Below are 63,973 nucleotides of genomic sequence, written 5' to 3' on the forward strand. Positions count from 1 at the left end.
ATTCCTTTTCATAGAAGGAATGTAATAAATATTTTCAAGTAAAATGTATTTATCTCCTATAAACAACTTCATATCTCCCACTGTTTTAGCTGAAATAACTTCCCCAGTCCCTATTTTAAAGGTTGCTTTGCCTTTTGTTAATTGTATCCAGAAACTTGTTTTCTGTTGAAAAATACATATATGATTAGCGCCAACTGAATCTATTATCCAAGTCATTTTTTTATCATTTTTCACTAAGCATGTTTCGATGACAAGTAAATCGTATTTACTATGTCGTTCGATTTTCACATTCTCATCTATATAGTTCAAAACTTTCAATGAGATGGGAGATAGAGACATTCTTATGTTAAAACTTGTTTTGAATCATTATTTGCTAGTAAAAGCATGTTGAAATGTCACTACCATTAACTAATACGGAAGCGAGTATTCTAGAAGAATTCAACATGCTGAAAATTTAAACAAATTCTTATTAGTGAATTGCAACTAAATTCAAATCAAATTTTAGCAAAAAATAATAATGTACCCATAATCATTATTTATTTGCAACGATACTATAGTGAGTCAGAATAAATGCTACTGAGGGACAGTCAAATACGTCTTCACTAAAGCAAGACATTCTTGACGAAATACTATCTTCATAATAACTCTTATTCCTATAGTCATTTAGTTACCGTTTTTGGTCAGAAATTACTAACACTTAGTAATTTTGTAAATGTAACCCTTCATTTTCAGAGTTCAGAGGTCGGTCCCAACGATGCTACCGAATTGGAGAGTCAAGGTTGGAAATGGATCTAAGAAATTCTATCCATTTCTGAAGTTTGAGTTGTTCCGAATCCTATGTTACAATCCTCCGAGGGGATAGCCATCATTAAACGACTAGCAAGGGCCGCCTAAAGCTAACTAGCAGGTGCAACATAGGAATCTCACAGTCCAAACCAACGAAAAAGACTGCAGAACACGTTGACACATATCCTTCACCCACTTACTATGAACTACTTCCCCATTCACCTTGATCTTGACCCATACAAACACTTTCCAAATGGAGGTCACTCCCAGGGTGACACGAAATGTCATATGAATCTCACGGTGTGAACTTTCTAGGGATGTGAGAGTTAAAAACAATATATCACATATTTGATTTTACACTGAACAATTTCCCCTTATTCACCTTGGTATTGACTCCTGCAAACACTTTCTCAATGGAGATCACTCCCTGAGTGACACGAAGTGTTGAATGAACCTCACGGTGTGAACTCTTTAGGGACGTGAAAATTAAAATCAGAACATTGTATATTTGATTTTATTGTGAACAACTTCCCTTATTCACCTAGATCTTGATTCATGCAAACATTGTATATTTGAAACAAAGCGAAACATGAATCTTGATGTGAACTCTTAGAGATGCGAGAGCTAAAAAGCAACATATCATATATGTTATTAATCTCCCACTGAACCGCTCTAACATATCATATATGTTATTAAATTCCTACTGAAGCGTTCTAACGATATATCATATATATTATTAAACTCTCGCTGAAGCGTTCTAATAATTATATGGGTATATTTATACGTAGGTTTATTCCGACTAATTAAACAACCTAAGTCTATGTGATTTATCTAAGTATAACGTTTAAATGGATTTTAACATACGATGTCTAGGTGATGAACCATTTTATTACCTCACACTGCTCGCATACACTTATAAAATCAGTTAACAATGCTCAATTATTCGGCTATAATTCCCAAGTAGGAAGTGTTCCGTAGATCGTCAACTTAAAACCTTCAGCCTTAGACAGGATTATATACTAGTTGAGTTTGTAACTGTGTTTTATAAGACAACGACCTATTTTAATTATTAAAATAAATGTTTAACCTACATGAGCATGCAACTTATCTTTGTTATGGATTTTAATGTCTAAATCAATTTTATAACAAAATATAAAATTAGATATGCTTTGCACCCATAACATTCAACAAAGGTATTCATAATTAATATAACATTTATATTAAACATTAGAAACCCTAAACATGCATACTATATATTATAACTATTTATAACATATATCTAATGCATGTAACATGCTTTCTATGGTAGGATTTTAAATCTACATGGCATATAAAATGCACAAACATGTTTTAATTTAAATATAACATACATCACATGCATAAATATTTAAACAACGCTTATATGGTTCAACTTTGGCATCCTAAGCAAGTAATAATAACTTAAATTATTACAAAATAGGTTAAAAAAACAGCTTCAATTCTAATATGGACCGCATGAACCGACCCAAACCGAACCTCAAGACCTTCAAAAGGCGTTAAAGCAGACCAAATCGAGCTGAACCAGACCAGAAGAAGCTAGATCGGTCAAACCACCTCCCGTGTAAACTGGCTCACGGACGTGTGTTGTTCTTAGCTGGGATGAACAGCGTCGTGACGCTGCATCCCAACATTGCAATGCTATTCATCATTATGCTTGAAGCATTGTAATGCTTGATGAACAGCGTCGCGACATTGACGGGCAGAAGCTTCAGTCCAGAAATTTGCAGCTCAACCACGCTTACTTCTCACTTTGATTACAACCTAAAATCAACTCTATTAATTTCAAATAAATTACAGGCTCTAGAGCACACATAAAAGCTCATCAAATAAGAGTTAGTTACAAATTTCACAACTGGATCAAAGAGTAATCTATTGCCAAAGTTGATTAACACACTATATCAGTCCCAAAACATGCATTCATAGAAATTCACCCACCATACTCAAATTAACATTAATTGAGTACTTAAATCATGCTCTGATACCAATTGATGGAATGTATAAACAAGCAATGGAAGCAATCAAAATTAGTAAGCACTCTAATTACATTTAATTTAAGTTCTAAAAGCATGTAAACACAGGTTTTTCAAAAAGAGGGTTTCCAGAAATCATATCTTTGAAGAATTCTCCAAAATCCAACTAGCTCCAAAAACTTAATAAACCACCAAGAGATCTTCTTACTAATCTCAGCCTTGAATCTGAGTGGTGGAACTAAAAAATGAAGTGAATTTGTGAAGGGAGTGGAATGGGTTTTGGTAGGAAGATTAACTCATGTGCAGAAACAAATATCCAACAACCAACCCTACCAAATCTGAGAAATCAAAGAGTTTTATCCCTCATCTTCATGCAATCACTAAAGAGAAGAGTCCATGCCACATCCAAGTTCAAGTTTAAGTGGCCTAAGTGTTCTAATTAGAAACAATCCACTTTCTACCTCAAGTCAGGTTGGATGTTTCCACTAAGAAACTTAATTTCCAATTTGAATTTTAATCTCAATTAATTCAAAATTAATTAAACTTAAAATTTCAAAATTTAATTTTTTTGATTTTAATTAATTAAATAATAAATTAATATCAAATATTAAATTAATCACACACCTAATTTTAAACATGAGTCCTATTCACGTTATTAATATTTAAATCAATATATAAATATTATAAACTCTCCCATTTCGTTTAATTTCAATAAATTAAACGTTAATTAATTATATCGAATATAATTGTACAAACCCTAATTTGAATTTGAACTATTCAAATTCAAACCCTAAATTCAATTTGAACATTTCAAATTGAATTTCAATTTTTCCAAATTCACTCAATTTACTAATCCAAGGTGTTCACATTTCAATTTGAACTTCAAATTGAAATTATTCAAAATTCACTCAATTTACTAATCCAAGGTGTTCATGTTTTACGAGCTAGTAGAGAGATTTATGGACCTACAGATCATGAGCTCCAATGATTTGAGATTAATTAGCTAAAACTCTTTAGACCAAATTAATCGATATTCATTAACTACCGAGTCATACCACTATAACTCGATAGTTCCACTTTTCTCAACGTAAATATATTTGTGTCCACTTGATTTAACCATAATCAATAAGTCAACCTTTCACAAGTTGTTTGTAATAACGGTTGGGTCAAATGTTGTTTTACCCCCAAAATTACATCTTTCTCCTTAAGTTTTCTTAAGTTCCACTGATCCTCTAATAAACAATTGGTTTGTGATCCAATCACTAAACCGGATCCCTCTCGAGCCAATGAGAGGGTGGTGTCCCTTGCTCAAGACCTGGATTCAACACTTAGAACAACCTTCCTATTCCTAAATTAGGTAGGCGTGAATTCCATCTTGCACCCTCTATCCCCAGTTATCTACCCGATCTTACCCTTGAAATGGGAGACTTATTAAGCCGACACTGTTGAGACAACCCCCACCTATGAAAATCTAAGGATAATCTCAAATAAACAGGAGTTCATAGTTAGCTCAGGATTAAGATCGAGTTACGTAGGCCATTTACGCGAAATAGTCAAGTCTTGAATAATAAACAAACTTATTTTTTGGTCCGATCTTATGCAAACTCATTCCATAGGACGCCCCCACTCCTCATGTTAATATATGAACGAATCAAGATCACTTCGTTTGTAGCACCTTACAACAAATTAGCAACCACAAACTGGACCACATACAATAGTATTACCAGAATAAGGTACTCAACCTTATTCATATACTATAGACCGTTTTGGCTATTTACTCAAACTTGATGCATCTTTATGTCTCCACATAAAAACCAATAACAATTTATTGAATAAAAGATGAATAACATCTTTACTGATAATAGAAAATGTTTAACTTTACAAATTGCGAGTTTTAGGACATACAACCCAACAGATAGTTCTATTCATCCTCTCAGCTAAATGGAGTGTAGGTTACTGTTTTATGCCTTGTAATTCCATTCTCAGCACAACAACTATTGAAGTCATTGCCTAAGAATTCTAAACCATTGTCTGTCCTTAAGTATTTTACTTTCTTACTAGGTTGATTCTCAACAATAGATTTTCAATTTTTTACTTTGTCAAATGTTTGGTCTTTGGATTTTAGCAAAAATACCCAAAATTTTCTTGAGTCTATTATTAGAGAAAGAAAATACCTTGAACCGCTCCATGAAGGAATCTTTGTAGGTACTCACAAGTCAGCATATTTGTAGCTTAGAATTTCAGTGGTTGATCAGCCCACTAAAATTCCTCTCATTTATATGTGAGAGTCTTCTATGCCACAAATCAATCTCACATCCTCAAGCTTCCGTGCTACAGATGTTTGAGCTGGTAATGAAACATTTATCACAAAGTACAGCCCATTAGACTTCACCCCATTAAAGATAGGTCTTCCATCATTCGAAATCTCTAGGCTTCCATTCTTTCCAACAAACACACAACCTTGGTCATCAAGCATTCCCATAAAAATCAGATTTCGTCTAAACTGTGGAACATGCCTTATTCTTTGAGGAACATGTCTCTGTTGTGGAGTTTTAAGCACCACTGAGCCTATTCCAACCAACTTACAGTTGTGATTGTCTCCCATGAATACTGATCCACCATCCCATGATTTATAGGAGATAAACCATGCCTTTGATGATGTCATGTGATAGGTATAACATGAGTCTAACACTCAGTCTTCTTTAGATTCATGGTCATTTACTCTTTCCTCAGTGGTCATAAGAATTTTTATGAATTCAAGTCCATCCTCCCCAATAGAAACATCTCCTCTACCGTGTTCTTTTGGCCTTTTGAAATCCTTTCTGTATGGTTTCTTCTGTCTGGCAGGACAATCTCTTTTGAAATGTCCTTCTTTATGACAAAATAAACATTTCAAAATAGATTTATCCCTCTGTGCACGATTCCCTTTTTTAAAGTTAGATTTCCCATTTCTTGAGAAAGATTTTCTTTTATAAATAGTGATTCAGCATCACCACTATCCTTAAATTCAACTTTAAGCTCTAGCTTCTTACTTCTCAAGGTTGTGATTACATTATCAACAGAAATTGAATCTCTTCCATATTTCGGTACTGCCTTCACATCTTTATAACTTCCATATTTCAATACTGCCTTCACATCTTTATAACTCTCATGTAGAGAGTTTATCAAAGTCGTTGCCTCATTGTCTTCTTCCAACTTGTCCCCTGTTTGAGGGGACTCATTTGTGAGTTTCTTGAACTCATCAAGATTCGCATCTAAGGACTTTGAAGAACTAATTTTGAAGGAAAACAATTTCTCCCTCACGTATAACTTGTTAGGCACATCTTTCTTTATATAGAGCTTCTTCAGCTTCTCCCGCACCTCATAGGTTGTGTTCTCGTTGAGGACCTACCTTAGCACATTATTTGAAATATTCAAAATCAGTGCTCCATAAGCCACTTGCTCATATTCTGCCTTTCTTATTTAGTGAGAGTTTCATACAAGGATTTAGCAAGAACCCATAAAGCCTTCTGTAAAGTTAGAAAAGCTTGAATTTTCTTCATACACAGTTGAAAATCCTCATTTCCTGTGAATTTCTCCACCTCATACCGAATTATTATCATTTCTGACTTTCTTGATATTCTTAAAGTATTTTAGAGCTTTCTTGAAGAACTAGCTCTAATACTAGTTGTTAAAACAAATGGGTCTTCTTTAATATTATCATAGATTAAAATCGAATTTTGGTTTTGAATAGAATCGGAATACTTCATTAGCCACTAGAAAGTCTAAAACCACAATCAATATATTCTAAATACGACATCCACTTACTCTATTTGCATCTTCGCACAATTATATTTTCAAATTAAAAATTAATTATGTAAGAGTGAAGTCAAATATAAGCATAACTTATTAGCAAGTAAATTACGAAATTAAAGTCACCAATGTCGTCTTTTAATTAATTATTAATAAAGAAATCAAACCCCAAAGGCAAGGGATTCGAAACAGCAATAATGGCATCATATTCATTCCACCGCCATTGAAACGAAGATGAAGCTACTCGTTGCTGTAATTTTTTACAGTCTTCCTCTGACCCATCGCCCAACGAGAGAGAAGATAGAGCTGAACAGTCTCATTCGCAGCATGACATCCCATGAGCAAATAGTTTCGAGGCCGAACCATATACCCAAATCTCATGCATAACAATGAATAGACGCACAAAACTGCAATACGACCAAACAATCATTACAAATCAAGCCTTGTTTGAATTCAAATTATATTCAGAATGAAAACGTTTTGAACCTGCCGTCATTCTCCCAGAAATCATATCGGCGGGTTTTCTCACATCTGCAAGCCCCTGAGATTGATTACAGTTTACACCACAAGCAGAGAAGAACATGAAAATGAAGAATTGAGAAATCATCGAGACTACTTGAGATAATATTGTAATGGAAAATTAGCAGAACATACAGCAGCGACGAAACCAAAGTTAGCAACAGGCCCCCAAAAATGAGTTGTTTTAGGGCCAACGGGGCTGTTGAGGAAAGCGCGGAAAGAAGGCATCGGATTAAGCCGCGGTCTGGAATTTCTTGCTTTAGCGGCAGCTACGAATGACAATCAGATGCAAACTGAAGAGAATTAAAGAATCAGAAGGAATAGGAAAACCTATGAGATTCAGTCAAAAATGTATTAAAAAAAGGAAAAAAAGTAAAGCACGAAATCGATTTCTTAATATTTTCAGTCCTCATCTACTTTTCCCTAGGCGATAAATTTTGATCTGACGAAGGATTTCGTACTTGCTTGTGTAGGAAATTTCGTTGAAATTTAACTCGATTACGACGGAATTTCGTCCATTGAAGATTAGGTATCTCCGCCCCCTAATTGCGACGGCGAGGACGGCGAAGCGACGATGGAGGAGCAGAGTAAAAATCGAAGAATATCTTGAAGCAAGGTATGCTAATCTCTAGAATCTGGAGCCATTGCAAGGGTTAAAAACCTCAAGACGGAGGCCGGAATCGCTGGGCGGCGACGGTGAGATGGCGGGCCGTGCAGGAGTAGTTTGTTTGGCGGAGTTTGTGGATAACGACGACGCTAGTGCTTACGGGTTCGTTGGAACTTCTGCACACTAAAATTAAGATAGTGGAGAATATATATATTTATTAAACTCCACTTGAATTTTTCAAATAATCAATAAAAAACGTAAAAAAAAAAAAAAAAAAAAAAAAAAAACAAATAAATTTAAAGATTTTTATTTTAGAAGTATCAATTATAAACACTCTTAAACTTCTATCAGTATTTATCAATATCACTGATAGAGTCTATTATTGTCTATAGCGTCTATCATTGATAATTATAAAATTATACTATATTTTGTAAATATTTTTAACAATTTTACCATTTAAAATAATTTCTTTAGGTTTAAATTTAGAAACTAAAAATCTTTTCTTAAAAAAAACCTAAAAATCGATGGAATGGATCTCGACCTTAGTCTAAAAAAAAGGTTCAAATCTAGATTATAAAACCATAAATGTGATGCTTACTTGGGCTAAACCTACTTCATTGATACTTAATAAATTTACAATAATAAATAAATAAATATCCATATTATTAAAAAAATTGACGTTGACCTTAAAAAAAATTAGGAGAAAAATATAAAAATCCCTTTTCTCGATGGTCTTTCTTTTGAAAAATGTGATAACCAATTTTGATCGTGGTAGACTCGCTTAAAACTTGAAAGTATAATTTAAAATGATCAAATATTAGGGATGAAACTAAAATAACATCCAAATATTAGATGTTTTGTGAAATTTTTTTTAAAAAATCAAGTGGAATTATATTTAAAAAACTATATATAATAAAATAAAATAAACTTCTAGTTCTAATTTATTTGGCGGATCTCAAAATAAATAAAATATTTGGCGGAGTTTTAGATTTTAGTTGAGTTTGTTTTTTCTTATATGCTAAAATTTAAAAAAACCAAAACAAAAAACAAAAAACCAAAAACCAAAAAAGAAGTACTGGTGTCCGCCAAACCTAATCTTCTCCTTGTTCCTCTCCTACTAATTTAGCCAATGCATGTGCTAGCTAGAGCTTGGTTTTCCGATTTATATGCAAAATTTCTGTTGAAGCCCATGCATATTGCATAAACATATTCACATTCGACAAAAGCATGATTCATATTCCAAAATATAATAATAATAATAACAATAATAATAATAATAATCCTAAAAAAATAATAATAGTAAAAGTATGATTCATCCTTCAACCAATCAATCACCAATGAGTTGTTTCTTTCGTGAGAATCCAAGATTTCCATTAAAAAGTGGATAGTTTCCTGAGAATCCAAGATTTTCATGAAGAAGTGGATATTTAGATTACCGTATTTGTTTTGTGGTAATGTATGATGCCTGAGTACACGACAAGTTGTCTCTGCCAATAATTTTTTCTGTCAATGCAACAAAAACTATCGACAAAACTATTCACGTATTGAAAATGCATGGACATAACATCATGTCTGTCAACGAAAATATATGCGTGGGCAAAAAGTTTGTTGGTCTTAGTGAAAAATCATTAGGTTGATTTCTGCCAACGCTTATTTTAGTTTTTGCCCACACACTTACATGGACAAAAACTTTAATAGTCGACAAATGTGCGTGGGAAGAAACCCTTTCCTCACACTTTCAGAAAATAATCCCCCCTTCCCATTTCCCTCCCTCTCACATGATGCACAACATATAGAGAACATCCGTCGCCGTCGCACATTGCCTGGCATCGCCACCACTGTCGCATGCTGCTCGTCGTCGCCACCACAGTCACACGTTGCTCCATCGCACATCGCCTCATCGCACGATGCCCCATCGCAATCAACCCCATCTACGCCGCCCGGTCGCACGACTGCTCATCGGTTGCTGGCGGTGGAGTAATTTTCCCGTCTCTTTCTCTCTACGCCATCACACATCTACTCGCTTGCCACCGGTGGAGTGATTTCATCAGATCTAGGTATTGTTGCTTAACTTTTATTGTCTCCAACTAATTGATCAATTTAGCTGCATCTCTATTTCTTTATAATCTATGCTTTTAGTCGAATTTTATGTCTTAAAAACAACACAAAGTTATTGTTTTCTTTTCATTCACTGTCTTCTACTGTTCGTTCATTCTCATGATAGATTTCTGCTAATAGAGACGGTGGAAGTTCTTATTTTGCCCTTTTATGTAGTAAGAAGTTGTCCAGTTTTGAGTTTCTATTTTTTATTAAATAAATAAGAAGTACAATTAATCCTTTTTATTTTTTATTAGTTCCTTTTAGACTTATGACTCGATTTCTTATTGTGGAGATTCTTATTGCGGGATATGGTTGTTTTTGAGAATTTTGGTTTATATTTATACATGATGGATGTTTATACTACCCTAAGTTTGCATCTTTTTTAAAAAAAAATTGAATTTGGGTTTTTTTTCCTATATTATTATTATTATTAAATTAAACACAATCGTAGCAATTGATTTTAAATGCTTTAACAGAAGAATTTTGAGTCAATTAGTCATTTCACAATTGCTTTTCTAATATGATTGAGGATATACTAATTTTACTATTTATTTGAGTGTGTTTTACAAAATATCTTACATTGAAAAGATGAAGAAATCTCATTGTCTTTATGAGATATAAGATGACTTCTACATATTTAATTTGAGTGTTACTATAAGTTTGTTGCTTATGAGATTCACTAGCCTTACAAGACAAGAGGGTTAGGCGCCCCTATATGTACTTTCATCCAAAGAATTCAACGTTGGATAATTTAGGAGTTGGAATTAATAATATCTCCCTTGTTCTACTAATTATTTTGTGTCTGTGTATTTTTTATCATCTGTGTTTCATTTGTAGTTAACTTTAAAATTGAGAGTCACACTTAGACATTTTTTTAGTTGTTTTGTGAGTTAAAATATTACTTAGACACTTTTTAGGTAATTTTTAGTTGGTTTTGACATTGAAAGTCATATTTAGGCATTTTTAAATTGTTTTAAGAGTAAGTTTTGTGAGTTAAAATATTACTTAGACACTTTTTAGGTAATTTTTAGTTGGTTTTGACATTGAAAGTCATATTTAGGCATTTTTAAATTGTTTTAAGAGTAAAGTGTCACTTAGACACTTTTTAGGTACCTTTTAGGGTTTTTTTTTTTTTTTTAAAGAATATTATACAACAACAAGGGGATCCCACAACCCGGGATCAAGGCATCAAAGCAACAAAACATAAGTAAAGACAGTGCAACAATACGCAAACAAAGCCAATAAGATAAAACCAGAATATAACCAAACATAAACGCAAAAAAAACCCCAAACCATCAGGGAGAAAGCCAGATAAAAGAAACCAAAACCCCACAACTAGGGACAACAGCAAAACAGAGATCAAAAAACAAGTACAAAAAGAAGAAAAGCATTTGAAAGCACACTAGATAAGACCAAGAAGATCAACTCGCCAGGAAGCAGCTCGAGCATGAACTGTAGAGATCATGAGGTGAAACAAAGCAGACACCGACCTCGGTCGACCTCCATGCAGCCGCCGATTACGCTCCTGTTAGATGTAGTAGATGGAAGCACACCAGAATACACGGAACAACTTACTACGTACCCCCTTACCCGATCCCACCCAGCACAATCAACTCAACTCGACATCCCAACCTGCCACCCAATGCGACGAACCCAACTGACGCAACACACCAGACCATACCTCTCTCTTAAACCCACACTCAAAGAATAAATGAACCTGCGACTCCACACCTCCCCCACATAGCAGACACCCTCCCTCTGATGCCATACACCAGCTCCTCAACCAATCCCGCGTACCTAACCTATCTCTCACAGCTAACCACACACATAAGGAGTGATGCGGAATATCACCCCCCCGCAAAAATACTAGCCCAAGACACCCTACGACGATCCGAACGCAAACTCTCCTACGCACTATTGATAGAAAATCGACCACTAGCACCCGGCTCCCAAACCCAATAATCCTCCCCCCTCACCCTAGGCCCCACTACCTCAATAAGACCCCAGACCTTAAGTAACTCCCAAGACACTGTAGGCCACCTCCAACCTCCCTCACCATCCAAGAACTCCAAAAACCGTGCCTCCAAACTACTCCCTACATCATAAACTATCGTAGACCCATATTAATCTAAAATTGCATCCCCCGGCAGCCAAGGGTCCCACCAAACAAAACAAGACCGTCCATCACCGACCATCAAATGAACCAGATGCTTGAATTTATCTCTACAACGTAAGATAGCCCTCAAGCACCAAAACCTCCCAACCTCACTCCGAACAACCCACAAAGACCGCCCACGCAAAACATACACCTCCACCCACGCCACCCTAATGATCTGATTTAATTAAGAGAAGCCAGAGCAGCTTTATAATAGCAACCTGATTCCATGAAGCCACATGTTTCACACCCAACCCTCCCTCTCCCAACGGCAAGCACACCTCATCCCACGCCACCCATGCACCAACCCGAAAGACGGTTTGAAGGATAAAACGTACTTAGCTGCATTTTTATCCTATTAGTTGTGTGTTTTTGTATTCCCACAAAAAGAAGCTTACCTTCATCCTGGAGTTTTTAAGGTTGCTAGTTTGATGGCCGACGGAAAGATGTATAGCCTTACCATTCCAGTTCTAGCCAACATTTACCATAGCTTAAGTTGATATATGAAGCTTCAACTCCGTTTGGATGCATGGACTTTTATTTTTTTCATGCATTATGTTCATGGTTAGCCAGCCCACTATTTCAACGCCTTACCCTGTTCCAGTGGATGTCCGGGGTTCGAAGATGGCCAACTTTTTTAGCTAAGGTGGCTCAATTTATTTTGGAGAATATAAAGCATGAGAATTGATCCATAAAGGTGCAAATATCCAATGGTACATGAATGCTTAGAACAGGAGCAGATTTGAGCATCTGGTTGATGATAGAGATCTATCCTTTCACCAATCCTACCAAATCTTCAGTATGCGATCATGCTACCTATCATCTCGGTATCATAATATTTTGATTATAGAATCATATAATCCTTATCGATTTGGTTGGCAGTTCGGATTTTACCAAGACATCCCTAATGATATAGGGGAAATTCCACCTGCCCTCACGTTCTACAACGTGATATATTATTTTAGGGTCTGCACTAGACGTTGATCATTGTCTCAAGTGTTTATACCAACCCGCACGTTGGATCCATGCAACTATGTTACTCTGCGATACAAGAAATGGTGGTTTACAAAATATGGGAGTTATTTTCAGGATAACATACATCACGTAGTGAGTTGCACTATCCCTGCCCCCTTGCTTCCTAAGCTACCCAAGAATAAAGGGAGTAACCAGGGTAGCAAGCAAATCCGTTTAATCGAAGAGGCAGCTCCCACCCTTCATAATGATGTTTCTACCCATGAAGAAGAAAGTCATAGTAGAAACAACGATCATCATTGGAAAAGACCTTCGACAAAGACAAAGATGCTCGGTGATGATTTTTTTGAAGGAGTTCCAAGTGTCTTAAGAATTCCTAGTGGTACAGTAATATTGATATGTATATTTTCCCTTTATGTTCTCTTCGTTCAACTCTTTAACAAATAATTTATTTATTTTTCTCTCTCTCTCTCTTTCTTTTTTGGTAGTCATCCTTGAGCAATTATCTTTAGAATCTTCAGGGCAATTTAAGATAATAAACATTACTGTGCGTTAAAGGTTGTTGTGTATCTATCTATTCTCATTGCAAGTCTTCTATTGCTCAATCTGTTTAGTTAGGAGTAGGAGTAGTGTGTAAATCCATTAAACTTTCTTCTCTTTATTTTTATTCATCGCCTCAAACGCATTACTTCACTAACATTATTGAGTGATAAGTCCCTGTGTTCGATCTCGAATTACCCGAGAAACTTGCGTTTGCGTTATACTTGGTGCGAGCGTAAGAAAACTTGTGATAGAAATGCGTGGTCATTGCATACTACATTAACGCATTTTCATTCCGACGCATGACCTCAGACGCATGGGCGTAAACGCATAGCTTAAACCATGTCTAACGCATGACTGTTTGTATAACCCCATCCGTTCCCTGGCATGATTGTTCGCCCTCATGATTCTAAATAAAAGGCTTATAATAACTGGCATTTCTGCCAGTTATCACCCCCCCTCCCCCCCAAACTTAGAATCATGCTTGTCCTCAAGCATGCGTTATACTCAAGAAATTCTTAACTCGCCTTCCTGCATCTCTTTGCGATGACCATCTTCTCAGAATATAATTTACTCGTGCCTCTAACTATGGACGCAATGCTCTCCTCCACTTAGGCTGCTTCTCCAAAAAAATCTTTTCTAAGTTAAATTCGGCAAGCCTTTGCTCAAAAACTTTGTATTTATTCACCACAACTTTGCGTTCAGCTCTTGAGAATGTGTTCGTTCAAAACAATTCCAGATTATGCGATTACTTATTCGAATGCGGTGTTGAACCTGGTTACGCTCTTCGTTTTGGCTTACCCCCACGTATGTCATGCGGGCATCCAACTTTGGTTGCGTTCCATAATCAACTCAACTCATGTCTTGCTTAATTTGGCTTGCGCTAGACAGAGGAGTTGCACTTATGCATTGATCCTGGCGACTTACCATCGTTTTGGCTTACCCCCACGGGTGTCATACAGACATCCAACTACGAGTAAGTGCCTTTCACAACTCAACTCTTATCAACATGGGTTTCCCCATTGCGTTGGCAGTGGAGTTGTTATTTTCAAAAGTTTTTTTTTTTTTTTTTTTTGAAGAAAATGACCGCAATGTAATGAATGTGATTCTCCGAGACCACTGCCACTCCCGAACTTAGAGGGTGGAAGTGTTCTCACTGCAAGCTAAAAACAAACTCAACAGGAATGTGATAACAAATGTTTAAGTAAGGGTTTGCACACAATAAAACTATAGACTTTCATAATTTGAAGAAGCTATTAAAAGTATGGAGACCCTTGCAATACTAGTTAGAGGATGCGGTGAATTATTTGTACTATTATAGATGCATCACAGAGAACCGCAGTCAGACAAGGAGAATTTCAAAAGGATAAAGCCTAAAAGATAACAAGAACAGAACCTTAAGTAGAATAACGCATGCGACAATATGTTGGAATTCATGCGATTGAAGCCATGCATTAAAGGATGTGGAGGATTCTTCCGTTGTAATTGCGCACCGAGGAGAGTTATTGTCGCACCTACAAGGAGCAAACGTACCACAACCAAGGAAGCAGCCGCATATCCAAAATAACAATAAATAAAGATAATAACTAAACTAAGAAAGCAACGTAAAGATAGAGTAGAAGACGTCCCTGGATAAATTGGAGTGTTGTCACCGCAAGGAAATCTCCCATGCAGGAGATGGCTCTCAATTGCTTGGGTCAAGGGGCTCACCTTGACCGTTGGAGCTTCCAGCAATTGTTGGATGCATGATGGTTGACATACGTCTAACTGCTTTCAGCTCATATGACGGATAGCCTTTCTATCTCGGGGTCAATATTTGACTTTTAATGCATCATCTATACTTCAAATATTGTTTGCAGCTTGGTCGCACAATCTACAATACGCCTAAGATTGAAAGGGTGCCTGCGAAAACACAAAACTTTCCAAAACAATAACTGCCAAGTTCCCGGCAACGGTGCCAAAAAATTGTTTGATTAGAAAAAATTAATTAGAGAACAGATGAGGTTATACATGCAATCATGTGTTAGACATGGTTTAAGCTATGCGTTTACGCCCATGCGTCTGAGGTCATGCGTCAGAATGAAAATGCGTTAATCTAGTATGCAATGACCACGCGTTTCTATCACAAGTTTTCTTACGCTCGCGCCAAGTATAACGCAAACGCAAGTTTCTCGGGTAATCCAAGGTCGAACACAGGGATTTGCCACTCAATAATGCTAGTGAAGTAATGCGTTTGAGGCGATGAATAAAAATAAAGCGAAGAAATTTTAATGGATTTACACACTACTCCTACTCCTAACTAAACAGATTGAGCAATAGAAGACTTGCAATGAGAATAGATAGATACACAACAACCTTTAACACACAGTAATGTTTATTATCTTAAATTGCCCGAGTAATCCCAGCTCATTGCACTAACGCATCGCACACCTCTCAATGGTCAACCGCATGACTATATCTCTATAGTGCATGGTTGCGTCGAGCATAAGATTGTGTCTATCTCTAGAAACAATGCAAACTTTGCTTTAGTGCATTCCATCTCTTACCTTCTCAGGCAGTTAGACGCGGCTATTTAACTTATAGACAAGCAATGCAACATCCCATATACAAACGTTGCTACAACCTTCACCAAGCAAAGAGGATTAACTCATTATACTCGCACAACGCACACCTCTCGATGGGTTTCTACATGCGTCCTATCTCTAGGCTACACGATTAAGTATGCGATCGTCTTTGATAAATAAACACTGAAGATAAACAATGATAGAGATAAAGATAATGAAAAAGACGGCAATGAAGGAATCAAGATTTTCATTGATCATAAAATGTCTTAATATCTTAAGCTAAAATGTAATACAATATAGAGATTAGAAGAGAAATGAAGGACTCTGCGTCAAGACTGCCGGTAGAGCCATGGATGAATGGTGGAGATGTCTCTCTCGAGCTTTATCTCCAGTGAAAGCTCTGGTCGTCACTCGATCTGGTTTGTGGAGGTGAAGAATTCTCACTGAAAATCTTGTTCAAGCTCTCATCTGTGATTGCAAGCCTCTGCCTTGAGGCAAAAGTTCGGATTTCTTGAAATGAAGGTCCAAAAGACTATTTATAGAGTTTAAACGCCAACAACTATCATGATTGCGTTATGGCTCACTGCTGCTTTTGTCGCGGTATGGGCAATGTCACATCGTCTTATCTTGTTAACACTTCTAAGGTATGCGTCCGAGCTTGATTCAGCTGAAGCATCAACGCGTTCTACCCATCTTGCGTTCACCTTCTATTATGGTTATCACTCTGTGGCCGCAATTCCTAATTGATCACTGCATCTGCTTGATCAACGCATCCGCTTGATCACCGCAACTTTCATGTGATGGGCGCATTCGGTCATCGCAATTTCCAATTGATCACCGCAACTTTCATGCAATGGATGCATTCGATCACCGCAAGTTCCATGCGATGGACGCATGCGATCCAATTTTCAGCGCATGCGTTTGTCTTTGCAATCGTCTGGCTTCAGCACATGCGTTTGTCTGCGATTGCTTATTTCAAACGCATGCTTTTGATTCCTGCGATAGCTACAAAAATAGACACTTTGGCATGAAGTAACGCATAATATTGGGGTCAGTGAGGATTTATGTGCTAATCGATGCAAAACTCAATTTTTCGCAAATGCTAAGTATTATCACCGCATTTTCTACTTATTAGCCCTCATGATTCTAAATAAAAGGCTTATAATAACTGACGTTTCTGCCAGTTATCAATATCCTTGGAAAAGCAGGAACTAGAAACCAAACTTCAAACTCTAGACATTGAGTCCAAGAAGTTGTCGAGTTTATCCTATGAGAAAAAGAAGGTCATAGCCAGAAAAGAAATTGAAGTTGCCAAAATCCAGGAAGAAATCAATACTCTTGAGAGCATCCCCACTATAACTAATGCGGGTATTGAGGCTTTAGCTATAGTTCACAGAAACAAGGAAACTGCGCATGAAGAATTAAAAGACTTCAAGTGGAAGCTCTGACTTTAGGCAGCTCCCTCTTTATCTCTCTTTTTTTATTCAATCTTTATTGTTTTGCATATATAACTTTGAATATTTTAATTTAATGGAAATAATTTTTTTTTTGGCATGTGACTGCACTTAAATTTTATTTTAAGCTGCCTACGTACTCTTTATGGTGATGGGTTCAAGTCATAATATAGTTCAATAGATCTTTTCTTTTTTTTTTCGGGTCGTTCACCTTTGAAGCTCATGCTTGCCAAGAGCACCATGTTATTTACACTCTTACGATAAGGAGTTTTTTCTCTCTCTCCTTTTTTTTTTTTTACATTTATCAAGCATAAACTTTCTTAAAAAACTTGTCGTTGATTGGGTTAATTCTTAATCCGTCTCAACCAACGTACGCTCCGTTTGTGTAGACCTCTTTGACAATGTAGGGTCTATCCCATTTAGCTGTGAACTTATTTTCCGTATGTCTCATCGTGATGATGGGTCTTCTTACAGCAAGCACCAAATCAACAACTTGAAAAGATCGAGATTTCACGTGCTTATCAAAGGCTTTAGACATTCACGCTTGGTAACACTTCAACGCCTGTTGAGCTTCCTGTCGTCTTTCATCGAGTGTTTCTAACTCTTGAAGACATAACTTGGCATTGTCTTCTGTAGTCAATTCCTCTTGCACTGCCATACCTAGTGATGGAATTTTTCTTTCCAATGCGATGACAGCTTCTACTCCATAAATAAGAGAGTGTGGTGTAACTCTTGTAGGGGTACGATGAGTGGTTCGATAAGGCCACAATGCCTCACCAATCGTCTCTTGCCAATCTCTCTTTGACTTAGAGACGATTTTCTTCAGTAGGTTGCACAACATTTTGTTGAATGCCTTTGCCAACCTATTTGCAATAGTGTTGTACATGGATGACTTGTACTGCTTGAACTTAAATTTCTCACACAAGCTGTCCAATAAGCCATTAGAGAACTGCCTCCCATTATCTATCAAAATTTTATGGGGACACCATACTGGTAGATGATGTGAGTACGGATAAAGTTCACCACGTTTTCCTTTTTATCTTCTCTCAAAGCGATGGCCTCAGCCCACCTTGAAAAGTAATTGGTGGTTGCGAGGATGTAAGAATGTCTTGCTGACGACTTAAGTGTTATAGGGTCAACAAGATCAAGTCCCCACGCTTCAAAAGGCCATGAAGCTACAGTCGGATGCAAAGGTTTAGGCGATTGATGAATGAAGTTTGCATGGTATTGAAAAGCCTCACACTTCTTTACATACTCCATCGAATGTTGGATCATCCTTGGCCATTAGTAAACCATCCTTTTCAATTGGAACTAGATTGATGTGCGTCACAGATGCCTGAATGCGCTTATTCCAAAGCCTTCATTGATTCCTCATTTCCAAGGCATTAAAGAAAGAGTCTTTCAAGGGAGCAGCAATATAAAACCTCTTTGTAATAAATGAAGTAAGCAACTCTCAGTTTTATGGTGGAGGTTGTCTAGAAGCCTTTCATGCTCAAAGTAATCGATAATGGGTTGTCGCCAATCTTCCTCATCAGTTAAGCAGACTAATTTCAAATTCATTTCTCCACACACAATTTCGACCAAAGGTTTAACCCGCATTCGAAAAAGCGATATACTTAGAGATGCATCGTATAGAATTGTCAGGGCAATAGCCAAGTTCACTAAGGTGTCTACCTTCTTATTTTCTGACTTCAGGACATGCTCCAACATCATGCTTTTGAATTTCTCCGTCAACTGTCTAGAATAAATGAAGTAAGACTTCAAGTTATCATGCTTCGCATCATACTAAAGTAAGAATTGATTGATTATCAACTTTGAGTCACCAAAAAATTCTATGTATGATACTTCAATCTTCAAAGCCATTTAGAGGCCGATTATCAAGGTTTGCTATTCGGCAACATTATTTGAGCATAATTCAGCAAACACAAAGCTATAAGGTAGCATGTGTCTCTCTAGTGAAATGAGGACGATGCCTGCCCCTACACCACTCCTTCGTGTTGTACCATCAAAGAACATGATCCAAGGCTCTATGATTTTTGTGAAGAGAACTTCATCATCGGGCCAGTCTTCACTTAATTTCCAATCTGATGGAATTAGACGATCTGCTAAGAAATCGGCCAATGCTTGTCCTTTAATCGCCTTTTGGACACATAGACAATGTCATATTACTGAAGCATGATTGCCCGTTTGGCCAAATGCCTAGAGATGATTGGCCTAGATAAAACATACTTGATAGGGTCGGCTTTTGCAATTAGACAAACCGTGAAGGCCTGCATATAGTGTCTCAGCTTGACGATAGCAAATAAGAGTGCAAGGCATGTTTTCTCAATAGAAGAGTAATTAATTTCAACTCTAGTTAAAGTCCTACTTAGATAATAGAGAGGACACTTTTTTCCCTTTTTTTCTTCTTATGCTAACAATGCCCCCAACGATCTTTCTTGCGTAGCAATGTATAATACCAACGACTTACCTGCTACAGGAGCACCTAAGACAGAAGGACTAAGAAAGTACCTCTTTATGTTATCAAAAGCATTATGGTAGGCCTCATTCTATTCAGATTTTCTCCTTTTCTCATTAGTATTTGAAAATATTGATATCAACCAACCAAATTGGAAATAAATCTCCTGATGTAAGTCATACGTCCCTGAAGACCTTTAGCCTCGACATTTTCTGAACGACATCGATCTTGGACTGATATATTCTATCCCTTGATGTCTTACAACGAAACCAAGAAACTTCCCTGAGGTTACACCGAATGTGCACTTGAGAGGGTTCATCCTTAACTAGTATTTTTCGTAGGCGATTGAACACAATTTTCATATCCTTCAAATGATCTTGTCGTTTCTTGGACTTGACCACGAGATCATCAACATAATATTCTACATGTCTGTGCAACATATCATCAAATACCTTTTGCATGGCACATTGGTAAGTAACGCCAGCATTATTCAACCCTAAAGGCGTCACCTTATAACAATGTATTCCTTTTAGAGTTCGAAAGGTCGTCATTTCCTCATCCGTGAAAGCCATTCATATTTTGTTATACTCGAACGATCCATCCATAAAGAACAGGACCTCGTGCCCTGTTGTCGTATCAACCATGATCTCTGTGATGGGCAATGGAAAATCACCTTTCAGGCATGCATTGTTTAGATCAAGAAAGTCTATACAAACACATAGTTGTCCATTCTTCTTTCTAACAGGGACAATGTTGTCTATTCACGTTTGGTATTTGACTTCGCAGATAAACCCTACTTCGATCAACTTATTGACTTTAACTTCACTTTAGGGAATAAGCTCTGGTCGAAAGCATTTTTAGGCTTGCGTAATCGACCGACACCCTTGTTTAATTGCAAGATGATGGACTGGTACCTTTGGATTGAGTCCCGACATCTCTTTGTAAGACCAAGTGAAAATATTCCTGTATTCAATGAGTAAACTCACATGTTTACCCTTCTTCTCACCAGAGAGAGATGCGCTAATGAAAGTCGGGCATGACTCCTCTACTGTGCAAAGATTCACATCTTTGAGTTCATCCACTGCGGATTAACCACCATCCTTTAGACCTAGTGGAGAATCTTCCACGTCCTTTTTGGCCATTTCATTTTTGGACTATTCGATGATGGTAATGTGGTGACATGAAGTTTCACCTTTCTTCTGATCTAAGCTTCCATTCTGACGGTTAGTGAAGATAATTTTACGCCTTTTCACCTTCAGAGAACCCTCACTTGTGTTGAGAGTAATGAAGATCTTTCTTTTCATCCATGAAGGAACGATACTACGAACTTCCCTTCACTCCTTGCTTCACAAGATGATTTCTCACCTGATGGACTTTTGGTATCTTTATGCCTGAGGCACCGCCAGATTGACACGCGAGATATCGACTCATTCTTCTTCATGGCTACATTGGGGACGACACTGCGAGTTTCTCTTTCACCCTTTATCTCACTGAAGACACGCCTACTAAAGTGGTTCTCAATACCCTAGTGCTTAAGGCGATAAAAAATAGACGAGCAAGATTTTCCTTTGCTTTTCTTTGAAACTGCACTTAATCTTTCGAAAGATGGGTCGTCTCCCTACTGGAGATTGACAGATGATTTCTTCTTCTTTTTCAGAAGGCATAGTCAACCTTCGAAAGGCTGAGTGTCGGATAGAGCCACGAGTCGTGCGTGAACTTTCTCTCTCTACTTTCGTCATGTTTAATCTCTCAAAGACCAAAGTATGTGCAACAGATGGTCTAACGTGGTTGAAAGTTGAGGTTCTTTTATCCTTGATCTCCCTTTCTCTTTCATCATCAACTTTCTCTACAGTTATATGGTTGTTGTCGACCACCTTTTCCTTCACCCTTCTAGTTATGCGAACTAGCTCTGATGACTCATATCTAAGCCTCTTCCTTGATGCAGGTATAACATTCCCTTCATGCAAGAGCTTCTTCTGGGTCGAAGAAAGCTCGGGTTGCTCATAAATTCTTAAGCTCTTAATCTTGGTGTGAGTTGTAAAGTCATAACCTGCTTTCACCGGTAATTTGTAAGCTTTAAGATCAAACCCATCTTTCATTCGTATTTCAAGCAGATTTACCTTTGTTAAGTCTCCCTTTGATTTATGGATTTCCTACTTCGTTATCGGATTGAGTGGTGTAACGAAATTCTCCTTTAAAATTTCAATATCACCGACCTTCAAGCCTTTTAAGCATTCCATAAAAGGTGACTCACCCTTCTCGCGTCTCAACAAAGGGACATAGCACAAGATTGGAGGACTTTGAGCCTTTTTCTCTTTTAAATAAGTGTCGTTGTAATGCTGATGGATGCCTCACTCCCTTTTGAGCTAGAGGCGCGTGCCTTGTCACCTGTTTCTTTTCCTACATCTGGTTGTGATTTCGACTTGGATTTAACTTCATCCTTTATTAATGAAGTCTCTATGGGCATTGCCTCATTAACATCCTCACTTTAAAAAAAAATAATAATAAATAAATAAATAAATAACTTCGCATCTATGAAGTGAGACTCAGCTTCTGAAAATGGATTAAAGTTTGCTTCAACTTTCTTAATCCCATCTTGATAAAACTTGAAACATTAATGTAGTGTTGACATTATTACCCGATTTCCATGAATCCAAGAACGTCCCAGTAGCAGTTTATAGGTAGTCTTCGAGTCTATTACATGAAACAACGTGTCGACTTTCAGGTCGTCAATGAGGAGTTCTAAGCATATCATGCTTATCGCTCTTTGGCTGCCTTAGTTGAAACCTTGAATTACCAACTTGTTGTTCAACAATTCTTCCATGAGGATGCCCAATTGTTATATAGTCGTCTTAGGCATTATATTGACGGTTGATCCATTGTCGATGAGAATTCGACCAACTCTCTATTCTTGAACGTGTCCCGAAATGTACAGTGGCCTATTATAAAGCTTTGATCCCAACAGTAGATCTTCATTCGAGAAACCTACTGACATACAGTAGGAGGCATTTATGCGCCTCCTAAGGGTCGATACGCTAGATGTGTTTGATTCTAACAATGCGTTGGTGAGAGTTGTCTTAGTTGCTTGAGGGAGTGACAACAGGTCATCTATGTTGAACGATGGTAAGTCTTTTGATTCTTTCATCGTTTTCGATGAACTTAGAAGAGTATCTTCTTCTCCTATCGTGCTGACGGTGTGACATGAAATAACTTCTGGCGTTTTCCTCGAACATCGGTCATAAAAGTTTTCCGGAAGGAAATCTACTAACGTCATCTGTTGCTTAGGTTGATGGAAGTTCTCATCTTCCTCCTCAACAAGCTTGGGCTTTCAGGCCTTATTTTTCCCCTTCCTTTTCTGAGTCATATTCCCTCTTCTGTAACTTCAATCGGAGCACAACTCTTTTTAGATAAAACTCGTAGTTGATAAACAATAAAACTTATCTGAAAATTCAATAAGTTGTTATTGAATATATGAATTTCTTATTTCGTTTTAGAAATAAATCCAATAAACTAAAAGATCTATGGATATTACGTGAGTACTTGAACTTTATGTGGAGACATATTAGTGGATCAGGTTCGAGTAAATAGTCAAAATGGTCTATAGTATATGAATAAGGTTGGGTGCCTTATTCTGGTAACACTATCGGATGTGGCCCACTCTGTAGTTGTTACAATGAGTTGTAAAGTGCTATAGACGATGTGATTCTAATTCGTACATGTTATGACAGAGAAGTAAGGGCATCATGTGCAATAAGTTTGTACAAGATCAGACCATGAAATAAGTCATCTTTACTTTATAACGTTGGTTATTGTTTAAGACTGACTATTTCAAAGCGATGACCTAGGTAACTTGACCTTAATCCTAAGCTAACTATGAACTCCTGTTTATTCAGGATTATCCTTAGATTTACATAGGTGAGGGTTGGCTCAACAGCATCGACTCAATAAACCTTCATTTCAGGGGAAAGAATGGGTAGATAGTTGGGGACATAGGGTGCAAGATGGAATTCACTCCTACCCACTTTCAAGAATAGTAGAGAGGTTGTTCCCTTAAGTGTTGACTTCGAATCTTGAACAAGGGGCCCCACCCTCTCATTGGCACGAGAGGGACTCAGTTTGATGATTGGATCACAAATTAATTATTCATTAGAGGATCAATGGGACTTAAGGAACAAGAGGTAATCTCGGGGATAAAATAGTCATTTGACCTAGACGTCATTACAAACAACCTGTGAAGAATTAACTTACTAATCATGGTTATATTGAATGGACATAGGGGAGTGCAACTTTGGGCTTTAGTGAAGTGACCCAGTAGCTAACGAACGAGGGTTAATTCGGTTTAAAGAGTTTAGCCAATTAATCTCGGATTATTAGAGCCCATGATCTATAGGTCCACGAGGTTTCTTTGCTAGTTCATAAATGGATTATCCTTAGAGTAGCGTGATAAGTTAATTTGAAATGTTCGAATTAGAATTAAGTGAATTAGTAATTATATGTGATATAATTACGCGTTTAATTTTAGAATTAAATGGAATAGAAGAATCAATTAATATTTAAATATGATTTAAATATTAAATTCATGAATAGGGATTCATGATGGTAGAATTAGTGTTAAATTAATTTAATATTTGATATTAAATTAATTAGAATTAATTATTTATTAATTATTAGTTTTATTAGAAAAATAATTATTGAATTAATTGTGTAAAATTAATAAAGATTTCAATCTTGAAAAACAAATTTTGATTTTGGAAATCAATTTGTAAATTCAAAAATTGGGAAAGATTGAAAATGGAAAATCCCAAAAGTGGGATATCTCCACTTTCTATCCTAGTAGCTCATATATTCTCCACTCCTTTCTTGATTCAATCTTCCAAGAATGAGGTGCATTTCATACAGCTATCTTCTTTGCATGAAAGTCTTGCAATAAATAGAGAAGATTGAAATGGAATTCGTGCATGCATTTGTTGAGTTTTTGCTGAAAAATTTGAGGTTGAAGAAGGTCTTCTTCCATGGTGCAGCAGTGAGCTTCTTCTCCAAATTTCCTTTATTCAAGCTTATTTTGAGTCCCACAACTCAATCTAAGGCACCAAGAGAATAGTAGAAAAGGCCTTGAGGTAATTCACAAGGAAATGGAGGAGATTTGCAGCTGGAATCGAGATTCAGGTAGTTCTACAAAGGTATGTTATGAAACCCTCTTATTAGTTTATGAACATTCTTAATTTAAAGCCAAAATTAATGAATTAGAATGCTTATTGATCCGTTTTACTTCCGCTGCACGTTCTCTGACTCTAACACTACCACTGTGGCATGATTTGTTTGAGCAACCTCATCCAGATCCAACTCAATCTTCCTCTCACATATCAACCTTAGAATCAGCTTCTTCAGCACGAAACTTTTTTTGACTGGGTGGTTAACGACCCTGTGATACTTGCAGTAGTTAGGATCGTCCACTTTCTCTACTTGTTCCAGTCATTTGCATTCCAATGGCTGGAAAAGTTGCTTTTCTAGTAGTTGTTCAAGCATATCTGCAACATCAAAGTCAGGAAACGAATAAACTTTTTCCTGCCTTTCTTTCAAAGTTAGGCAATGTAACATCCCGAATTTCAGGAAAATTCAAGTTAGTTATTTAAAATTATTGAGTTTTAATTTCTCTTTCATTTTTGGAAATTAGGATTAAATTGAAATAAATGAAAAACTTTTATTGATTAAATTGAATTTATTTGATTAGATATTCGAATTAATTGTCTTGAAAATGTTGAATTTTGCCTCCCTTTGATTTTGGATTTTGGAGCCTACTTAAAACAGTTAAGGAGATAATTAATTTTATGTAGTTTTAAATTGATTTAAATATTTGAAAGGATTTTGTATCAAATTAATGGATTTTGTGTCATTTAATTTTGGTTTTTGAAACCTAAATTAAGGTAATTTGAGAAGTTAATTAATCTATTAATTTAATAAAATCTTTGGAGATTTTGGAGATATTGTGATAAAATATTTGTTTATCTTTTAAAAAATTGAAAAAAATGAAAGAATTGGGATTTTTTAAATTTAAGGAGAGTGAAAAGAGGTAGAAAATCGGAGAGAAAGCAATTTGGTTTTTCAACAACAACTTCCACAAAATTGTCTATTTTCAGAGTTTGAACCGTTGGATTGTGCTGAAATTTGGACAGTCTATTCAGGACATATAGGGTTTCCTTTTGAACGGTTGATTCGTTGTTTAAAGCTCTAGTTTGTCTGTAATCGCTATTGAATAGAATCTGTAAAACTGGAAATTCTCATTCTCTTTCACTCTCGCAAACCCTCTTCATGCAAGACCCTCATTACTAGCCGCTAGCCTAAACAATTTATGTCCTTCAAGAGCAACACCTGCTGTCTGTCTATGGTTGCCACTGCCGTTGGTGCCATTGTCACTGGATTGATATCTTGAATACATTATTTGGTGTTTTATGGGTTTTCTTGGAAGATCTTGAATACCCATCAAATTTTGGTTTAAGTTTTGGCTCACTCATATTATTTTGATGTTGAAATTGGGTTTTACAGACACTCAAGGTGCTTTTTGATAAGATTAAAATGGTTAGGGGTCCTTTTTTTTTTTTTTTTGTAAGGTTTGGGGTCTTTATTGAGAATTTTTGGATACCCACTAAGTGTTGACTTAACTTTTGTTTTAATTGTGGTTCTTGGAGGTTGGATTAAAAGGTCTAAAGTTGCTGTCTATTAAAGTTAAAGGTTGATTTTGGTGATATAAATGTTGGATTGTGTTCATTTTGAAGCTTTAAAGTGGTTTTGTAACCACGTGCTGGGTAAGTTGTTTGGAGACATTTGGGTTAAGTTATGATTGGAATTATGTCCTAAATGATAGAATTAATTTTGATTTGTGGTATAGGGTTTGATTCAAAATCGAAGGATTTTGAGGTGTTGTTCACCAAATTTGAGATCAATTTCGAGACAATTTGGGTAAGTAATTGGACCTTGGAACTATAAATATTTGGCCTTGATGGATGATGTAAATTAGGTGATTGGGAATTTTGGCCTTATTTTGGAAATCCTAATTTTTGGTTTATCACTTAGGATTTGGTTTGTGATCTTTCGGGAAAATAAAAGTTAAGGTTTTTTGAGCTCGTATTGACTAAAACTTGAGGTAAATGTCATTCTACTGGGTCGCCTTTGAACTAGTCATCCCTACCAATTGGACTGCTTATTTAAGATTACTTGAACTGTTTACTTAAGAATACATTAATTGTTTCTTGAGACTGCTAAGACGGATTTGACTGATTATTCTAGACTACTGGGACTGATAATTTATGACTGATTGAACTGCATGATTTAATGACATTTACTAATTGGATTTGACTATTTTGACCATGATGAATGTACTGTTGCCTGAGGATCTACTGTAAACTTTACCCTAAGATAAATGACTGTAAAATATAACACATGAGTTATATGAAAACTAATGCAGGCTAAGTTTTAGGATTCTTGTTAGCTTTTCTTATCTGGGCAGGTGTACACATATGACTGTATATGTGCACATTACGACTGATCTGTGGACCTTCGAGTTAACTGATTCATGTTCCTTCGAGTTCATGTCTATGACTGATTTGTGGACCTTTAGGTTACACACTATGACTGATTCATGTTCCTTTGGGTTCATGTCTGTGACTGATTTGTGGACCTTCGGGTTACACACCATGACTGATTCATGTTCCTTTGGATTCATGTCTATGACTGATTTGTGGACCTTTGGGTTACACATAATGACTCATGCATGTTCCTTCGAGAGCACGTTTATGGCTGATATGTGACCCCTTTGGGATCACTATGACTGATATGGTGGGTGTACATTGATGCCTAAATAAACTAGCTAACAAGTAATCTAGAGGGCTCAGTAGCGGGTCACTTATTGGGTATTGTTATACTCATCCTTTCTTCTTTTATATTTTTCTTTCAGGCAATGATAGGAATGGACTAGCGAAGAACAGATGAGACCCATGATAGAGTCATATGGGGACATTAGAAAACGCTTCCGCTTAGTCTATATTTTTGTCATTTGAATGTTTTGGAACTAGAATTTAATGTGAGACAGCAAATTTTAATAATGTTTTCTTTATGAATATTATTTTTAGGGGTCCCCGAATAAAATTTTATTTATTTATTATTTATGTTTTTCTAGTTTATTTTGGAAAAACTATCCTTATTGTTTTAATGAATTTTTATGGTAAAAATATATGAGTTTTAAATGTGTATTTAGTTGTAACGATCCTTATCATAGTACTCGAAAGGTCGGGTCATTATAGGCTATGTCTTTTGCCTCCCTCGTGCTTCTTCTTAACTTTCTTCTCTTTTGCTTTTGAAGAAAAGTTCAACGGGGTCATATTAACAACCATTGATTTCTTCGTGACACTTTTCGCAATCTTTTCAGCGCCCTTTGTTTCTTTCCTATCATTCTTTACTTTAGGGATCAGGAAATCCTTTGTTCCCCTATTGGTGATGCTCAAATCCATATCGTAGGTGCGAATTTCCACTTCAAACGTATGGGGCTTTATTCCCTGCAAAATATAGAAAAGTCCCCAGCTTGGGTGCACATTTCTACAGTAGACAATTTGGTGAGACAGTCTTTACAATCCAAACTCAGAGCTCTCCATCGGTTGATATAGTCGATGAATGGCTCTCCTTTCCGTTGATTGGCATTTGTCAACTCCATCATGATGATAGTGCGTCTGGTGCTGTAGAAGTGGTTCAGGAATTCTCTTTCAAGTTGCTTCTATCTGTCGATCACCTCGTGCTCTAGGTCAGTGTACCGGTCAAAAGTGTTTTCTTTTAGGGTTCTAACAAACTGTTTGACTAGTAAGTCTCCTTTGGTTCCCGCATTCTCGCATGTTTCAACAAAGTGAGCAATGGGTTGCTTTGTGTTACTCTTTCCATCGAATTGTTGGAACTTTAGGGTTGGTACCCAACAAGCATTCTCAAGCTATTAATTATCTTGGTGTATGCCTTGGAATACAAAAAAAAGAGGTATGAGACGGGCCTCCATACTGAGTCCTTATAGAAGTCATGATCATATCTTGCAGCTTTTGGACCGACAAAGAGGCAATAGAAGTTCATTTTTTTGGTTAGTTTTCCTGCAACACATTCTTCCCTTTGTCATTTGCTTTGACAGCAAAACTTTAACTCAATTCAACAGTTTCACAAACCTACAACTGCTTTTTTAAGGCAGCGATCTCATGATCTCGTTCCTATACAACTTTCATCAGAAAATTTATCTTTCTTTCCATGGCCGCCATAGCTGCCTCAGCTGTTACATCTGTCATCATGACAAAAATCACATCTAGGTGTGATTCCCTCTTTGACTTGCTGAAGGGTAAAGTTGTCGAACAAGGGATTTTCCTTGATAACAATCCCGCCTTTAGGAGACTCTGTCATCTATTTCAAGATGTTATGCGCGATGATGGAATCTTACTCTTACTCTTGCATAACTTACTTTGAATGATTGTGGGTGATAAGTCCTGTGTAGGAGTCGCTTGCAGTAGTTACTTTGGATGCAACTTTTTTTTGTGCCATTGATTTATTTAAATGTTGAGAGAGAGGTGAGAGGTAGAAAGGTCTCATTGGGCGTGCCAATTTTTTCTCACAATGTTTCCAGAGAAACTTGTTTCATGGAGTTGAACTTGAGTTGGTGTTGATGTTGATATTGATTTGATGCGATGTGGTTCGATTTCTAGTATTTGATCTTTTGATTCTCTCTCAGTTGAATGTGCATGTTTGACTTGAAGAAGTGGAGCACGTGATGTTCTTGGAGTCAAAGTCTTGGAAGAGTCTTTGTATTTTCAAGAGACTTCAAGGAGTGTGCATGCAACTTTAAGAGTTTACGAGTCTTCTGATTGTTAGGAAAATTCTCTCTGAGCTCTTTGGTATATAGAATTGTTGACCTCCACAAATGAAGAGAGCTCCTCTATTTATAGCTTCGTGAGTTTGGGTTTGGTTGGTCCATGGGTCTGGCCCTTAGATCCAATTAGTTGGACTTGGACCTACTTTCACATTTGGGCCAAATTAAGCCTATTTTTAAGCTCAACTGAACTTTAGCCGAAATTATGATATCAAATCGAGCCAAATTAATTTCACTCAATCTAACACTTACGATGAAAACATGTGGTATCACCAGAATTCGCCAATTTGTGTCTTTAACTTTAATTTGGGGACACATGTCAACTTTTAATTTGTCCCAAATTCAATTATTTGGAATTTCACAATTAATTTAGTGAATGATGTGACAATTTGTGATTGATCCAAAATTTCTCCTTCAACACTATTAACTAATTTTCAAAATTTTAAACAACTCTAATTAATTTAGTTTTTAAAACAACAACAACAACAACAACAACAACAAAACCCATAATTTGTTTAAATCATCTTACGCTTAAAAAAACACTTTTATTTGTTCAAAATTTAGAAATTCTAAACTCAAAAAACTTTATTATCTAAAAAAACAAAACCCCCTTATAATTAATAATTTGGCCAACGAGTACTTTAACTTTAATTTGATAGTTAAAGTGTGGAGTGGGAGAATTGAACTTTAGACCATGAGATTGATAGTAAAAGTGCCTCTTAAGATAATTTTTGCAAAGGTATTGTAATTAAAATGTGAGATTAATGTGAGATGAAAGAATCGAACCTCAAATTAGTATGAAAAGAAAGGGGACTAACTTCATTATTGGTAGGAAAGATATAAAAATGGTAGTAGTGGTATTTTAATCCATCGTGGCCATGTTTTTGTTAATTTTTGGTTAGATGTTTATCCAATGGTATACGACCGGCATCTATGGACCGATAATGTAGCTGTCGTTTTATATAAAAACATTATCCCATGCGTTTCGCGTGGTCCATGCCCTCGTTTGTAATATATATGAGAGTCCCATTAATGTAGAAGTGGAAGCTCATCACAAGCAGAAATGGCAAAGGCAAATGGTGAAACCAATTCTGTTGTCTCTGATTTTATCGACTTCTTGAACGCTTCCCCCACTGCTTTCCATGCCGTTGGTAACTCCCCCTTCTATTTTCATTTTTTTTTTTTTTACTTTAAATCACATGTTTAACGTTTTTAAGATTACATGTTTTTAATTATTTAAATTAATTTTGATGATATGAAAATTGTATTTAAAAATATAAAATTAAATATTATGATTAAAAACATGGCTTTAGTGTGATTTTAACCATCTCATAATTATTCTCAAACAGGTATTAAAATATTTTTTTAAATCATTTTATTTCCATATAAGGATATGGCAAAAAAATGTGTAATTTATGTGTTACGAGATAATTAAAAAAAAAAAATACGAAATGAGAAAGGACTAAAATCATCCCATGTTAAAAATATATGAGAAAGGACTAGTATGAATAAAATAAAGTGGTCAAAGTTAGATGTATTAAAAGTATAATGATAAAATTTAAATTTAAACCATACAAAAAAGTATTGTTTTAACCTACCTTGTATTATTATTTTTTATTTTTTACTTTTTTGTCTTTTATGATTTTAAATGTTGATTTAAGTATTTTTTTGTTAAATATCTTAAAATGTAATTGAATTGACATGAGGTTGTCAACTATATGACTCAAATATTACTTTGGACAGTAACTACGAATGTGACCTTTTTCTTCTATATATATATATATAACCTTCTACATTTAAATATCAAACAATATCATTAAAAAAAAAATATATACCAATTACTACATATTATAGGTATACACAGAAATTATATGCTAAAATAACTTTAGTTTAATGGTAATTTATATGATTTTTTACTTAAAGATAGACCATGGACCATAATTGCACCAAAATTTGTGCTTTTGTTTATTCTTACACACTAAAAATCAAATAATAATTTTTTTTCGCCACATGGTAATTTACATGCACTAAATATTTTTTTTTATAAATCGTTTTATTTTCTTATGTGGGTATGGTGACAAAATATGTAATGTATATGTTGAACGTAATAATTACAAAAAGCACGAAAAAGGTCTAAAATGATCCAATAGAGAGTAGTATGAATAAATTTGAAAAGAAAGTGATAAGTATAATGACAAAATTTAAATTTAAACAAGAATAAAATTAGTATTTTAAGCCACATTGTATTATTATTATTATTTTGCCTTTTATGGTTTTAAATGATTTAACTATCATGATTTGGTTAAATATCTTAAAATATAATTGAATTGACTTGAGATTGTGAATTATCTTACTTAAATATTATTTTGGATGGAAGTCACAAATGTGACCTTTTTTTTTGTTATATATATATTTTTTAAAAACTTTCTACATCTAAATATCAATAAAACCTTCAAAAATAAAATCAATAATCACATAAGTACACTTAAATGTCAAAACGAACTTTATTTAGTAGTAATTGACATGCATTTCTTGTTTCAAGATGAACAATGATTAAATGTAGACTATATCTAATCTTAAATTAAGTTGGTTTCAAAATGATAAATAGAGATTGGGATGCACTAATTATTTTTCTTACAAAATATAGACAATAATCTTATGTTTTTCCCTACAAATAAGTGATATTTTTTATTTTTTTTAAAAAAAACTTATTAAAAAGTGGTTAAAAATAAAAGGAAAATAAAAAAAAATTTAACCTCCGTTCTAGATTTTGGAATCCCACAAGTCGTAAAAGTTTTGTACGTGCTCGAATTTATACAGAGGAAGCAAAGAAGCGTCTGGTAAGAGTGGGATATGAACAACTCTCTGAAACAGAGGATTGGAAATTAGAAGCCGGCAAGAAGTACTTCTTCACCAGAAATCATTCAGCTATTCTTGCTTTTGCGATCGGTAAAAAGTATGTTTATCAATCTCATACTCCCAATAGTTTCGGTTCCAATCCCCATTAGGTTTTTAGAAATGCATAAACTATAATCAAATTATATTGGTAATTCCTGTTTGATTCTATCTCTAGCTTTTTATGATTGCCGATGAAGTGATTTCTATTCTTCTTTTTAGATACGTTGCTGGAAATGCATTCCATATTGTTGGTGCACACACTGATAGCCCTTGTTTAAAATTGAAGCCTATAAGCAAGGTAAGTATTCATTTTCATTATATATATATATATATATATATATATATATATATATATATATATATAGTTTTCTTGATGGTCTTGTCACTCAAAGAAACTCAAATCTTGTGCAGATTACAAAGGGTGGATTTCTGGAAGTTGGGGTTCAAATATATGGGGGTGGGCTGTGGCACACATGGTTTGATCGAGACTTAACATTTGCAGGAAGGGTGATTTTAAGGGAGGAAAAAGATGGTTCTGTTTCATATGCCCATCGTCTTGTTCGAATTAAAGAGCCCATATTGAGAGTCCCCACACTAGCAATTCACTTGGACAGGTTTTTTAACCAAACTTAGATTAATACCCACATTTTCTTGATCCTTTATTTCAATGTGAGGCTGGGCTATGTTTGGGAAAGTTTTTGTTAGCTTGCTTTATCATTCATTGTAAATGTTTCTATGTTTTTCTTTTTCTTGTTAAAAGGGATTCAGTCGCATTTGCGGTGAACACAGAGACCCAACTTCTCCCTATTTTGGCAACAACTATTAAGGTGACTTGCTAGATGTATTCTTATAGACTAATGACACGTTCTTCTTTGTATATTTGTTTGGTTCCACTTGTTACCTCCGTGTTTATTTAAGGGTGAGTTTAGGATGACTTTTGAAATGATAAAAATTTTGGAAAAGCTTTTCAACATTTTTCTTTTAAGTGATTTTGAAAATTCTAGAAGTGCTGAAAACAGTTGTTGGAGGAATACTCAACTAATGGTTCTTCCAACAGTGCTTTTCAATTATGTTTCCCCCCACCCACAAAAAATAAATAAATAAATAAATAAAATAAAAAAATAAAAAAATAAAAAATCCAAACTCACCTACTAGAGGTAACTAGTATTATGAATTGGAGTTTGCACTAGGGCAAGTTTGATTACAAAACTAGTCCATTTTTACACCTAAAGGAATCAAGAAAGATTCATTTGTACTAAAAGTGGAGTTCATTTTTAGACAATATAATATTAATTGCCAAAACTAGCACAATACCATAAAACTTCTTGGAATAACATGTGAATTGAATTATTTGAAATGACATCATTTTCCATTCCTTAAGTTTAAGACTAAAATGCTTTTTAATCTATTTTTTGAATTCTACGTGTATTGTTCCGTGGTCTCTTAAATGTTCTTAAATGCAATGTAGGGTGAAAAATCAGAGTATTTAATACTACCATTCTGCTATTGTTCACTCCCCCCTCCCAGATAAAATTTCTGCTTCTTCATGTAATGAAGTGAATAACCTTGAAAACTCTTTGATCTGATCAGTATGTATTCATCTTATGAACTATGCATAGTATATTTATAATTGGTAGAAGTGCAAACATTGGCTAGGAAAGGAAGACATTCATAATATATAAGTGAGAACATTATCTCGATTGGTAAGACATTTTGAGTAAAACCAAAAGCAAACTGATTAGGGCTTGCTTAAAGGGATAATATCATACAATTGTAGAAATTTAGGAGGGTCTGTTGTCCTTATCAATAAATTGAGGTGAGCATTATGGTCGGGTGAGCCCAAAACCGATGCCAACGGACTGAGACTCACCCCTAATCAATACTGATTAGTATGGCTACAAATTTTTATAACTGGAGACGGATAATGTACATATAAAATGTATAGGATTTATGGCTTATTTTTTTCATAAAAAACTTTGTGCAAGATAGTCCTTGTGCCTTTTCATCCTGTATAAGCTTATGTTTATCTTTCCTCCCTAATAAACGAGTGTTCACAGGGGGAATTGAATAAAGTTGTTACCAAAAACGATGCACAAAATGGCGAAGAGAAAACAGATCAGAAGTCAACGCCTACTAGCTCAAAGCATCACTTGCTTGTATTACAGGTAAGATAAATAGGACTAGACCGGTTTAATTAAATTTATTAGCCTGGACTCATTAGAACTTTGGTGAATTAATTTCAAAATAGAACTAAAAGTTTGCTTCATTGGCCATCGTGAATTTTTCCTGTCTTGTAGCTACTTGCTGAGCAACTTGGCTGCGAACCAGATGACATATTTGATTTTGACTTGCAAGTTTGTGATGCCCAACCAAGTGTGATTGGCGGCGCTAAGAGAGAATTCATATTCTCTGGAAGGCTGGACAATTTATGCATGACATTTTGCTCTTTGAAGGTTTGTATTTTGCCAAAAGCATTCGTAACTTGCCTAGAAAAGAGAAAAGAGTTTGGAATAACTTCCTAAGTGTTTAAAAAAGTGTTTTTAAGCAAAAAGAAAAAAAAAAAAGTTTTGGAACACTTAAAGAAGGCATTTCAAATAGGCTCTGAATTATCTCTTGGCATTTAGATTAATTCCCATATACCACATGGCACATATCAGTTGCTGTTACCTTCACAGAAGATTCTTAATTTCATATCATTCATTCTAACTCGACAGACGTTTATTTGAGTGGTTTTAAACAGGCACTGATTGACAGTACATCTTCTGAAAGTAGCCTTGAGGACGAGCCTGGTATCAGAATGGTGGCCTTGTTCGACAATGAGGAGGTTGGATCTAATTCAGCCCAGGGGGCTGGATCTCCAGCAATGCTTGATGCTTTATCACGAATTACGACTTCCTTTAGCTCATACCCTTCGGTATTCAACTTTTCCTTGCACTTCTTTTATTATTATTATTATTCCAGTTGTTGTTTAACATGTGAATGTAACAAGAATTGTTAATGTAGTGATATAACTAAATTTACTCTAATTTTACATGATGTCTTCCTCAAGTGAGTAGGAGTCTTAAAGTTTGGATATAATTAAATTTACCATAGCTCATCAGTTAAGATCCACTTTCATAATCATTTGGTTTCTTATTTTTGAAAATTAAGCCTATAAACACTACTTACATCTATTGATTTATTTTTATCTTTTATTATTGATTTATTTTTTATTATTATTATTTTTGTTGTCTAAAGTTTTGGAGTGTTTTCAAAATCAAAGCAAAATTTTGAAAACTAAAAAAAGTAGTTCTTAAAAACTTATTATTTATTTGGAATTTGGCTAAGAATTCAAATGATTCCTCAACAAAGATGCAAACCATTATAAAGAAATTGTAAGAAAACAAGCATAATTTTCAAATACCAAAAACAAAGGCTCCATTTGATGTGAATGTTGATTTTTGTTTTAAAATTTGAGCTTCATTTATTATAACTTCTTTACCATAGTTTTCATCTTTCCTAACTAAACATTTGAATTCTTAGCTAAATTCTGGAAACAAAAACAAGTTTCTAAAAGCTAATTTTTTAGTTTTCAAAACTTGACTTGATTTTTTAAAACAATCCTAAAAAGTAGATACCAAAATAGAGAAATCAATTGATGAAAGTAGTGTTAATAAGCCTAATTTTCAAAAACCAAAATTCACATGGTTGTGACTTTCATTTGTGGCCCTAGGCCTCCAAAATCTATCTAACTTTAATCCTATATCGTATAAGTACTCTAATGCAAACTTGACAATGACCTGTTGGCTTTAGATGATCACTTATATGACTTGTCTCTTTTTTCTTTTTCCCACAATTAAAGGTTGGTTTGGAATGCATCTAAAAATCCACTAATTGTTTTAATACTTCGAAAGTCATTCTAAACAAACCTTAATATGATTTGATTTGTGAAATTTTTTCATCATTATGGTTTCTTTACAGCTGGTTGAAAAAGCTATCCAGAAAAGTCACCTGGTCTCTGCTGATATGGCGCATGCATTACACCCTAATTATATGGTATGCCATCACATTTGGTTGTGTTTTCTCTTGGATTATAGTGTTTAATGTGGTTATGTCTAATTCCTATCTCAGGAAAAGTACGAAGATAATCATCGGCCTAAGTTCCATGGAGGACTGGTCATCAAGACCAATGCAAATAATAAATACGCAACTAATGCAGTCAGTTCTGCCATATTCCGGGAGTTAGCTATAAGACATAACCTCCCTGTCCAGGTATGTTATATTTCCACGTTATTGTCACTATGGCATCAAATAGTTGTAGGATACAATTATTGGAGTAGGAAGAAAGGATAGAAGATCCCTTATGTTTAGTGTTCGGACCCCTTGAACCCTCGGACTTTTTTAGTTCAACACGACACTCAGAGGTGAGGAGACTTGAAGCTCTAACCTCTTGGCCAAAAGCATGTGTTTTAATCAAGAACTATGCTCAAGTTGACAAGGACCCCTATTTTGAAAGGAAGTTTAGGTTATGTTTACTCAAAACTATTGTTTTGGAAAGTGCTTTTGAAAGAAGTCGAAAATGCTTGCAGATTGACTAAGGAACACTTAAAAATGTTGATGGTCAAACAAAAAGGCAAGGACTAAACTTATGTAAGAATTCAACAGTTAATAAGTAATGTACAATTCTTGGATTTGGTAGGATTAGGAATAAATTCTGTATTGTGAGAAAAAAAGCTTGTGATGAGTAAAAATTGCAGGAATTTGTGGTGCGCAATGACATGGCTTGTGGCACAACCATTGGGCCAATCCTTGCAAGCGGGTTAGGTATACGAACCGTAGATGTGGGAGCGCCACAGCTATCAATGCACAGCATTCGAGAAGTATGTGGCACTGATGATGTTGATTACTCCTACCAACATTTCAAGGCTTATTTCGAAGAGTTCTCAAGTCTTGATACCATCCCCGCTGATATCTAGAACCTTCTTTCTCATATTCTAACTTCTAAGAATATTAAAATAAGGTTAGGAATTTAAACCTACCATCCATAAAAACCATTACCATTAGGAATTTAAACCTACCATCCATAAAAACCATTACCATGGATGGTTATGTAACCTTTTCTATTCTATGTAATTCCATTAACTACTGTCAAGACATTTTATATCAATAAAATCAGAAGTCAATGGATGAATTCGTAGAAGTGTGCACAATAATATATCTTTTAATTAATTATTATTACTATTATTTATAATACGTGGAGGGGAGGATCGAGTCTCTTACCTCGAGATTATCATACACACTTGATGTTGGTTGATTTACACTCATTTTGGTATCTTTTAGAAAGTTATGATTTCCTCGTTATTCATAGACATTATTTTTAATTTGGTCACAATGATATGGTGTCTAAGATCTCTTGATCATGCATATGTTAAACGAATTGAGCTATATTCATATTAGTTTTGATAAATTTTTAGGGAATAAATTTTCCAAAATAATAACATTGCATACAAGGCTGCTTTGTTTTTCTCCCATTAAAGGAAATGAAAGAAATATCCAACATCCTTATCTGTAATTCTCGCAAGATTTTTTTTAATCGTAAAGTATGTCAGGGCCATCTGTTGAAAGCCCAAAAGAGATGCTTTTGGTCCAATAGAGAATGGTACCGACTACCGAAGGAGGATTCGTGGGCTTGACTTTAATGGGCCAAAGGCCCATAATGAACACTGGCCCAACAAGAACATATTGCTCATCGGCGATGGGCGAAGTCTATATTGCCTTCGGTTCCTTCTCTCCTTGGAACCAACGCAGGCTTCGGCAGTGAAGTGGAGCTCTCGAGTCGAAATTCAGACATGGCGGCAACGAATGAAGCAAAATATAAAAGTAATTCTGTTGTGAGCGATCTTCTCCAGTTCTTGAACGCTTCCCCAACTGCTTTCCACGCCGTTGGTAACTCCCACTTCACCTCCTTTCTTGCTTCGTCTTTAACGCACGTAGAATATTGTCTGTCATTGTTTTTGGCCAGCTGAGATAATCCTTCGTGGATATTTCACATATCGTTATTTTCGTCTTACTCGCCTCTTAAACTTCCTATTTGTCGTTTCTGTTATCTGAAGAAATGAAGATCCAGACCCTACCGATTTGAACTTGGAGTGTTTTTGCTCGTTGTTTGCAGTGGTATTGATTTTTAGATTTGTTGAAGGGAAATGGTATTTTCGTATTGATTTTTAGATGTTCAAGGGAAATGTTATTTAATTACTTGGTTGTACTTTCACGATAATCTAGCTCTTGAAGTTTCATTTTTGTACAAGACATGTTTAATTCTTAAGTTTGCCATATGATCGGATTTTTCTAGAGGAGGCGAAGAAGCGTTTGATAAGCGTCGGATATGAACAAGTATCTGAAAGAGCGGACTGGAAATTAGAAGCCGGGAAGAAGTACTTCTTTACCAGAAACCATTCAACTATTGTTGCTTTCGCGATCGGTAAAAAGTATGGCTATTTAAGTTCATGCTCTTAGTTCTGAGTGGGATGATCTTTGGATTTGTAGAAATATAAAGAAACTAATTTCAATTTGTATTTTTAATTACGAAATGGGGAGGGCCACATCTTATTAGGTAGAGCGTTCATTAAACTTTGAAGCAGAGGCAGAAATAACTCGTCCAATTGACCTTGCTCTCTCCTCCTCTCCCTCACTTTTGGGGGCTATCCTTTCACAAAGGAGAAAAGGCTTCTTTAGATGAACTTTGTAAGAGCCTTTTGCTGGAGTGTTTGACGAGAAAGGAACCATAGAATCTTTGAAGATAAGGAACTATTTTTTGTTCGGATTTTTTAGGCTATAGTTCTTTTTGTTTCATGGTGAAACGTTCTTCCCTCTTCCATCATTACAACTTTAGTTTTCTGTTATCCAATTGGAGAGGTTTCATGTAAGTCCCATGGATTCAAGCTTTGCTTCATTTTGTAATTTTATTATGAAATTGTCTCTTATCCAAAAAAGGGAATAAAGCACTTTCAAGTAGAGAAAAAGTCTACCCTATACCAATTCACATTTGATTCAATTTTTTGCCTTCTTTATTGCTGATGGGTAATAATGTGTCTTCTTTAGATATGTTGCTGGGAATGGATTTCATATTGTTGGTGCTCATACTGACAGCCCATGTTTGAAACTGAAGCCGGTGTCCAAGGTAGTCGTTCATTTTCATTGACTTCTAAAAAAATAATACTCCCCACAATGAATGAAATTTAATAAGTTTTGCCTACTATTGGGTCTAAACCATCTTCCTACTTAGTACAACTGAATCTTGTGCAGGTAACAAAAGGAGGATATCTGGAAGTTGGCGTTCAAACGTATGGGGGTGGGTTGTGGCACACATGGTTTGACCGTGACTTGACAGTTGCAGGAAGGGTGATTATAAAGGAAGAAAAAAGTGGTTCTGCTTCATATCTTCATCGACTTGTTCGAGTTGAGGATCCCATAATGAGAATCCCAACACTAGCAATTCACTTGGACAGGTTTTCCTACTAAATTAAGATTATTATCCACCTTGTGTCATTTACACATGTACTTGTTATAGTGTGAAACTAAATTGTGTTTATGTGAGGTTGTTTCTTTATATTCCATCATTACAGTATCCCTATGTTCTTTTTCTTGTGAAAAGGGGCACAGATGGATTTAAGGTGAACACACAGAGTCATCTTCTCCCAGTTTTGGCAACAAGTATTAAGGTGATTTGTTAGACATGTCGTCTTAGATTAAGGATAGGATACCTTTTATATAATTTTGGTTCAACTTGCGAGCTTGACAACCATACTTCTGTATTCAATGTAAATGCTTCTACTTGTTGATTAAGTATCAGGCAGTTAGAACTATGCTCTGGAGTTTGTGGTTCTTAATAGAGAAAGTTAGGTTACCTAACCAGTAACTTTTTGCACCTCTAACAAACTAAGAAAGCTTCAGATGCACTGGAAGTGGATTTTGCTTGATGTGAACTGCCAACCTAAGCACAATATTATAAGACTTCTTCCATTAATTTGTGAAATAAAATACTAAATGGCACTATAATTTAGACTTAAACTGATTTTTAGTCTGATTTTTAAATTCATAGTATGCTGTGCTTAGGTTGTTCACTTTTTAGTCCAATAAACAATTGTAATACCCACGCGTTGTTCACTTTTTCCCCACAAAATTGACCAGGTTTTGGAGTAAAATTTAGGATTCTTTAAGTGGAGCAATTAAACTCCAACGTGCTCCAAGTTGATCCATAAAATGTCTTCTTCCCACTTATTTTTACCACGGTTTTGTTTAAGCAACTTAATGGATAATTTCTGTTATTATATTGGTGTACAAAGTTACAGTAAATCCTAATTGATTTGATTTTCTTTACTAGGTGTTTGATCAATTGACTTGTGCAGATACAACATTTTCATGATAGGAGATATGTAGATGATAATGACTGAAATTTTGTATGGAAATTTTTGTAGCAAATAGGGGTGTACATGAGTTAGGCTAAAGATGTTTTTATGACCAACCCGAAATTCGGGTTGGTTAGTTTGGCAACCCAAATAACCCAAATAAAATCTCCAACCCAACCGAACCCAACCCTTAAAATTCGGATTGGGTTGAATTTGGTTGTCGGGTTATAACTTATTTTTTCTTTTTATTAAAAATATGTAAATTTATATACAACACATGATTAATAACTAAAATCTCATAAAATTCAAATACTAAATACCAAATATCTATGATTTTACTACAAACTTTAAACAAAAACAAATATCATAACAATTTTAAAAGAAAAATATTAAAAAAATCACAAAGTAATCAAACTTTAATATATTATTAATATATATATACCTAAATTTTTTTAGCCAGCCCACAACCCAACCCAACCCAACAAAAATAGAAAAAGTTGAACCCAACCCAACCCAAGAACAAATCTAACCCAACCCAACCCTTACATTTTGGGTTGGGCAGTCCGGGTTATTCGAACACCCATGGTAGCAAATATTCTGTCTAGCTTTTCCTCTTACATAAGTTTATCTTGCTTCCTAATAAATGACTGCTCACAGGGAGAATTGAACAAAGTTGTTACCAAGAATGATGCACAAGGTGATGGAGAGAAAACAGATCCTAAATCAAGTCCGAACAGCTCAAAGCATCACACACTTCTATTACAGGTAGACGTAAGAAGCAAAGACTTGTGTTTTGGGTTGAACATTGAAGAGCAATTTGGTTTGTTAGTCTGTATTCATTTTGATTTTGGTGGATTAATTTGTAGACAATGATAAAAAGTACAAGCTTGAGCAGAGAAGATATGACATTTCTTGTTTCTATTGCTCCATGGTTATTTTGATTTTGATTTTGATTTTGATTTTTTTTTTTTTTTTTTTTTTTTTGTCTCATGTAGTTACTTGCCGATCAACTCAACTGTGAACCCAATGACATATGTGATTTTGAATTGCAAGCTTGTGACACACAACCTAGTGTGGTTGGTGGTGCCCAAAAGGAATTCATTTTCTCTGGAAGGCTCGATAATTTATGCATGTCATTTTGCTCTTTGAAGGTTTGTAATATGGCAGAGGCTTTGTTAACAGACCTGGAAGGTCAACTGCCTGCTTAAGTAATCTCTTGGCAGCCAAATTAATTCATCGAAACCACATATCAGTTAGAATTACCTTTACAGATTTTCCATTGGACATTATTAACTCCGCATACTTTTGTTTCAATGGTCTCAAATCAGGCATTGATCGACAGTACATCTTCTCAAACTAGCCTTGAGGATGAGCCTGGTGTTAGAATGGTGGCCTTGTTTGACCATGAAGAAGTTGGATCTGATTCAGCCCAGGGAGCTGGTTCCCCAGCAATGCTTAATGCTTTATCACGAATTACAAACTCCTTCAGCTCTGACTCTTCGGTAATGACTTCTCCTTATATATTTTCCTGATTCTTTGTTTGAAGGTGATTGTAGCAATAATGAATACTGCACCATAGAGTTAATTTCTGTGTGTTAATATACCTTCACCACTTCATGCTTCCAACTTGAATTCTCAGTTAATTGATTGATAGTTGAAGTAGTTGTTTTCTCATGATCACTAGAAGCAATAGGTTCTATGATAATCATTTTGTCACTGGAAAGCTACCTTTATTGTGCCTCTAGCTTTGCGAGTGTGTTCAAATTGTGCATCTATAACGATAAGGATTAAGGGCGTACATTATGCTCATGCTCTCATTTTCTTTCAGCTCAAATTGCTTTTTCTGGTATTCTTTTGTTTAATATTTACCACAACGATGTAGAGGAGTTCTGAGGACTATTTCAATGAGAAGTAGTTGTGTTATATAATTAACTATTGGATTGTCTTAAATGTTATTTAAGATGTTCAAACATTAGTTTGCATACTACTTCAATCGAAATGCTGCTCCTAGTTTCTATAGAAAAGGTGGAAGGAAAATCTGTGCCAACTGACAATTTATAACTTTTGGCGTTTTGATTGGATTAACCACAGCAAAATATGAGCAGAACCTATATTAGGAAGATGCTTCTCTAACGGAATTTGGTAATTACTTGCTTGCTCTTATATGATGATTGCTAATATGACTTGTGTTCACAACCAATTTGATTTGACTTATGAACTTCTTTCATCGTTTTGGATCTTCAGCTAGTTGAGAAAGCTATCCAGAGAAGTTTCCTGGTCTCGGCTGACATGGCACATGCATTACACCCTAATTATATGGTATGTGATCTCGTTTAGTTGTGTGTTTTCCAGTTGGTTATAATGTTTAGTGTGGTAATGTAAGTTTTTATCTCAGGATAAGCATGAAGAAAATCATCAGCCCAAGTTGCATGGAGGGTTGGTTATCAAGAACAATGCAAATCAGCGATATGCAACCAACGCAGTCACATCGTTCATATTCAGGGAATTGGCTGTGAATCATAACCTTCCTGTTCAGGTCTGTTATATGTTCATATTTTTCTCATTATGGGCATCAAACGATTTTAGTTTTAGCCTTTTAGGATTCAATTATTAAAGTAGGAAACCGCATTTAGGAACTTCAAGAGGAATGAAAATCCGCAATGAAAAAGATAATTGGAAGCTTCTAGGAGTAGAAGTTTTTATTCCTACCTTGTATACTTTGGACATCTTCACAAATTTTGAAGAAGTATAACATTTTACCTTTAGCAGTTCGAAGTTATACACAATCTTGCATTTTGGTAGGAAAATTAGATCATAATATGTAAATCATTTGCTAATGATAAAGATGGTCACTACAACTTGCAGGACTTTGTGGTCCGCAATGACATGGCTTGTGGTTCAACCATCGGCCCCATTCTTGCCAGTGGCGTAGGTATAAGAACAGTAGATGTTGGAGCACCGCAGCTATCAATGCACAGTATTCGGGAAATGTGTGCTACAGATGATGTCAATCACTCGTACGAGCATTTTAAGGCCTATTATGAAGAGTTCTCTAGTCTCGACGGGAAGCTCACTGTCGATATGTAGGACGGTATTCCTTGTCGTCTTCAGAATTTTCCAATAAATTGACTATAGGGGGTACCTACCACCTAGTTGTTAGCACAAGGCACTCATGTATACCATTACTATGGTTATGTTTCTGTGTCACACTTCTATTGTCAATGTCATTAGTCGAACGATTGCAACATGAAACATCAATAATATAGTACGAGTTCTCCAAGAATATTTTTGAGCAAATGTTGTTTTCACATTTAATAACTTTTGTTTCTGTTTATCTGGTTATGGTCAGATTTTAGAAAACTTGTTCTTACCTTGAACACACAAAAATGGAGATTTCTTTTTAACCTGAGCTCTTATTAAATTCTTCTTTGTTTTGGCTATCCTTTTCTTTTCATCTCTATCTTGATGGAAGAAGACAGGTCAATTGTTTGATTCGGTGATCAATGCACAAATGCGAGTCACTTCATGCGGCTCACATCTTGCTCATAATGATTACAATTGATTTTAATTAGAAAGTAAATTGAAACTGCTACAGCCAAATGCTTTTCTAATCTTACAAATTGACTTCTCATTCATTTAGGTTTGTATGGTAATCATTTAATTTTTTATTTTTAATTTTTAAAAATTAAGTCTATAAATAACCATTCTACCTTTAAATTTCTTTTATTGTTATCTACTTTTTATTAATGTTTTAAAACATTAGGTTAAGTTTTGAAAATTAAAAATAGTAATTTTTAAAACTTGTTTTTGTTTTTAGAATTTGACTAAGAATTCAAATTTTTTCCTTAGAAGAGAGAGAAATCATGGTAAGAAATTGAGAATAAATAGGTTTAATTTTCAAACATCAAAAGGTTGGTTTTTATTTATTTATTTATTATTTTTAATAGTTAACGGGAGAGAAAAAACAATAGAAAACAGAGTATATCTTCAAGCCAAATAATTGAAAAGCTACCGTTTCGAGCATGGACAACTAAATCATTGACGACGTAGTTATTCTTGCAATTGATCAACAGGGGACCTTGAATGGAACCATAGAAAAATAGGTCATGAATGGAATCAACAAACACCTGCAACTCATTCTTGAATCTAGACTTCTCCATCAAGAGGTTCCAAACATTTGACCCTCAAACAAGGCAATTTGCCTCGGCAAAGTTCAAGAGACCCTGTCATAAGAAAATGTCTCCATGGCAAGCATGACATCCCTTTTGAGTAACGAACAATGGCAGTGATCTCCACCTCACCATTAAGGATAGTCGCATCAACATTTACCTTATAAAAATTGTGAGGAGGGGCAAACCAACATTTGACGTCCTCAATCCTTAAAGATCAGAGCAGGGACAGACAAACAAGAAATTCGATTAAGTTTAAAGTCCATCGAATGGGGTCAAAATGAGGAGGGATGTGATGATAAAAAAAATAGAAAGGTGGTGTTGGTGCTAGATTGCGAAAGCAATGAGTGAGGAGATCCTAAGATCCAACGAAGACAAAATCTCACCAACAATGCAAAAGAGAGAAAGAACGTCATAATAGTGCATGCCAAAAAGGGAACAACTATGAGACTAGAGAGACCAACTTCGTTTACTTCCATTACAATACCAAAAAGTATGGATAATGGTTTCAGAACCACGGAGGCGTAACTGGTAAGTCCCACAATCAATGATGCACTGATTAGCCAAAACAGTATAGTTTGGGAGCTCATTTAGGCAAGTACGCCACAGAAAATTTTCATTTTATACGGGATAGAGAGAACCCCCAACGATTTGCAAAACTTTTCCATGTCGAGGCTTGAGGAAGAAAAAGCTTCCAAAGACAATGTCTGAGCCAACTTGTACCCACTTTTGACATAATAAATTCTTTTTTTTAATCATGGTGTCTGAGGAAGTTATCCGAGCAAGGATAAATGGGGATTCTCTTGCTAATCTCAACATCATTTGGATAAAATAACTTATAAATCAACTCTTGATTCTATTGCCCCTTACAAATAAGACAATCCACAGTAGACACCAATAGAGGATGCGAAAGAGATAGAAGTTTGAAAGTATTTTCTATAGGGATCCAACAATCAACGTAAATATCAATTAGGTGCTTATTACTGTTGAATCTGACATTTGTTGGCTACCTGCTAAATGACACAATAGTTCAATTTAAAATTGTTATAGCCGCTATACTTATCAATAATTCAAAATCAGTGAAAAAATGTCATAATGATATAGTCTCAAGTAAATAAGTCTATGATATCAAAATCATGATTATTCTCAAGACAAAAAAGAATAAACAAAAAAGTCATCAATAATTTACCCCATGAAATATCATACAAGATGAATATGTTTTTGCTCCACTTTTACTTTTATTATTATTTTAATAAATAAATAAAAAAAAAGTTATTTTTAATGTTTAAAAGTAACTCCCAAATCCATCATTCGAGTGCAATTTCCCATTATCATTATCACAAGTATGAATATGAAATGGGAAAAATCCTAACAATGGCCTTGTAAGATTAGTCGTCGAAGGAGCGTGGCCATGAGTGAACTACTGAGCTGTCCCACATCGGAAATCATTCATATTGATTTCTATGTTTTAAAAAAAGGTTAAAATTTATCATCTATTTGGTAAAAAGGTTTATCCGATACGATATCCTTATGATTATTTGTCTCTCTCTCAGCTACTCAATTGGCTTTCATCTCTAAGTAGGTTGTGCCCTATTTCGATAGATTACTATTTTGCTATAAAACAGAAATGGTCTTAACTTGGAGCTGTAATATCTGTGTCTTGAACCATTTTCCAGGGGCTCTAAGTCCTATATGATGTAAGGAGGCTTACCTGCAAAAATGTCATTGAAATTGTTGAAACATTTGTTATGTGTTTGAGACGGAACTAAGCTAAAACAAGTTGAACAATCATTAGCTTGAGAGGGACTACTATCTTTCAAATTTCTCATTTCCATTGGTCTTTTAAACGTATACATCATTATCCTCCTTAAATCTAGTAGTGGGCTTCCAGCCATCATAGCTCATAATCAAAGCCCAAAACGTTTTTCTTTCCTCCCATTTTGACAAGTTACTAGAGCATCTTCCTATGCAAAATAATGGGTCTCCTTATTTTCAAGAATAAAGCACACGTAATTAGGGTAGGGTTAGTTTCTTGGGCCCCGAGCCCCTTTTAATTAATTTATTTTTTAAAGGTATTGTAATTAAATTGTGGAGTGAGAGATCGAACCTCAAACTTCGAGGTCGAAGTTTTTTCCTCATCCAATCTAATCTTCTTTTGATCTCCATATTCAAAATTAAATGGGTGTGTGCAACCTCAGCCCAAAAACCTTGACAAATTTAATGATGCCTCTTCTTTTAACCACCGGTCCCACCATCTGCTAATTCACGTGGGTAAGAGAATCTTTTTCCTTCTCTTCATGAAAAATTCCCTTTTCCCATGCCTTCTTCTCCTTCCATGGTCGCTCCTCTCCCTCTACAATTTTCGACATACCCTTCATGAATACTTTCCGCCTTTCCTGCGTCTTCGCCGTCACCTACATTCCGACGTCCTCTACTCCGTCGCCAAACATCTCTGTCTCCTCTTCTGGAAAATTATCTCCACGATTGCAAGTTTTCCGCCGCAACTTCCTCCCTCCACCTTTTCCCGTCGTGACCCAGAACGATTCTGTTTGTCGGCCCTTTCGCGATTTTAACCCAAGAACCAGTGGCCTATTCTCTCTCCATATCGGCCAACCATACTCAACATCTTTGATCAACGTCAGTTTCTTCATTTTCCCGTTGTTGAACGCCGACACGTCTCTTCTTTGTCGAATTTTTGCCGGCTTTCCTCTTCGCTTTTCTGACCGTGTGTTCGTCGATAGGTGCTTTTTCCTCTGCTTCTTCTTCTGAATGTCATCTCGCCTTCTCATTGGTAATGTTTGCCCCCTCTCGTCGATGCTTCTACCTCCTTTGATCCATTTTTTCACTTCCACCAAGGACTTGTCTCTGACCATCTCACCTTTTGCCACTTACAATGGACACGAACAATCAACTTTCTCCTCTTCTTTTCATCTTCTTCATGAACATTCTCCTCCAATTCTTCCATCTTTGATTCGCCGTCTTTTTCTCCTTTTGCTTCTATTTTCGTCTTCTGTATCTCTTCAGTAGCGGTCTCTGAAAATCCAATTCCCACATTGTTCAACTTTTTTCTCATTCTCTCTAACATCGAGGACCACCAATAAGTACTTTGTTCACTCTTCGCCCTACTTTCTAGCCACTGTGTTTTCCTTTTCCCTTCCTCATTCGACTTCGGAATTTCCATGTCTGTGAAGATTGATCCACAATTGGGGTTGATCTCTTGATCTCTCTAGGTATTCTGCTCGCGCATCAATACCTATTGACTACCACTAATAACTACTCGATTTTCTCGACCATTTCTTGCGCTAAGGCTTTCAGCTCAGAAATATCCCTTCTAGCAGCATCCACCTGTTAGAATTAAACAACATGCAGTGGAAAAATCAATGATCCATAAACATTCTAATTCACTAATTTTGGCAAAAACTAAAGTATGTTGTTCATAAAAATGGGTTTTCAGAACGTACCTTTGAAGAACTCTTCAAGAAAATAGTTGTTCAGTTGTTGTCTTCACTTAATATCATCGTGAACCACCTCAAAGCCTTCTCTACTATGCTCTTGGAGTTTTAGGTAGAGTTGTGGGACTCAAGAACAGCTTGTAAATGTGGAGAAACAAGGGAAACTCACAGCAGCAAGTTGAAGAGAAGACAGCTTCTGCTTCTTCTTCACTACGATTTTTCTCTCAAAATTCTGTATTCATCTCCTTCTCCAACAACTCCAATCTTCTTTATATATCAAGATGAACATGCATGGAGTGCATGGCTTGCACCTCATGCTTGGAGAATTAAGGTAGAGAAGATCATGGTTTGTGTGTGAGCATAAAGATGATTTTTCTATTATGTGCAATCCATGCAAAACGAATTTTTTATTTTATTTTTAAAATACAAAATGACTTTTAAATCATTTTAATTTAAAAATAGATTTTCTTAAGTTAATTTTTAAAAAATATTTAATTTAATACCAAATACTAAATTAATTTTTCCACAATAATCATCTTTATATATTTAAATCATATTTAAATATTTATTCTCTTGTTCCGTTTAATTTGAATGTTTCAAATTAATTTCTCAAGCTACCCTAAAGCGTACCCATTTACGAGCTAGTAGGGGACCTCGCGGACCTACAGATCATGGGCTCCAACGATCTGAGATTAATCGGCTAAACTCATTAGATCGATCTAACCCTCATTCGTTAACTAATGGGTAATTCCATTAAAGCCCATAGTTGAACTCCCTAGATATATTATGTCCACTCGATATAACCATGATTAGTAAGTTAAGCCTTCACAGGTTATTCGTAATAACGGCTAGGTCGAATCTCTGTTTTACCCCCAAAATTACTTCTTGTTCCTTAAGTTCCACTAATCCCCTAATGAACAATTGATTTGTAATCCAATCAACAAATTAAATCCCTCTCAGGCCAATGAGAGGGTGAAGCCTCTTGTTCAAGACCCAGAATCAACACTTGAATGGAACAACTTCTCTATTAACCCTAATCGGTTAGGAGTGAATTTCTTCTTGCACCCTATGTTCCCAGCTATTCATCCGGTCTTATCCCCAAAATGGTAAGCTTATTGAGTAGGGGAAATTGATCTACTCTCACTATTTGCAGATCAAAGGATAATCCCAAACAAACATGAATTCATAATTAGTTCAGGATTAAGGTTAAGTTATCTAGGTCATTGCTTTGAAATTGTCAATCTTAAACAATAAACAACGTTATAAAGTAAGAGTGACAAGTTTCGTGGTCCGATCTTGCACAAAACTCATTTGCACAGGACACCCCCACTCCCCATGTCTCAACATGCACGAATTAGGATCACTTCGTATGTAGCACTTTACAACACTTTGTAACAATAGGTACCCAACCTTATTCCTATATTATAGATCATTTTGACTATTTACTCGAACCCGATCCATTTGTATGTCTCCACATAAAGTTCAAGTACTCATATAATAGTCAAGGGACTTAGGTTTATTGGATTTCTAAAAAACAATATATATTCAACAACAACTTTATTGAATTATCAGAATAAGTTCTAATGTTTACAAACCACGAGTTTTAGGACATAAAACCCAACACCATCCTATTTTCCAAAAAAAAATTTAATCATTTTCTTTTCTTCTCCTTGGGTTTCTTGTAACTTCCCCCAGATTTCTCTTTCGATTCATCCATTTCTGCATTTGTTCCCATGACCATGGAGTTTCTCCTCTCTCTACTGTCACATCTTTACAATCAATAGTCCATTTACGCAACCATTCCCATGTTCATGGTTCTTCTTCCCTCATTGCCAAACAAAACAGAACAGTCCATTTATGCAGCCACTCCCATGTCCATGGTTCTTTTTCCCTCATTGTCAAACAAAAGAGAACAGTACCAAGAAAGAACAACTATGATACCAATTTGTTAGAATACCTCCTAAAAAGAGAATTCAAGAACACAAAGAACAAACAAATAGACCAAAAGATAGAATTATATTGCAATATCCATGAAGAAATTACAATATACCATAGCCTTTCGAGAAGACTACTCTCTCCCAAATTTTCCAATTAGGAAACAACTACAAAACTCTTCATACCTTCCTCTTAACCCATTCCCTCTATTTATAACTTAAAAACCCTTACAAACTTACTAGCTAATTACTACTACGTCCTCTAATAACCATATTAATATTCTACTATTAATCCTACTATTTCTCTAACTAAGGGCCTTACAGTATCATCTACTGAAAGAACTATGTGGTATGCTCTTATATAAACTGCATCCATACATTCTACTCATACAAGGATTTTGATTACTTCTGCAACACAATTTTGATCATCAAAGTGGAAAATAATTTGAGAGTGTTTCTTTTCCATTATCTGTTATGGTGTCCCATGATCTTTTAGTGTGTTCTTACTACTAACTTCGAATATATATATAAAAAATTTATACATGCCAAAAATTAGCACTTCAGTACAGAATAACCAGATGTAATATCCAAGCATTGTTCTGAATACTTTTATGCTTGTGTATTCGTCCATTGGTCAAATCGGATATGAAATTATTGGTGGTAACATTTTTCACAAATTTTTCTCATGGTCTCCACCCAGTAGAGGTTATTTATCCCCAATCAGTTTAACATAACAAAGTGGAGGGCATTTCCACCTGGAGGAATCTGTTGAACAAGCATACTATGCAACCATGTTATCTCAATCCATCAATGCATCTTCAAAATCTCCTTAACAAACACCATTCGTTCGATTCTCTTTGCCCACAATAAAACTTTAATGGTGAACAATAATATCTATGGTCTAGGTTATTTGTCGCTGAATTTAACACAAATGATTACTTTTAATGTATCGGATCTTAGATATATTTCAGCTATGGTTGTGCTTATCATGGGCGTAGTTTATTTAATCGTGAAAAGGAATCTAGTGAAGGAGTGAGTCTATGAACGTAGCGAATCGTCCCACATCGAAAAGTCACGTAGATGCGTAGTGCACAAACACCTATAAAATGAGCATCCATGAGGTTGGTAAAGCTACGCAGCCGTGCGGTAAGCACAGAGCGAACTATTCTTTCGCCTTTTACTAAAGAATACCGTGTGCTTATCGCTCTACGCGGCATACACCTATTTTTGGAGGGGATTCTCTTTGGGAAACTCCTATCAATTGAAGTTTGAAAATTTTCTCTGATTTGTGCTATGTTATTTTATTCCTTCTGGTTGAGTATTATTCCTTACAGATTCGATTTACAGATGGATAAATTTCTTTCCTTTTGTAAATTAATCTTTTCTCCAAATTCGAATCTTCAGTTTTAGGGTTTAGGTGTATTTGGGCCTCGCTCGTGGTATTCAATTAAAACGAGGGTCGACTTAGAAAGCATGGATCGAGAGAGATGTTTAGATTGAGAATGTTTCTGTAATGATCTTGATGTTTAATCTCAAATGAGTTTGAAAATGTTTTTGTAACGATCTTCCATTATAACCCATTCTCTTGAGAATTTTATTTCATTTTCTTTAAGAATACTTTATATTTAACTATGGCATAACTGGGGTTAATTAATGAAATTTTTGGTTCAGTTTTCGTAAGAACAATTGTTGGACAGTGGATTTAATTAGTCCAAAGCTTTTTAGTATTCTAAAAGTTATGTATCCAAAATTTAATTTAAAAAATGTGTTATGTGGACCATAAATTGGGCTTTTTGTTGGTGAGTAATTTTGCTTTCAACTCTAAAAGGAAGATGAGCTACGTTACTTCAACCTCCACAAAAAAAGGGTATCACCAAATACAAAAACTTGATACACAATAACACGATATGATTGAGATGATTATAATTACTTTTTACACATTGAAAAACACATTAATGGTATTAAAAAAAATGTGTTTAAAAGTGAAATCAAATGATAAATTCATCTTGTATAATTGAAAACGTGATTTTAAATATGGCAAAAATCAAAATCATACTCAAAACAGACCTCAAATGGCACTAGCATGGATTCTTTTTTGTTTTGGAAAATTATTCATGACCTGATCCAATCGGTTCCCAACCAAAGGCAAGGCAGGATGCAGATTGTGTGAAACAGGAATAAAGTTGGCCAGAAATCAGCAAGTGATTCAGATTGAAAGCATCCATTCAAAAAGCAAGGCAATTGCAATGGGAACCAAGAACATGAATTTTTATTTGCCAACTTTGTTCAACAAAGAGATTCCAAGAAAACATAGAATTTCAGTACCAAAAGAATCTGCAGTGACACGATAAGCACTAATAATTTAAATTTTATGATCAAATGGATCACTCAAATGCCCATGAAAGATAATTATTCTTATTTTATAGGATTAGTACAATCTGTAATGAAAAGTTGACAACCACTGTGTATCTTCGGTTTGTAAAACAAATGAGGTTATCTAACAAAGTCGGAAGATTTGACCATATAACATCAATAAATGTTAAAAGGCACCAATGGTTTCTGTGAAGACCAAAAATGATGCATCCATTTCTAGGATGAGAGCAGTTTCTGAATCTGTTCTGTTACCTGTGTGGGAGGCTTCTCTGCTTGAAGATCTGCCACAATTTTCTTCTTGGAATAGTAATCAATCACCTACAAACACAAACGAATTTCATTTGAATATCACAAAGTTGTAGAAGTGATGTGTGCCACCATAAATATGCTAAGAGAAGGATTTTGCATAGAAATCATACCGGCTCTGTTTGCTTGTGGAAAGCCTCCAGCCGAGACTTGAGAACTGCTGCAGTATCATCCTTACGTTGAATCAAAGGTTCTCCCGTTACCTTCAAATCAGACAACAAAATTCAGTAATAAGCTGTTGACAGTTTGTGAAATATCTAATAGGAGAGACCTTTTGTAACTCTCCCTACTAGAATCTCTCCCTCTAACATGAAATTGTGTGCAAATTCTAATTAAGTTCGTAATAAAATGTTAAGCTTCCCTCATCGGAGACGAGAAAAACAACCGTTTCTCTTTATAGGCAGCACTTGAGTACTCGTGTTAGAAGTACAAAACTAGCCCTTATTACATTTTTCAACTGAAAATTTTAGTTATCAAAAACAAAATGTTATTGAACCAGGGAGAGGATGGGTTAAGACAGCTTTCTTACATCATCAACACCAGCAATCTTCGGAGGAGCAAATTTTGTGTGATAAGACCTTCCACTGGATGGGTGTATCCATCGTCCAGTAATCCTCTCCTCCAATATCGCGTCATCGATTGAAAAGTTAAGCACCGTATCAATTTTAGCACCCTTCTTTTCTAGCATCTCATCCAGCTGTGCAGTTAGGAAAATGAGTGAGCAGAATAATTCATGAATCACTTCACTGCAAAAAAATACAAAGGACAAAAACAAGGAACTTGATACCTTCTGTGCTTGGGCCACAGTTCTAGGAAATCCATCAAGAATGAAACCTTTCTGACATGAAGGCTTCTTCATTGCTTCATCAATGATGCCAACAACCAAGTCATCAGACACGAGTTCACCCTGAAAATAAATAAATATTAGCAAGAAACAAGATGACACACAATGCAAAGCTGCGTCAGGCAACATACAAAAATAATATAATAAAAAACCTTGTCCATGGTTTCCTTAGCCTTAACACCAAGAGGAGTTTTAGCAGCAACAGCAGCTCTTAACATATCACCAGTAGCCAAGTGACACAAGCAGTATTCATCCTTGATGATTGGTGATTGGGTGCCTTTTCCCGATCCAGGTGGACCTGTAAAATAAAGAGGATCTTAAATAGGAACGTATGTCGACTACCATCCATGAGATCTTAATGATACCATGGCTATAGAAAGCTGGACACCATGGTTGTAGCAGTGAAATGAGAATTAAGATGTTGAAATTACAAGCAGAAAATAATCTACATTTTGCTTTTCTCCACTCTGACCCTTGGTGAATGGAGAATGGGGAACTCATTTCAACCATGTAAATATTCGTACAAACTTAAGCAATTCATGAAAATATTCAGATTGAACACTACGATATCAGGAACAAACGAGCTAAGACACCAGAACGTTTATAAACAGGTGAATCTGCCGATTTGTGTAGCGAGAGCTGGAGTAAGTATATGATGCAGAAATCATGGATTCTGTTTTATATGTCTAATCATAATCTCGTAGTCTAATCATAATCTCTATACGACCATTGCACATCCACCTCGGATCTAATTTTTTGAAAAACATAGCACAAGCACTTGACGACCTAAAGGAGATCGCAGCGTAACGCCAATCCAAGAGAAAAATCTCAAGCAAGAAACCAAAGTTTCAAATCATCGAAAGAGCACCACATCTAAACATCACAAAGAGGTGGAATTCGTGGATCTAAGACGGAATTCTATCGAGTAGAAATACCAGAAAATGAAAGAAAAAGCAACGACAAATTCCTGAGAAGGGACATGGAAATGCAGATAGAAATAGAGAAGATTACCAATGAGAATGAGGCGCTTGTCGGGTTTTGAAGCGCATTTCATGCGACGGAGGAGCTCGGTCATGAGATGGATGGAAGGGACATCTTCTAAGCTCGCTGATCCAGAACTACTGGCCATGGCTGTTTCTTCTTCTTCTTCTTCTTCTTCTTCGTCTTCTTCAACCGTCTGCTCTTACGGAGCCTCCAATGAGGTTTACGAGATTTAAGCTGCTCTCTTTTTCCAAACCTCCAACTTTTGAAACTTCAGCAGCAGCCTCCCCATACCAACAAGTTTAACATATACTACCTTATCCCATTTCTGCCCTTTAACTTTCTTCAAAATGACCTTTCTGTCCCTTCCTCTTAATTCGTTATCCTTTCTTTAGGGTTAGGTAACTACCCAAATAAATAAAATAATTGAAGAGTTTTTACGTTAAAAAATGAATAAAAGTATTTTCTTTTAATATGTAGAGTGGGGTTATCGAACTTATAATCTCAATAAATCAAGATTGATACTATAAGTTTTATATCAGTTGAGTTATATTTGTATTGTCAAAATGAATAAAAATTAACGTATATTAATTTTGAAATTTTGGAAGACATAAATAGACCTCATCTATAATGCCCTTCATTTAGATTACCACGACAACTTATATGTAAAAGTTGATTGTGTTTATAATACAAAATAGTTAAAATTGAGTTGTAAAAAAGTTATATATGTCTTTGAATTTTTACACATCAGCTAATAATGATAATCAATCAATTAAATTTAGCTAAGATTTTAGAAATCGAAGCTGTGTTTGGAATATATAATTAACTTTTTAGCCATGTGTTTAGATTGCATGGTCGGATTGAATTTGACTGTTATTATTATTATTGTAGAGTTTTTTTAAAAAAAACAAAATAAATCATTCTCATTCATGTTGATTTGTCATATTACATAACTTTCACCTTTTAAAATATCTTGACATCGTTCTAACTTCTACCCATACTAATTGCTAACTTGCAATATATGATCTGTAATCTAAGGGCCATGTTGTGATAGATTCATTGACCTCAACATGATCGATATGCTGCACTGCTGCTCTCATTTGAATACAAAAGATTTAACCCCTACAACATATTTATTATAACCATCAAGGATTTTAGCTGCTTAAGAATTTTGAATTTATCAGAAACATATTAAATTAAACACAAAATACAAGTTTAAGAACCAATTAAATCCTTTGAATGATTAAACCAACAGAAACCTCAAAGAAAAAGGCAATATTCGAGAACGAACGATCCAAGTCAACAAATGAGGCTACTACATTGACAAAGGCAAAATGTAGAATCCCAGAACAACAGGGGAGGGCTTGGAGCCAGATGAGAGGAACTTCGGCTACGATGGAACATAAATTAAAAGAAAAAAACACACTTCCAACAAAATTAGAGTAGAATACATTTCTTCCACTGGAAGTCGTTCAGATTATAAGACACGGCGACAACCATACGCATGTTGGCGTTAAGTTTTGCTGAGGGACAAAAATATAGAGATGGGAGACCAAAAACAGCCACAAAAGGGCTTTTCTACAGCTAGAATATTATAGCAACAAAACGATGTCTACCTATTAATAACCATCTGTCTCCATGTTACTATTCGGCATCTTCGCTTTTCGACTTTTTCTTCTTTTTCTTCTTACCATCTTCTGCAGCGACCTGAGCATCCTCCTTATTTTCATCCTTGCTCTTCTTTTTTTTCTTCTTCTTGCCTTCTTTTTTCTCACCGTTTACTCCATTTACGATTTCTGAAGCCACCTGCTGCTCCTCTCTTTCTCTATCCAACTTTCGTTTCTCCTTCCTTTTCTTCTTTTCTGATTTCGCATCCTTAGCAACATCACCGTTCTCGGTAGCACTTGGCCTGTCTTCAAGTTCACCGTTCATATTAGCTTTTGATTTCTTTTTCTTGCTCTTCTTCCCTGAAGCTTCACTTGGCACTTCTTCTACATCCATATCAGTTGCTGCACCATTTATTTCTCATTAGTCACACGGTCGAAACATCAGCCAAAAGCAAAAATATAAAATAAAATAAGAGGCAAATATAGATTCCTGGTGGAAGGAATATGAAACTCCTTCCATTTACTGCTTGTCACATCGGCATCACTTGAACAACGGGATGTGAGATCCACCAACGTCAAAGAATGGTTTATAAAAGCAAAGCACAGTGTAAACAAATGTTGACCATTTTTAAGGTGAATGGTCACCGCCGTCACATTCAATATACCTTTGTTATCAGCACTTTCAATTGCAGCTTTCATAACATCTATGTTTTTACGAGGAGCTATTCCCTTGTCATAAAAGTCAAGGCGCTCTTCAACTTGCTCACGAAGTTTCTCTCCAAAGGTTGTGGTACTGCTCTCTGAATGACAATACAAAATTATAAATCAGAACTAGCAATTGGAAGCTATAACTTATTATGATAGTAAATAAAAGGAGTCGATTGTATTATATAGAAAACTAGACAAAGGTTGGCTATGCAATAATTACCTGCAAAGCAATCAATACGTGATGCAATAGAGCATTTGTTTGCAAGATAACGAGCCATTCGGCCTTTGTTCCGTGCAGATGCTCGCCCAATGAAAGAAGAATGAAAGATGAGACCATATTTAGGAGTGTTTCCTCTTGTTTTCAAAGCCCTAGAAAGAAATTAAATAAATAAATAATTAATTAAAGAATCAAGTGGCTACATTTCTAGACCTAGTTTCAAGGATAAAGCATTCCTAATTTGAACCAAGGCAACCTGGTCTTAAAGAGGAAATAATGTTTTAATAATTCAGAATGGATGAAAAATCTCATAAATGATAAATGGATGTAGGATCAGAGAAATAATACACCATTATTTCAAAAGAAAAATTACATCAGATACAAACCTGAAGAGTGCTTTCTCAGCGCCAAGAATCTGAAGGGTGGAAGAAGGGCATTTGGCCAAATTTGTGAGACTGCCAGCGTGAGAAATTAAACGGGCCCCAACAACTTCACCAATCAAAGAGGCCAAATTGGGAGCAATATCATTCATTTTAGCAACTAGATAATCATAAAGCTTCTTCCTGTATTCAGAAAGATCCATCACCCTCTGTGCAAATTGCTGGACATTAATCAAGTCAATAGCAGACAAATCCTGGCCTGTAACATGGTCAGTCACCAAATCAGATAACGGAATGAGATTGAAAATATATTTAGTTTTAAAAAAAATCAAGTGATGTACCCATGGAGGCTTTGGCTGCTTCAACAATCTCCTTTGCTTTATCTTCATCGCCAATTATGTCAGTCAAGGCAGGGATTTCATCCTCTGCCAACTTTGACTTGTCCTCAATAAACTTTGCAACTTTAGCATAAAGATAATTGTCACTGACAATCTTCACCAACTCAGGGAAATGCCATGAATACCACTCTCTGGATCATAAAAGTAAACAGAAATAATTAACGAAGAGAACACTCATGATTTCTAGAGAAACAAACTTAAATATCCCTAACATAGCATCCACAAGCCCCATCCTAAAAGAGGTAAAAGCAGTAACCAAATTCTTCCAAATTGTAAAGCTTTGTCAAAAACTCGTGCATCATTTTTAATCAAATACCTGACTCTCATTGAGAAGGAATTTATGTCCTTGTCAAGAGTGTCGAGAAGGAAGATCGCCTGAATCACCATATTATCAACACGATTAACATTGAACTTTACTTTAGCTCGACTGTAACTGTGTCCCAAACCAAGTTGTGCTTTCTCCAAATCCCCTGGCTGTAAATACAAATAAATGGTTAGATAAACAGAAGTAATTTTCTAAAGAGGAACATACGTGAGTAAACATCTACCCACTAGCCAAAGAGAAATACTAGAAGCAGCGGGACTGGCAAACCTTGAGGTCCTTGATAAATTTATCAAAGTGCAGACGCACTCCCCGAAGCAGCTCCAGAACAAACTCGTTGCTTTGGCATGGGATTTTAGTCTCTTCAAAGATGTTTGACCCAATTTTGGGTTCAGCTAGTCCCAAAACAAACTTGGCCTTTTTACCTTCCTTAACTTTTGGAAGATTAATTTCCAAAAAACTCCGCAACTCATCAGTCATGAGCCCTGCCATTCATCAATAGAATATTTGTAACAGAAAGTTGAAACCTGAAGATTCAATCACAAGGACGTAGAACATGAAGAAACCAATAATGAAATTAGTTCCAGGAGACGACTCAAACTAACAAGCTTATGATTGTTATAGCATTTCAGCCATTCGTTAAGAAATGAGGTTAGGTTACTCGCTAATGCAGCAAAAAGTACTTTTCTTCATAATCATCCCGTCCAACATGTACAACATTGTTTGAAACCCAAAAATGCGAGTTGCAAAGACCCTGACACGACAGAGGCAAAGTTTTAAATATGACATAGAACTATACTAGCACAACAAGATTAACAAGACCGAAGCTAAAAGCTATTTTCCTTTCCGTACAATTAAGTAAAAAAAAAAATGCTTCTGGTGGGCTAAGCTAACAAACAACAACACATCAAAATAAGCTCGAACGCGGAAATACACCACCATTAAATTAACTTCAAATGCACAATAAAAGAACCAGTCAAGTCATGTCCGAAACAATGAACCAAACTAGCCATGAATGATGTAAGAAAGTAACTACTCCAAACACCTCCCGATTTCAACAGGTGAAAAGAGCACATTCACTAATACGAAATTCCTGAAATAACTGAAAATCAAACGACTGCTCGAAAGATCGACTCCAAGAGGGAGTTACCTTCGGAGACAGAGTTGCACTGCTTGAGAGCATCGAGAGCCGACTCGAAAGGGTGGAAAGCAGCAAGCTTCACGACCTTGCCGAAGCGGTTAAGGTCGGAGACAGAGCTCCGAACGGCTTCCGTGTTCTGCCCGATTTCGTCGAGGCCATGGGCATGAAACAGAGCATAACCAGAAGCAGATTCATAGAGAAGATACGTCGAAGTCATGGGACCAAAACCAGAGAGACACTATCGCAGAACCGCTCCCAGTTTCTCTCCTTCAGTGGCTTCGAAAGGCGAGAGATGTTGGGGAAAAAGTTTTAGGGTTTGAGGGGTTTTAGGAACTGCCGGCTTCTCTATAAATTTTACGGGGGGGGGGCGGGGAAAGAAAAAAAAGTCCACTAATGTATATCGAAGGCCCAATCTTTTCGAAAAAGTTAATATAAGCCCAGCATCAAAGAGAGCGTACGAGGGTGAGTTTTGAGTTAATTTTCTTTTGGTCCTATTGAGGGTAGTCCAAGCCCCACGGGCCCAAGCTCAGGGACACATTGGAAATTTGCGCATCTCGAAACAGGAAATAGAGGCTTTGAGTCTTTGGGTCCGCCTCGCCAACCTCGTTCCGTTCCGCCAAAAAAGGTAATGTCAAACTCGAGCTCATGGCTAAAACCCTTTAATCTCACGGGTGATCGAGGCATTAGAGTGTACATGGCTCGACACCACATCAATGCAAGTTCTCTTATAGATTAGTTTGGACAAACTATTTGAATGATAATAGCACCAGTTAGAGGCAAGTGACTTGGATGAGGTTTGTGCACCAACATGTCTATATTATTACATTTCTATTCTTCAGTTTAGAGTTTAAATTTTTATTGGATCCTATGTTTTAGTTTTGTATATTTGTATCATCGAGATTTTTCTAATGTTCATTTGTTGTCTTTGTTATTAATCTATAGTCGACTAATTTCAAGAAAGTATGATCTAAAAATTTTAACGATGATGGAGAGTATATAAAAATGGTTTAGTTACTAATTAATCCATTTTATTACCATCAAATAAAAAAATGAATATTTCAATATTTGATGAAAATTATAGAAAAACGTGCAATTATTCATGTGTGATAAGGAAAAAAAAGTGAAACACTTTCAAATCTATAAATCGAATAGAAATTGAACTTAAAATTAATAGGTAAAAGTGTAACATTAAAACATAATGATCAAATAGAAACTAAATTTAAATTTTATGAATTTCAACAAAGTTATTCAAGGGTTCAAATTTGTACATCGATCAAACATAGTTTTATGTATAATTGTCTTTTTTTAACCAATACTTTTGTGCATAACTTTATTTTATTGAAATGGATGAATTTATAAAAAATTTCACGATATTTCATGTTGAAATTAGATAGAGAGTTTTTAAAAAAAAAAAAAAAAAAAGTGCAAAAATGACAACATTTATGTTAAGTTCATGTCTAAGTTAATGTATTTGAACGTTTAAAGATGAAATTAATACAACTCCATGCATTTGGGTCTAATTTTTTTTTTTGTTCTTTTCAAACCATTAAGGTGTGTTTGGTCCAAGGAGTTTGTAAACTTTACTTATTGTTTGGTTCAAAGAATTTATAGATCCCACTACTAAAAAATATCAATTTTATATCTTATCAACTTTTTATATTGTAAGTTCCAAGAGTTGTTCGTAATCCCTTACTTCTCACTATCACACTCCTTACTCCCAATCACTCATTTATTGGTTGGATTCTCATTCTAACATTACGAAGGACGATACTTCTTATTTTCTAACAATATGTGTGTGTGTGGAGAGAGCAAATCCGTAGACCAAGGAGAGGAAGAGGACGGATATTATTTTAAAAAGGAAAGAAAGAAAAAAGAAAATAAATGAGAACGACACATCGTAATCTTTTCCAAACAAAATGTCGTTCTCTACAAAGAGGAAAAAACGTCAATATTTCGAATCTCTATGGAATGGAATCTTAGATTTTGTTGTGTTTGTGTGCATGTATTTAAACTCCACTCATTTTACAAGATAAGAATAAGATAGTTTCTTTTGTCCATCCATTTTTATTTTAAATAGTTGCATAGCAACTTTGTTTGTAGTCTTTATGTTTTTATATTATATATCTGTTTATTGAAATGAGTGGATAGATGACCCAAAATTGGGGTATCATATTTGTTTATTAGAATCGGTGGATAGACGACCTAAAATTGGGGAACGAAATATGTCTCACTCTTCAAATCTGAAGTTTTTGCATTTGTTCGTCATATTTGTGTGAAATTACTCAAACATATGATTGGCTTCTCGCTCTTCTTGCTTCCTGGTTTCTCTTGATCTCATCTCTCTCTCACTCGCTTCCAGTCTCTCGCTATCTCACCCTCCTCTATCTTGCTCTCTCTTTCTCTCTTGGCCCCTCTCTCTCACACACTATCGGTCTCCTCTCTCTCGCTCTTTCGCCCTTTCCCTCCAATGCGTCCATAAGGAACGTTCCCAACAACAACACCTTCACAACTGCTACCAACGATCGACAACGAATGGAGAAAGGGAAAATGGAGAATGATCGATGCAAATGAAGGAAATAAAATCAAGAAGAAGATGATGACGAGGGAACAAACTAAGGGTAATTTTCTAACTTTGGTTGATGATGAGTAAGTACAAGGGCAAAATTCTTAAGTTTCAAGAATTTGGGTAAAAACTCTTAAATCATTAGTTGACCCAAAAAGCTTGATCTAATGGATGAAGGTAAATCTAATTATATATCATCTAACAAAAACCATTGTGAGGATGGAACAGAGATAGTGTGTGTCCATTGAGGGCGTGGATGAAAATTAACGTTAACGTTGGTTGCTCCCCATCTAAAATAGGAGTGGGCTCGGGCGTGATTGTGAGGAACGAGCATGGAGATGTGATTGCCGCTCAGGTTGCCTTTCGTCGTGGGTAGTTTGATGCTAAAGCGTGAGAGATTTCTGTTTTGTTTGTGGGTTCGTGTTTCCGAATTGGCTTCATTGATAAGTAGATTAAATGTTAAGAGGATTGGGTTATGCTCCTATATGTTGTAATAAGATGGCTCAATCTTTGGCCAAACATGCTTTATCGTCTTGTATTTCGCAAAGTTGGATTTGTGACTTTCCTGGTTCGCTATCCATGTTGTCAGGGTTGATAAGGATGATTTTCAAGATTAATGTTTTTTACCTTTGATGGCTTAGTTTAAATTAAACCAACAAAAAAAAAAATCATTTTGAATATTGAGATTAGGTTTATTGTACAATTATCTCGTCTCAATTTTTTTATATTATGGATAAACAATTGAATTCTTACTCAAAATCTAAAAACAAAAACAAGTTTTGACTTTTTTTAATAAAAGTTTTCCGAACTTTCAAAAAGTTGGATTGGTTTTAAAATCATCAACAAGACTAGATAACAAAACCAATAAATATTGAGTTGAGTTAGTATTTATAAACCTAATTTTTTAAAATCAAAACAAAACAATCATCAAATCAAGCTTATACAGCTTTTTAATGATTTTTTTTATCTTAATAAGATTACAAAAGAAAAAATAAATAAATTTCGACTATTAAATTAGAAGTTGGAGTCGCCATCGGCTCTGGTCACCAAAATCCAGTTTCGTAACATTAGCCTTATAAATATTTATTTTTACCTATAAATTTAGTTATCTTTGTTATCTATTTTATAAGCTATGTTTTTAAAAAACCAACGTAAAAATTGATTCAAAATTTTGTTTTTATATATATCAACTTATGCGTAAATATTTTAATAATGTATTCGATAAAATTATATTTAAATATTAAAAACTTAATACTATATAAAATTTTAGTTAGTTTATAAAACACAATATAAAATCCAGAAAGAAAAAAAAAAGTGCAATTTGCAAACCGAATCCCAATCTACAACCTGCGGTTGCGGTATGGCATTTATCCATTGTAAACGAATGGACATATTTTGTTTGACCTTTGGATTACTTATTATTATCATAATTATTTTTATTTTCAAATATA

General features: G+C 35.4%; 5 protein-coding genes, 1 long non-coding RNA gene and 1 other non-coding gene across 9 annotated transcripts; 4 read left to right on the forward strand and 3 right to left on the reverse strand.

Annotated features, from left to right (window-relative positions):
* Positions 1-6,628: 6,628 nt before the first annotated feature.
* LOC120071529 (mitochondrial pyruvate carrier 1-like) lies at positions 6,629-7,901 on the reverse strand. 2 transcript variants are annotated; one of them, XM_039023855.2, is made up of 4 exons: positions 7,568-7,901; positions 7,242-7,375; positions 7,074-7,128; positions 6,629-6,994 (listed from the first exon to the last, which is right to left on the reverse strand). In XM_039023855.2, exons 2-4 carry the CDS (start codon positions 7,332-7,334, stop codon positions 6,828-6,830), a joined length of 315 nt encoding a protein of 104 aa, XP_038879783.1. In that variant the 5' UTR covers positions 7,335-7,375; positions 7,568-7,901; the 3' UTR covers positions 6,629-6,827. The 2 variants fall into 2 exon arrangements, with proteins under 2 accessions (XP_038879783.1, XP_038879782.1); XM_039023854.2 differs by having other exon boundaries at positions 7,242-7,399; positions 7,568-7,898.
* A 22,810-nt stretch (positions 7,902-30,711) lies between these two features.
* On the forward strand, positions 30,712-37,910 carry LOC120070985 (putative aspartyl aminopeptidase). 2 transcript variants are annotated; one of them, XR_005480100.2, is made up of 12 exons: positions 30,712-30,993; positions 32,663-32,798; positions 32,960-33,038; positions 33,152-33,354; positions 33,501-33,567; positions 34,798-34,905; positions 35,038-35,193; positions 35,481-35,654; positions 36,701-36,775; positions 36,851-36,991; positions 37,309-37,369; positions 37,477-37,910. XR_005480100.2 is itself a non-coding variant. In XM_039022956.2 (11 exons), the coding sequence occupies exons 1-11, from the start codon at positions 30,906-30,908 to the stop codon at positions 37,693-37,695; spliced, it is 1,446 nt and encodes a 481-aa protein (XP_038878884.1). In that variant the 5' UTR covers positions 30,712-30,905; the 3' UTR covers positions 37,696-37,910. The 2 variants fall into 2 exon arrangements, 1 of the variants encoding a protein (XP_038878884.1); XM_039022956.2 differs by lacking the exon at positions 37,309-37,369.
* A 575-nt stretch (positions 37,911-38,485) lies between these two features.
* Positions 38,486-44,424, forward strand: LOC120070984 (putative aspartyl aminopeptidase). Its single transcript, XM_039022955.2, has 11 exons — positions 38,486-38,665; positions 39,072-39,207; positions 39,821-39,899; positions 40,025-40,227; positions 40,374-40,440; positions 41,785-41,892; positions 42,123-42,278; positions 42,456-42,629; positions 43,372-43,446; positions 43,523-43,663; positions 43,993-44,424. The coding sequence occupies exons 1-11, from the start codon at positions 38,569-38,571 to the stop codon at positions 44,212-44,214; spliced, it is 1,458 nt and encodes a 485-aa protein (XP_038878883.1). The 5' UTR covers positions 38,486-38,568; the 3' UTR covers positions 44,215-44,424.
* Positions 44,425-51,819: 7,395 nt separating this feature from the next.
* LOC120072416 (U5 spliceosomal RNA) lies at positions 51,820-51,936 on the forward strand. The gene has a single exon (XR_005480476.2). It is a non-coding gene; the product is annotated as a U5 spliceosomal RNA (small nuclear RNA).
* A 1,139-nt stretch (positions 51,937-53,075) lies between these two features.
* Positions 53,076-55,572, reverse strand: LOC120070779 (adenylate kinase 4-like). Its single transcript, XM_039022663.2, has 6 exons — positions 55,217-55,572; positions 54,358-54,503; positions 54,149-54,268; positions 53,891-54,058; positions 53,475-53,564; positions 53,076-53,373 (listed from the first exon to the last, which is right to left on the reverse strand). Exons 1-6 carry the CDS (start codon positions 55,332-55,334, stop codon positions 53,272-53,274), a joined length of 744 nt encoding a protein of 247 aa, XP_038878591.1. The 5' UTR covers positions 55,335-55,572; the 3' UTR covers positions 53,076-53,271.
* Positions 55,573-56,593: 1,021 nt separating this feature from the next.
* On the reverse strand, positions 56,594-60,329 carry LOC120071776 (nucleolar protein 56-like). Its single transcript, XM_039024159.2, has 8 exons — positions 59,969-60,329; positions 59,089-59,303; positions 58,813-58,970; positions 58,440-58,627; positions 58,105-58,357; positions 57,722-57,870; positions 57,459-57,593; positions 56,594-57,195 (listed from the first exon to the last, which is right to left on the reverse strand). Exons 1-8 carry the CDS (start codon positions 60,174-60,176, stop codon positions 56,831-56,833), a joined length of 1,671 nt encoding a protein of 556 aa, XP_038880087.1. The 5' UTR covers positions 60,177-60,329; the 3' UTR covers positions 56,594-56,830.
* Positions 60,330-62,262: 1,933 nt separating this feature from the next.
* Positions 62,263-63,098, forward strand: LOC150037649 (uncharacterized). Its single transcript, XR_016527920.1, has 2 exons — positions 62,263-62,577; positions 62,822-63,098. It is a non-coding gene; the product is annotated as an uncharacterized LOC150037649 (long non-coding RNA).
* Positions 63,099-63,973: the final 875 nt, after the last annotated feature.

Source organism: Benincasa hispida, chromosome 2 (genome assembly GCF_027475165.1).
Source record: "Benincasa hispida cultivar pf3 chromosome 2, pf3_genome.v1.1, whole genome shotgun sequence".
Taxonomy (NCBI): domain Eukaryota; kingdom Viridiplantae; phylum Streptophyta; class Magnoliopsida; order Cucurbitales; family Cucurbitaceae; genus Benincasa; species Benincasa hispida.

Excerpts from the sequence above, each read along its gene's own strand:
- LOC120071529 (XM_039023855.2), bottom strand. The coding sequence starts at position 7,334 with ATGCCTTCTTTCCGCGCTTTCCTCAACAGCCCCGTTGGCCCTAAAACA. Across the intron at positions 7,129-7,241 it reads ACTTTGGTTTCGTCGCTGCT|GGGCTTGCAGATGTGAGAAA; the intron begins GTATGTTCTGCT and ends AATCAATCTCAG. Across the intron at positions 6,995-7,073 it reads TTCTGGGAGAATGACGGCAG|TTTTGTGCGTCTATTCATTG; the intron begins GTTCAAAACGTT and ends GTCGTATTGCAG.
- LOC120070985 (XM_039022956.2), top strand. The coding sequence starts at position 30,906 with ATGGCAAAGGCAAATGGTGAAACCAATTCTGTTGTCTCTGATTTTATC. Across the intron at positions 33,355-33,500 it reads CTAGCAATTCACTTGGACAG|GGATTCAGTCGCATTTGCGG; the intron begins GTTTTTTAACCA and ends TCTTGTTAAAAG. Across the intron at positions 33,568-34,797 it reads TTTTGGCAACAACTATTAAG|GGGGAATTGAATAAAGTTGT; the intron begins GTGACTTGCTAG and ends GAGTGTTCACAG.
- LOC120070984 (XM_039022955.2), top strand. The coding sequence starts at position 38,569 with ATGGCGGCAACGAATGAAGCAAAATATAAAAGTAATTCTGTTGTGAGC. Across the intron at positions 41,893-42,122 it reads ATCACACACTTCTATTACAG|TTACTTGCCGATCAACTCAA; the intron begins GTAGACGTAAGA and ends TGTCTCATGTAG. Across the intron at positions 42,279-42,455 it reads TGTCATTTTGCTCTTTGAAG|GCATTGATCGACAGTACATC; the intron begins GTTTGTAATATG and ends GTCTCAAATCAG.
- LOC120070779 (XM_039022663.2), bottom strand. The coding sequence starts at position 55,334 with ATGGCCAGTAGTTCTGGATCAGCGAGCTTAGAAGATGTCCCTTCCATC. Across the intron at positions 54,269-54,357 it reads CTAAGGAAACCATGGACAAG|GGTGAACTCGTGTCTGATGA; the intron begins GTTTTTTATTAT and ends ATTTATTTTCAG. Across the intron at positions 53,565-53,890 it reads AGATTGCTGGTGTTGATGAT|GTAACGGGAGAACCTTTGAT; the intron begins GTAAGAAAGCTG and ends TCTGATTTGAAG.
- LOC120071776 (XM_039024159.2), bottom strand. The coding sequence starts at position 60,176 with ATGACTTCGACGTATCTTCTCTATGAATCTGCTTCTGGTTATGCTCTG. Across the intron at positions 57,594-57,721 it reads ACGTATTGATTGCTTTGCAG|AGAGCAGTACCACAACCTTT; the intron begins GTAATTATTGCA and ends ATTGTCATTCAG. Across the intron at positions 57,196-57,458 it reads TGAAAGTGCTGATAACAAAG|CAACTGATATGGATGTAGAA; the intron begins GTATATTGAATG and ends TAAATGGTGCAG.